At 51.9% G+C, this 70,099-nt stretch overlaps 2 protein-coding genes across 2 annotated transcripts in view; one reads left to right on the plus strand and one right to left on the minus strand.

Moving 5' to 3' along the window:
* The first annotated feature begins 2,317 nt into the window (after positions 1-2,317).
* On the plus strand, positions 2,318-40,622 carry AFAP1L2 (actin filament associated protein 1-like 2). The gene is made up of 20 exons (XM_012663877.1): positions 2,318-2,333; positions 2,947-3,075; positions 9,318-9,392; positions 10,643-10,737; positions 17,531-17,621; positions 20,269-20,352; positions 23,047-23,252; positions 24,375-24,554; positions 27,275-27,364; positions 28,909-28,993; positions 29,531-29,635; positions 31,959-32,170; positions 34,090-34,235; positions 35,021-35,132; positions 35,792-36,037; positions 36,125-36,296; positions 36,576-36,731; positions 39,015-39,196; positions 39,300-39,422; positions 40,344-40,622. Exons 1-20 carry the CDS (start codon positions 2,318-2,320, stop codon positions 40,368-40,370), a joined length of 2,532 nt encoding a protein of 843 aa, XP_012519331.1. The 3' UTR covers positions 40,371-40,622.
* A 5,225-nt stretch (positions 40,623-45,847) lies between these two features.
* Positions 45,848-70,099, minus strand: part of VWA2 (von Willebrand factor A domain containing 2) — a 29,119-nt gene continuing 4,867 nt past the window's right edge. Inside the window, exons 4-11 of the mRNA XM_012663889.1 lie at positions 66,412-66,521; positions 59,812-60,006; positions 56,377-56,510; positions 55,603-55,735; positions 52,771-52,826; positions 50,463-50,570; positions 48,668-49,240; positions 45,848-46,697 (exon numbers count right to left, since the gene is read on the minus strand). Of these exons, the coding sequence (XP_012519343.1) occupies positions 46,090-46,697; positions 48,668-49,240; positions 50,463-50,570; positions 52,771-52,826; positions 55,603-55,735; positions 56,377-56,510; positions 59,812-60,006; positions 66,412-66,521 (1,917 nt within the window). The 3' untranslated portion in view covers positions 45,848-46,089. The remainder of the gene's footprint in view (positions 46,698-48,667; positions 49,241-50,462; positions 50,571-52,770; positions 52,827-55,602; positions 55,736-56,376; positions 56,511-59,811; positions 60,007-66,411; positions 66,522-70,099) is intronic.

The following is a 70,099-nucleotide window of genomic DNA, read 5'->3' on the forward strand; positions in this document are numbered from 1 at the left end:
GCATTGCTGGTCCCTAAAGGGCTAAAGACCTCTCTGGGACACCTTTGTCTCCCCAGAGCCAGGCACAGCGCTTTCCACCCTGTGGCTTGGGATACACTTCCTCACGTGAAATGTAAACAGAGGCTCTGTTCCAGGAACCCGGCTGCTTTTGGGAATAGCTAAGGATGTGGAAGTGGGGAGATACTTTCGGTTTTCATGCTTTTTTCTTTTGTTAGTTCAGAAGTAGCAGCAGAGGGACAGCCTTGAGGGGTTTGGGAAGTCGGGGGAAGGCAGCTGCAGACCCCGGTCGTCCACGGCAGCTGAGGTCAGGGGGCAGCTTTCCTTGTACATATCCATTGTTTTCCCTCGTTTGACTTTAAGCTCACTGCTCTTTAGCGGGTCTGGTTCCTACCGCCGACAGGAAACTCATGATTAGCTTTTAAAAACAAAACACAAGCTAAGGCCTTTCAGTTCGGGAACCGTGTTTTCTTCTTTTAAATCCTTCTGTGGGGCCAGCAGAGGTGGGTGCTGAATTAACAGCAGTAAACAGCGTTCGCAGACTGCCGGGGCTCACGTTCAGAAAGCTGGATTATGGCCCCTTCTGACTGTATCTCGGGCGAGAGTTGTATTTCTGCGGGCATCCCCTCTCTCTCTGTTTCCTTGTTTAATTCAGTTCCCCCCACCCTGCCCCCCTGCCTCGGTGCCAGCCCCAGTTCTGCCCCAGGTCAGTTGTCCAGGCCCAGCAGCACCGCTGCCTTGGCGAGTGGAGGGCAGGGGGACGCTGGCCCTTGGTGAGCCAGTCTGGTCACAGCAGAGCATGGGGCCAAGGCCTCCGGCTCCGGCAGAGAGGTTCTGGGGCAGATGGCAGGAACCCCTACCCATTAGGATCACCAGGGCATCCTCTAGTGATGCCCGTGGGGACTGATCTCTCCTGATGTTTCTCTGTCCACCCAGAGACTCCTGAGGCCCATCCTCTTTGGCAAGCACTGGACCACCTGGAAGAGCTTAGTCTCTGCCCTGCACTCCCGTGTGCCCTACGCCCCTCTCCCACCTTCTCCCCCCTCTAGGTATTACTACCTGCTCAGTGTGAGGGTTGCCAGGGAGACAATGGGGTGGGCCTGGGGTGACACGTAAGTGCAGTCTTCCCCCAGACTTGTCCCCAGAATGACACGGGTGAAGAGCTGGCCGTGCAGACGGGGAGCTCGCTCTGGTCTGCAACAGAGTGGTCACGAGGAAAGAGGAGCCGCCATGGGTTCCAAACGGTGTGCGAGTTGCCAGGGTCCAAGTTTTAGAACAGCTAGTCATGCAGTACACTTCAGGAGTTGGTTTCATTTACATCATTGCGGGGAAGAATTGTTTAGGTTCCCGGTGTTGTTACTGTATTACGTAAACCAGAAAAGTGGGCAGAGATCCTTTTTCCAAAGCCCATCTGTTCTAATGTTTTGGCTAGGTAGGACCTGCCAGGTACCTGGATTTTTAGTGGACTTCTCTTTAGTCCTGATCCAGGCCGGTCATTTATTTTTCTTATGGGCTGGCCACGGGGTTCTTCCACGTATAAAAGTAAGCAGATGGATTTGCTTTGCTTTCATTCATTAATGTAGTCAGCACATATTTATTGGATATTGTGCTGGGCCCTGGAAATGTGAGCAAGACACGGGGCCTGTCCTCGGAGCTTATAGTAGCTAAATAGTAATACAGCCATGACAGGGTGCAGTTGGAGCTACGTATTCATTTCTTACTGCTGCGGGAACAAACTACCAAATTTGGCGATTTCAGAGCAACATAAATTCATTAACTCACAGGTCCAGAGATGCGAATCTAAAAGGGGCCCACAGGGCTCCGTTCCTTCTGTGGGCTCTAGGAAAGAATCCATTTCCTTGCCTTTTCCAGATTGTAGAGGTCACCTGTGTACCTTGGCTCACGGTCCTCCATCCTCAAAGCCAACGTTGTAGCATCTCCTCTCTCTGACTCTTGCCCTCCTGACTCTTGCCCTCTTATCTCCCTCTTAGGGGGCGCAGCTAGATAATCCAGGATAATCTCCTTTATTCAATCACATCTGTGAAGTCCCTTTTGCCATGTAAAGTAGCGTATGCACAGGCTCAGGGGATTAGGTCATGGGCATCTCTGGGGGACCATTATTCAGCCCACCATAGGGGCCAGTGCTGGTAACATGGGGTTATCCGTTAAAGAAGCCTCACTGTCCCAGAGAGGGCAGCCCAGGAGGAATGTCATCTAGACCAAGACCTGAGGGATGAGTAGGATTTAGCCAGGGGAAGAGAAGATACGGTGTATGAAGGCCAGAGAAGGAGAGAGGTGTGTAGTGGCTGGGCTGTACAGCATGACGATGCGTGTGGGTGGGTGACGCTGGAGCAGTCTGCGGGGCTTTGGGGGCCAGGTGGGACCAGATCCCCCATCTGGGGAACTAGGAGCAGCTTTGAATCATGGGCAACCTGGGAACAGAGTCGTGTTTTAGAAAGCCATGCAGCCAGGCCAACATCAGGCTTAGAATCATAGAATTTCAGAGCTGGAAGGAACTTGATAATGCATTTGACCTAAATGACCTGAGAAGGTTAAATAACAGGCCCAAAGTCACCCAGAGAAAATAATCCCCCAGCTCTAGGAGCAGAGCTTGACAGCCAGCCAGGCTCTTTGGAAACTGTGTTTTCTTAGTTTTCCCACAAGAACCCCATGAGGGCAGACATTGGCAATGGAGGAGATACACTCAGAAAGTTGGGGCAACGTGGCCACTGCCACTCCCCTAGCAAATGGAAGACCTGGGGCTCACCGTGGAAGTTTTCCATCTCAAAGCCGAGGGCCCGTTCTTCGCACCCTGTGCCTCACACCAAACCCTTCCCCTTGGGACCAGAGGGTGCACAGTGGGATACTGCGGGGTCCGGAGGTGTAGCCGAGCTGGGCCTTTGGAGAGGAGGCAGCCACTGTAAAGCTTTGTCCTGTTTTTGTCTCTAGCCCTGGAGCAGCTGCTGACAGAGCTGGATGACTTCCTCAAGATTCTCGACCAGGAGAACCTGAGCAGCGCGGCCGTGGTGAAGAAAAGCTGCCTGGCCGAGCTCCTCCGGCTTTACACAAAAAGCAGCAGTAAGTCTGGGCTCCGGGCCTTGGAGAGGTCCCCTCAGAAGCAGAGAGGTGGCTGTGTTAGTCAGCAAGGGCTGCCGTAACTACACACCATGGACTGGGTGGCTTCGACAAAGACTTTTATTTTCTTACACTTCTGGAGGCTGGAAGTCCAAGATCAAGGTGTCAGCAAGTTTGGTTTCATTTGAGGCCTCACTGGCATCTCCCTGTGTCCTCACGTGGCATTCCCTCTATGTAGGTCTGTGTCCTAATCTCCTCTTTTTTTTTTTTTTTTTTTTAGGCAGGGTCTTTCTCTGTCACCCAGCCTGGAGTGCAGTGGCAGCATCCTAGCTCACTGCAGCCTCACAATCTTGGGCTCAAGCAATCCTCCTACCTCAGCCTCCCAAGTAGGTGGGACTACAGGCCCACACCACCATGCCCGGCTAATTTTTCTATTTTTGGTAGAGATGGGGTCTTGCTCTTGTTCAGGCTGGTCTTGAACTTCTGGCCTCAAGTGATCCTCCTACCTTAGACTTCCAAAGTGCTGGGATTATAGGTGTTAGCTACTGCCTGGCCCTAATCTCTTCTTGTAAGGACACCAGTCAGATTGGGATCAGGGCCCACCCTACTGACCTCGTTTTAACTTAGTTACCTGTTTAAAGACCCTATCTCCAAATTCAGTCAGTATTCTAAGATACTGGGGGCCAGGATTTGACATGATTTGGTGAAGGACAAAATTCAGCCTATAACAGTGGGACAGGGGCATGATCTAACCTGAGTGGGAGCCCCAGAAATCTCTGAACACTCAACCCAGCAGGCCAGGAGTGAGGTTTGAAATGAAATATTTTCAAAGTCCTCTTCCTTGCTGCTCGAAAGTGGAGAAGGGATAATAAACTGTTATAATAGCTACGGCTTAACTGAGCACTTCCCACGTGTATACGTATTAACTTATTTCTTCTTCAGGACACCCTGACGAGCTTGGTGCTGTTGTTACCGGGGAAACCAAGGTCCAGAGAGTTTAAATAACTTGCCCAGTATTGTACAGCCCAAGGGAAAACAGGAAACCATAGTTTTAAGACTTGTAAATCACAGAACCCCGAGTTTATGATTTTTCTATCTTTTTTACCAAGGTAAAGTTTACATATAATAAATGCACATATCTTAAGTATTCAATTCAGTGAGTTTTGATAATTGTACACACCCATGTCCCCGTATCCCCCCCGCAAAAACAAGACATAGAATGCTTCTGTCACCCAGAAAGTTCTGTCTTGCCCCTTCCCACCCTCACCACAAGGTAACTGCTGTTCTGATTTCCCCCACCATAGATGGGAGTTGCCCTTCCTGGAGATTTGTACAAATGGAGCCACGCGACGAACACTGCATCGGCTTCTTTTGCTCAGGAGATTTGTCCGTGCTGTTGGGTGTGTCAGTAGTTTGTTCCTTTTATTGCTGAGTAGTATTCCGTTCTGTGAATATACCACACTCTGTTCATCCATTCGCCCGTTGATAGGCATTTGAGTTGTTCACAGATCGGGCTATTACGAGTAAGACGGCTGTGAACAGTCTCGTACGAGACTTGTGGAAATATGCTTTCATTTCTAACAAATTCAGATTTTTTCCAAAAAGAAAACAGTCCTGTGAAATCGTAACAGTTGACTTGATTTTTATGTCATATGTTTGAGAATTGGAAGTGCTGTTTGGGGACAGTGAGGGACCGCACGGGGCATCTAATCCATCTGCCTCTCGGCAGGAGCAGCCTACATCCGTGCCAGCCAAGGGCAGTCTGCACCTGCTCCAGCCACCTGGAAACGCGTCCTCGCATCGGACCTGAGCCTGCTAGGCTACACTTCAAGGCCTTTTCCCCTCCTTTGTTCCCCTAGAACGAGTTTCTGCTGTCTGAACCGCAGCAGAGCAGTCGTAAAGCTGAGGCACGTTGCTGCGTGCCCGTCTGCTTTCTCTTCTGGCGGAAACATCCGGCTCCTTAGCCTCTCATCAGAGCGGTTTTTCTCCAGTCCCTTTGTCGCCTTTGCAGCTCCCCAGGCCACCCCGCGGTTCCCAGGCTCCTCAAGGCTTTGCAGGGCAGCGCATCAAAGCAGCCGCGGTGGGAACGGCGGGTGGCAGATCCACATTACAGGGCAGGAAAGTCAGAGAGGGATGATTCATCCACAGAAGGATTCACAGTGGAATCCTTTAAAAAGCACACTCCCCCGACCGTTCGGATGTGTTCCGACTTGCGAACGTTCAATTAGAAAGAACGCCTCTGCTGGGAATTGGAAAACACCTCTTGGTGACGGGTCTGGCCCAAGGTTCTTGGTGCTAACCGCTCTGGCAGAGCCTGCTGCCTTGGGTCCCCTTTTTGGTTTAATGTGCTGTGCAGCTTCCTGTGGGGTGACTTTGCGCTGCCCTTGATGTGCGCTTGGAAAGTCAGGCCTGCCCCACCCTTGGACTCTGCACCTTGGAGGTGGCAAGAGGCTGCTGAGAGTTGGTTAGGAGTTCCCCAGAGTGAATCACCCCCATCTTGCCACCCAGATCGCTCAGAAATATATACAGCCACGCTGAGGCCTGTGGCGACCACTTGTATCCTTAGGGGTGACGGCCACTTATTAATAGCCACTGTGTGACAGGGAATTTTCTTTTCGGTCTTCTTTGTAGCCCTTGGACTGCAGAGTGGGTATAACAGCAGCCAACGTTTATTGTGTACGTACTGTGTCGCAGCACGGTGCTTCCTGTATTAAATGGCATGAATTACACCACGTAATCCCCATCCCAAATCCGTGAGGGAGTTGTGTTATTCCCACTTTACCAAAAAGGGAACCGAAGCTTGGAAAGTCACTTGCCCAGAGGCACACGGCTGGGAGTGGCAGAGCCAGGGCTTTGGCTGAGCAGATTGACCTGGTCTCACTTCCCCACGCTCTATCGCACCAGATTAGTAGTTGTGTTGCGCAGCACAGAATCCTGAGTACCCCCCTCCGAAATTAAAGCATTCATCTTTCTCTCGGCCTCCGAGGCCCGCCTCACTGTGTGTCTAACGAAAAATTAGCTCAGCCTGATGGGGCTTGTCGGCGGAGTCAGACTGATCATTTCAAGACTATCTGTGGTCCACGTGGGTGGAGCTGCTGTGTGCTCCCACACGGTTTGGGCAGAGTGTGGGGTGTGCATTTATGCTTCTCATGTGGAGTTGTCCATTTAGGTTTTCTGATCTTTGATTTTCTTAGTGTAACGTGACTTTTCTACCTTGTTCGTTTTTTGTCTGGATGGGAAGGTCAAGGCCCACTGAAGTCTTTTTATTGGGGGCTGCCTGTGGTCTGTTCTTGCCCTCACCCCATCAAGAGGGCTGTCCCATCCTCTTCCCCTCACCCTGGCTCCAGGGACGTTTCTGTGGCTGTCCCTCTGATAGAAAGGGCTTCAAATGCTCTATCTGTTGAACTCTAGTAAAGAGGTTCACGTCCCTCGTCCCTGCCCTACCCCAGTTCTCTGAGAAGTACCATCCTCTGGGGCGAGGGAGCTGAGTGAATCACAGTTTCTCCAAGCACTAAGAGCTCTCCTTTCCAACAACACCTGCGGCCAGCATCGTGTCTTACCTGCTTGTGCAGCACTCTGATTCGGGTCTGTCTGCCCTACCAGACTGCTGGCTTCACAAAGGCAGAGATGACGTCTGTTCTCCGCTGTCTAGCACCTAGCACACTGCCCATGCTCAATGCACTTCTGAAAATGAATGAGCGAATGATGGAAAGTTCTCCAGCCTAAGGCGGCTGCCTTGCAGACTGGGGGCTGCTCAGCAACCTCCCTTTCTAGGGCCAAGTTCACTGTGCTTTTCCCACAATTGCAGAAGGTCCTGGGAGCCTTTTACTTACCAACCTGGATAGTCCTGGATTAGCAACCCTCTGTAATCAAAACCAAATCAACTCCCACCTTTTTAGTGCCCAAGGCAGCCGATGTAGCCACAGGAGGCGGCCAGTGTGAGAGGTCTCTGTAATTTACAAATCGCCATCTTAGGGAGAAAGTACCTGCTCAGAGCCTAACAGTTAAAATGATAACAGTATCTTGCCTTTTTTTTTTTGTACAGGAGTGTGAACTTATTCAATGATATGAAAAAAGGAATGAAAGTAAAATGAACACTGAGCACTATTTATGTTCCCGCAGTTCCTTTTCTGTTGCTTATGCATGTCCTCTGAATATTTTTGTATAGTCGTGATTTACCTCTGTGTTTCTGCTTTACGTTATTTTTGCATTTAGAGTTGCTGCGTGCACACATTTCCATGTGTTGGCGGTTCATATGCTTTTTTTTTCTTTTTGCTATTCTGAAGCTTGATCTTTTAATTTAACTCTGAGTCTTGTATAACTTTGTAAACAGCAGACATAGAGCTACCTTGTTATTTTTCACGGTTGGGTAGTGTCTGCTGATGGATGAACCCTGATGTTCAACCAGCCCCCTATTGGTGGACATTTAAGTTGTATCATTTAAAATAAAAATATGTAATATATTAAAAAACCCCAAAAACTCACAATATTGGAGTAAATATCCTCAAATAAAATTTTGTTTATATGCTGGAATTTATCTGTAAGATAAATTTCTGACAGTGGAAATGCTGGATTGGAGAATGTGAACACATAAAATTAAATTATCCCCCAGGGTCACCTCCAAAATGATTGTGCCAGTTTACATCTTCAGTAATCCATTTATTTGTTAACGACGGCATGCTATTATGTATGTTGATATGCCATGGTTTATTTTACCATTTGCCTATTGCGGAGCCTTTGAGTTATTTCCCATGATTTAGGCTGTCATTTTTAACCTTTGTTAGTCATAAGATTATCTTACCTTTTCAAATCCTCTAAATTGAGTCTTGTACTCTTGAGAACTTCAGAGTTAGGTCGAAATAGGCAGTGTTTCATCGTGATTGTTTTCCATACTATGCAGACGAGAACACTGAGGCTCCGGGGTTAGATGTTTTGTCCAGAATTATGCCGACAATGGCAGAGCTTGGCTGAGAGCCATCTCCCGCGTCCCCCTGCAGGGCACTTTTCCCCTGCCACGCGTGGAGAAGGTACTGACCCGGCCTGCTCTGTAGCAGGTGGGAGTGAGCAAGGCGTGGTGAACTCCATTTGTACCTTCCAGCTCCCTCCTTTCCTGCTGCAGTCCCTGGGATGGGGTGACCTTGCTGACTTATCCGGCAGGGCTGGGCACTGAGGTGACAGTCCTGGGGCTGATGGCGGAGGGCCCATCCAGCCCCCTCCTGTTCCTCTTGGTTCTCAGGGCTCCGCTTTTGCAAGCCTGTTGGCTGGAGTCTTGGTCTGTGGCTATGGGACAGACTGACGCGGAATTGCTTCCTTCACCAGGGGTTTGAATTGGGTCCCTTGGCTCTGTGCACAGTCTCCAACCACTGGAATCTATCAGCCACAAGTTTCTAGGAAATGCAAATTAAGGGCCGCAAAAGAAATTCAAGAGGATTTTGAAGAAGAGAAACACTAGGATGAGCTTTCTCTGAAGGCTTCTGGAGAAAGGGTCCTTGGGGGATTAGAAACCGCACAAGAGTTAGGAGACTAGCTTTTCTCTGCCCAGACAGCCACTGGCAAGGTGACTTAACTTGCACGGAAGCTATTTTAAAGGAGGGCGTGGGTTGTGCCACTGCAGTGTATAGTCTACAGGGTAGAGCCAGAGGCCAATGGCTCCCCAGTTCTGGTTCTAGCATACTTAACCCCTTCAAACTCAGAGCTCCTATGAGCACCCCTCCACCCTTCAACAATGGTACCCTACCTAGAGGCCTAAGAGCTAAATGTACCGGTCCTCAGTGTGACCTATCTTATGTAGACATCACTCTGATTAGCCCATTCAAGTAATTCAGACTAGAGTGAGAATAACAGATAGGAAATATATTATAATATCATTTAAGTGAAATGCCAGGAAACTCAGAGATATCTCTACTTGGTGAAATATGAGACAGATCTTTGAGGTATGGATTCCTTTCAGTTTAACATTTTTATTCCTTAAGCTAATAGCTTCCTGTCCTTCTGTGTCCTCCCCTGCCTCCCCAGCCCCAATGCCACTCCTTGCCAGCTGGAAACCGAGCAGTCAGCAACTTGTCATTTCTTTTTTGGAAATCTGTCAACTCTATGATGGGCTCTTTCAATCAACTGAAATGCTGTATAGTTTACTGGAACCCAAGCAGATGAAAATGTCTCCTAGGAGGACATGGTTTCTGTCTGGAGGCCCTTTCCTTTCGGGATGTCACACGAAGCCCTTGTCTCCCATCCTCCTCCTGCAGGTTCCGATGAGGAGTACATCTATATGAACAAAGTGACTGTCAACAAGCCACAGAATGCTGAGTCTCAAGACAAAGGTATGGGCTGGGCCAGCTGATAGGATGGTGCCCTGGGACGGGGACAGCACAAGGCTCCGTCCCATCCCACCCCGCGCCCTCCCAGCCTGCACACATACAGGCCCAGTGGAGTTATTTTTGGAAGCCACATTTTGGTTGGTGGTATTTTGGGTTGATGTATTTTTGGGATGTTTCGATGCACCACCCCCTCCTTGCCCATTGGATAAGGAATCTGGCCCTAAAACATCTTGGCTGTTCCCAGCATCATCCCAGGAACAGGAAGTCATAATTCAGATGTTCGAAGAAAGCAGCTGTGTGTGGTGCTGGTCCCACGGCTTTATGTCTTTTGATCGAAGTCTGTTTTGGGGAGGAAGGGGGAGAAATGGTGGTGTCAGCAACTGCCTTAGTAGTCAAAGATGATGTTCGGAGGTGTTCTCTTTGGCAGAACAATTTCTCTTTTGTTGGAAGGACGTATGGTGTCTTCCATGGTGCCCTACTCTTCCGCTCTGTTCTGCTCTCCTCTTTTCCCTTAAATCCTCCAGCAGTGGGTCTTGCAGGACCCCAGGGAGGCCCAGAGGTTTGCAGAGCTGCCCCGTTGCAGAGGAGCAGGGGAAAAAAGCTCCGTCTCCCAACTCCCAAGCCTGTGACTCACATGCACCACAAAGCACTCAATCCTGCTAAAGGCTTGTCTTCCAGACATCAGCCACCAAAGCTGATGGCTTTGGTGGCCAGACCTGCCTGAGCCTGCCCCGGGGTGGCTGAAACATTCAGGCTCAGAAGAGCTTTTGGTGCTTTCCTTAAAAGTACACAGAGGGCTGGTGCCCTAACTTCCTCGGTGTGGCTTCTCCACCTCCTGCCCCTCCGCCAAGCCTGGGTCTGAGCAGAACTCAGCCAGATGAGATTTGCCACTCTGCCCGGTGTCGTTTACCTTCCGGGTAAACTGTGGGAGGGAAGAGCCATAATCACAGGGTCGGTGCTGAGCGTGGCTCAATATAGTGACCGCTGGGCAGCTCCTTTGCTCCCCAAAGCTCTGTGGCTAGACCATTTTTGACAAGGGGCAGGTAGGAGGGCAGGTGCAGAGCCAGCCAGAAACCCCAAGCCCATGGCTGGGGCATTACTGCACCCTATTCTTGGAGGAAAAACAACTTCGGCTCCAGGGGCTGCCTGCCTGGGTAATTAACACCTGCTCAAATAGAACTCGCATTCCCGGGTAACGAGACTCCGCCGTGGGGCAAGGCACCCCTCACCAAAACCTCCTCTTCTGCCCGCAGCGCCTGAGGAGCAGGGCCCGCTGACCAACGGGGAGCCCGGCCAGCACTCCTCGGCCCCTCAGAAGAGCCTTCCGGACCTCCCGCCGCCCAAGATCGTAAGTGTCAGTCCAGGACCCCTGATTTCCCTGATGTGGGCCCCTTGAACTTCCAGTTGTCTTCACAGGTGTCAGTCCGCCAAGCGTCTGGCATTTTCTGAGCACCTACTGTGTGCAGGGCCTGGGGCAAGGCACTCGGAGGGACAGAGCAAAAGTAAGCCTGCCTGCGGGGGGTCTGCTCAGGGCCACAGTACTCCCGACGCTGAGGGTGACAGGCCTGGGGAGATCTGACCAGTGCCTTTGTCGAGTGCCACCATGGGCCCCACAGTACCCGGGCTCTTTCCCCAGCGCCCTGTGAGTGAGGCCATGGACAGCTGTGGTCACCAGCTCAGGCCACGGTGACCTTTGAAAAATTTATAAATCATATCACACTGCACTTCCTGCTTGAAACCCACCAGTGGTTCTCATTAAAGAGAAAAAACTCCCCATTCCTAAACATGGCCCCAGAGCCGACTGTCTGGCCCAGGTGCGGGTCCGGCCTCACCGCATGGGCTCCTCGCTGGCCTCCCTTCTGCTTCGAAATCGTGCTGTTCTGGTCAGTCGTGTCTCAGGGGCCTTGCGCTTCCCGGGCCCTGCCGCCGCCTCCTCTCTCCGAAGTTCTTAGACTTTCCCTGACCTGGCTAAATGAGGCCCCTTCCCCTTCCCCGCCAGGCCGCCATCTGCCCACCACCCAGGTACCTGCTCCTGGCGCTTGCCACTGTGGGAACAGTCTGGTTTATTATTTGTCTCCTCCCCCAGATGTCAGCTCCTGCGGACAGGAATCACGTCTCTCGTTTCCTACTTCGTGTCCAGTGTCTGCTCACAGAGTGGGCCATACACAAACATTCACTTACTTGGATAGATGGGTGGAATTATAGAATCGTACGGATCTGCATTCAGCTCCCAGCCCTGCCAGGAACTAGCTCTTTGACTTTGAGCAAGTTATTGAAAGACTCTAGCCCTTTGTTTCCTGATGTTTCCATGGAAGAAATGCTCACATCTGTCTCATCAGATGGTCTCACTCTATGGGCTAAGGCTGTGCGCCACCCGGCACCGTGTGTGGCATACTCTGCTCGTGTTCAAATCTGTGTTTGAAGGATGAGGAAGCCCAATGTCACACAGCCTCAAAGTGGCAGGGTCAGAATTTGAAGCCAGGTTCTTCCCTCTCTAAGGCATGGCTGGGGAGGTGTCCTGGGGAAGGGATGGGGCCCTGGGTAGGAAGGATTTATATGGGTAGCAGGGGGCCTGGGGCCAGGGCCAGCACCAGCTGACTCCACGGTCACTGAGCTCCTGCCAAGTGACCCATCACCTGATCTGTGGGCTCATGTCACTGCTGAGGGGCTCCCAACCCCAGAGTGGCTCTGGACTGACCCCTTCGTTCACACCTTCCTGAGGGGTGGCAGGGTTCCTCAGCTGCTCTTTCCTGTGGCCGCAGCTGGGGACACTAACGCCACCATGTTGGGCAGGCGGGGCAGTTGTGGAGTGCCTGGGACCATGTCCCACTGCATCAGGTCCCTCGAGCTGGGTAACAGCTGGAGGGGACTCTGTCTTGGGCTGGGTGAGACCTGATGGATGGATCTGGGTTTCTGGGTGTCCCCTGTGATGCTAACGATGCTGGTGACTGCCACACCCTGAACCTCTACCCATTCCAGGCACGCAGACACGATCCTCCCGCCCCCCATCAAGGGATGGGTGTTTTCGTTACCGCTTTTCACACGAAGGAACAGGCTCAGAGAGCCAAGGTCCGTCCCACACCTGGGAGGTGGCAAGGCCAGGATTTGAATGCAGGTTTGTTGGTTCCCAGGCCCTGCTGCCCCCCTGACTGTGCTCGCGTCCGGCAGAGCAGCGGGGCACGCTGCGTTCCCTCCAGCGCCAGGCTCCCTCGTGCTCAGCCCCATACTTGGGGCGGGGGTGGGGAGAGGCACGTCCCCTCTGCTGTCCCCTCCGCTGCTGATGCCTTTAACCACAGGTTTTCTGGTGCGGCCCAGGCATCACTCGCCAGGTAGTGGGGACAGAAAGGTGCCTGTTGTGAGCCAGGGCTGGGACTGTCCTATTCTGACCCAGGGACCATTTGGCTTTTGCCGAGTGAAAGTGTCACTGTCTGCCATGCCAGGGGCAGCTGCCTGTGGGCTGACACCTGGTGGCTAGGGGCATTCAGCAGACACAGTCCCACTGGCACCGAGTACTGAGTGTCCTAGAGATCTGTGTTTTACGAACACAGTCTGGGACCCAGTGATAGTTATAAATTAATTGGGTCACAGTGGGTCCCAGCAGCCCCTGGGATTCTGGGATGGTTTTCACTGCTCCTCCGCCAGTCGTCTGTACTGTTGGCACCAAGGGTCTCCAAGCGAAGGAGGGGAGAGAAGGGGAGGGCACGTGGCTCTTTCTAGAGCAGACTTCCTGGGCTGTAGTCTGTGACTGGGCTTGTCTCCCTGTCTGAGAGAAACCTGGTGTGGAGTTGGGGAAATTGTCCCTTCCCAGGAATAGCATGATCCCAGGGTGGCCTTGCAGCCCGTGGTAATTGCTCCTGGGACAGCCTCCAGGCCCGGGGGAGGTTTCCAGCCAAGCCGGCTAACCGTACAGTAAAGCCGGCCCCCTCCCTGCTGGCGCACTCGGGAGCAGGACAGCAGGGCGCGGACCGCGGCTCCCTGGCCTGGTTCCTCCTGGTGCTGTGCGAGGCACCCCTCCACCCCAGGGGCTCCAGATGTGGCGTGTGGAAGCCAGTGGCGTCAGCTGGGGATTCGCCCCTCCCTGTCCACACGCGTGCACACGTCTGCACTCCCTCCGGCCTCCTCTCGGGTCAAGTCAGGCTGAAGCCGCCGTGACTCTCAGTGCGAGGCCCCCAGAGCAGCGGTGTCGGGGTGGCGCCCTGTCAGTGGCTCTGAGGGAGGATGGGGACCAGGCAGCAGCAGCCTCACAGGGAAGGAGTGTGGCAGCTCAAACCCGGCCTGAGCCTGGAGTGACCTATGACCTCTCTTCCTCAGACAGACAAAACCCATCCCTTCCTACCCTGACCCCAGAGCTTTCTAATGCCAGGGAGGCTCGGCCCCCAGCCCCGAGTGCCGGGCCCCACCCCACCGCCGGCCCTGGGCTCACTGGAGGCCCCAGGGCCTCCGTGCATGTGGCTGGGCCGGGCTATGCCTCTGCCTGCTGCAGGCTTGGTGCCCGCTGCCCACGATCCCTGAGTCTCTCTTCAGTTGCTTGGGTCCTTCCTCCAACCGCCACAGACTCCGTGCAGATCAGACGCGTCCCGCGATGGAAGGGGCAGCCAGGGGTCTGGAGCATCCTCGTGGGTGTGGACGGTGACTCAGGCAGCTGTGGCCTTTCCAGGCCTCTGCACAGCCAGGTGCTCGCTGTAGGAGAAACAGATGTTTGCTGGCCACCGTTTATGCTCTGGCTAGCACAGCCACCTCCACCCCATCTCCCCCGTGAGGCCTGAACACGCGTTGGCTCTGGCCTCAAGGGAGCTGCCCTGTGGGAGAAGCAGCTTTTTCCACAAAAGGACATTGCCATGGTCAGTCTGGGGGGCCAGGGCTGGCCTATCTACTAAGCCCCACTGAGAGCCTTCTGCAGTGCACCGTGGGGCAGGGTGCTTAGAGCTGTGGGGCCACCTCACGTCATCTGGGCTCCCCCTTATCTAACCTAAGTGAGGGCTTGGCCAAGTCTGATCCACCACCTGTTCCAGTGAATAAAGCTTTATTGGAACACAGCCGCGCTTATTTAGCTGCGGCCGCTTTCGCGCTACAGCAGTAGAGCTGAATAGCTGAGATAAGAGACCCTGAGTAGCTCACAAATCCCTAAAATATTTACTGTTTGGCCCTTTTCCAAAAAATCTGCCGACCTCCTGAACATGACTTTCTTGCCTCGTCCCTTCTGGGAACAGTCAGAAAGTTATTTTAGGCCTTGAAGTCAAATCTCTTCTGCATCTTCATTGAACACACACAATCTCCACCATCATGACGATAATTAAAACCATAGCGCTTTCTCCCTAACCCGAGAGATGAGGATCTCTCTCCTCTGACCTCTGATAATAGGTCATTGTCCTATTATGTGTCTGTAACTATGTGACTGTCTTCTGAGTTGTTATGTAAAACATTTCATCACTTACCTGGATCCAGGCCCCATCTTTTCCCTCTGCATCCTGCAGAGCTGGGTGTCCTGTTCACACCCTTTAGAGAGGCAGAGCTTGGTATAAGCCCGGCCAGGTCTCTTTACACACCCCAGGGTACACTGGTTCATCCTCCACCAAAAACGTGAACACAGAACTTTTCACCCTTTGATATTTTTACATTTTATTTTTAGGTTAATAAAAACTGATATTTATTGAGTATTTTACAGTGCTGAGCACAGTTTAATCCTTAGCCCTTTAGCCCCATGTGACAGACATATCTATTCTATTTTACACAGAGCCCAGAGTGGTCAAGCGAGTCACCCAGAGTCACACAGCAAGGATGTGGCAGGGTCAGGATTGCTCACCTGTGCCCTACACCACCTCTCCGTATTGATCCATTTACAGATTTTGCAGCGTTGACCTAAAGGAAAAAAAACTGAGGCAAAATTAACATAAGTAGGGAGTTTATTTGGGCCAAGTTTGCCCCAATATATGCTCTGATTAGCAGCAGTTACAAGTGGGTTTTTAAAGGAAAAAGGAAGAGGCAGTCCCTAAGTCGTTTACCAATAATTTACATTAAAATAACATAAGCTATTGATTGGCTAAACATTGTTCTTTGTACCACAGATTCCAGGAACTTGAAGATAATGGGTGAGGCGGCTAGTCTGAAACAAAATGCCTTTAAACAATTGCCCCCAGGTATGGGGGGCATGTGACTGAGGTCCCATACTCCTGTCTCTCTGGGCCGGGTAAATTTTGCATACCGCACATGGCTCAGACTGCTCTCAGCTATTTTTCTTTCCTCAGCAGAGACAGGCTTAGTCTGTCTGGTGCCCTACCCGAGAGGGGACAGGAGGCCCCCAGTGACAGACCCTGTGGTGATAATGACCCATGGGGACCTCCTGCAGAAAGGCGAATTCCTCCCTTTGTCCTGTTCTAATTGCGAGAATCTCCACTCAGGTCTCAGGTGGCAGAGGGGACCCACCTCCTGGCAGAGAGAAGGGTCCCAGCACCACCTGATGGGACAGGGCGTCTTGGCGGCTGGAGCTGGAGGCCTAGTTCACTCAGGACGCACAGGCCCTAGGACCCGCTGGGGAGACCTTACCGCTGCTGAGACGAGAGGACACTTCCTCTGAAGGTTAAATCTGTGAAGATTGGACAGGGCACAGGCCTGTAATGCCAGCGCTTTGGGAGGCTGAGGTGGGAGGATCGCTTGAGGCTAGGAGTTCAAGACCAGCCTCAGCAACATGGCGAGACTGTCGCTACAGAAAAGTAATAAATAAAAAAATAAATCTAAGAAGTCTGAAAACCTGGATTTAAACCAAGTGACATTAACGCTAGGGTCTGTGTAAATAGACTGTAGACTCCAAGCCACATAGGACGTGGCTCTGCGGACCCTGGTGGTCTGCCCTGGGAGGAGCTAGAACAGACACTCTCGCAGCTCGTGCCAAGACGGCTTTCTGGATCCCTGGCCTTACCGCCGCCGCCTCAAAAGGCAGGGCAGGAATCCCCAGGGCCCAGGGCTCTGTCTGAGCTCAGGGCCCTGCAGGGTCCTTCCATTGCTGCCTCCCCCAGCTCCCCACCAGCTTCCCCCGCTTAGAGCGCCAGTGCTTTCCTTTGGGGCCTCCCCGCAGGCCCGGGCCTGCCCCTCCCGGGGAGTGCCCAGCACAAGGACTTCTCAAAACCAAGAGCGGGAATGCACTGCTGCTTCTGCCATTTCTGCTCCCAAGTCTGTGCATGTTCCCGTGGCCCTCCGCAGGGGTGTCGTGATTCAGGACGCCGGAGACCCACACTCACGGTGCTTACACATTCACGACCTGCCTCTCCTGATACTAACGCCACAATCTACCTCCCCTGCTCTTCTTAAACGGTAGTTTATTGAGGCACAGCTTCATGATCTAGTGCCCATTATACAGGTGGAATAGGACTTACATATGTTCTTTAATCTACGCAAAGTGCATGTGCTCACCCCCACCCCGCACAAGAAGCCCAGAGTCATCTTTTAGACGCAGCTGAAAGATTCTGTCCTCCGTGTATCCTTCCTTGGTCCTAAATGTTCCTCACACCCTCCTCTGGTTCCCAGAGAACTCGACCTTGTCTGTTGGTACAGCACTACTGATCAGGACCTGTTGAACATTCCCCACCTAGTTAAGTCTTCCTTGGGGAGGACTCCTGGAGTCTTGCTGCATCCTTCGCAGCTTGAACCCAGGAGCCATCCGATATTTACTGAACAAGAGATTGAACTACATTTACATTATGGTAAAAGTTTGGGATTGAGAAACCTGGTTCTCTTCCTCCCTGTGCCATTCGTTTATCTTTTTAGAAAGTATATTCTATTTAAAAGCCATAATAGCTACCACAGCAGCCTGACACTCTCTGGACCTTAAGTGCATGATGTGTCCTGCACATGAGGATATTTTGTGTGTAGTGCGGGGTTTGAGCCTCATTTTGCGGGGGGGAAGCTGAGCCTTCGCTCGGTTACACACTGCACCCACAGCCCTTCCTCTGGCTGCAAACCAAACGCTGTGGCCCGGCGACTGATGGGATTCGTGATGTTCTGTGTTCTCCCTCCCAGCCCGCCGAAAGGCCAGTCGGATACTGCTTTCTTCTGGACTTCCCGCTCCTTCCACTCAGAGGGTTCATCCGAAGTTGCTCTCGGTGTATGATATCTGAAAATATTTGTTTTATTTGTTCATGCCACAGATTCCAGAGCGGAAACAGCTCGCCATCCCGAAGATCGAGTCGCCGGAGGGTTACTACGAAGAGGCTGAGCCTTACGACACATCCCTCAATGGTACATCCCAGCGGCCAGGGCTTGGAGGGGGTCTAGCTGCTCATCCTGAGCTGGAAGGCAGAGGTCAGTCTGGGCTGCTGTGACCAGAGGGTGTGATCCAAATTGAGCGCTGGCCGCAGAGCATTCGGCCTTCAGTCTGAATGGGGAGGCAAGACCCACAGCAGACGGGGCCCGTCTGCAAGGAGGGGCCGGGGATGGCACACAGTGAGCAGGTTGACTGTGTGTGAGGTTTTCTGTGTTCCCACTTGCATGTTGCTGGAGTCAGCACAGAAAGGTGACAGAGGAGGGGAGTGTCGGTCAAGGGGCCCAAGGCCCTGGTCAGCAGTGGAGGTGGCGGGCAGGCTCAGCGTCCACGTTCTTTCCCTGGACTCACTGTGCTCCTGCTGTGTACCAGGGACGGGAGCCCAGTCGTCACAGCACTCAGATTCACTGAGAGAAGACAGACAACACATGAACAGAATGTGTCAGCAGTGATAAGTGTTGGGATGGAGAGGGTGTTGTTTTGGACAGGGAAGGTCTCTCCGACAGCATGACCTTGAGCAGATGAACGAAGTGGGGAGCGGGTAGGGCGGATACATGCAAGAAGAACTTTGCAGACAGAAGCACGTATATGCAAAGGCCCTGAGGCAGGAGAGCTCTGAGTGTGTCTGAGGAACAGCAGGAGCAGGTGGGGCAGGGGAGAGTGACAGGAGATAGGGATGCAATGGGAACACATGGCCACAGGGAGGACTTTGGCTTTTCCCCGAATGGGGCAGACTGTACACCTCTGGAAGGTTCCTTAGTGACTGGCCTGACTCAGGTATTGAAAAGATGCCTCTGGATGCCTCAAACAGACTGTGCAGGCAGAGCTCACACTGACACCCTCTGTGCTTGGCCAGTGGCTCTCAGCCTGAGGCGGTTGGACCAAAAGTGCTCTTGGTGTGGGGATGCCACCACCCAGGAAGGCGCCCGAGGTTCTGGAGGAGGTGGCTGTGACCCCAGTCTCCAGGGCAGCTGGACTCTGGTCCTCCCCTCTGACCTTCTCCGTCTCTTTCCTTCCTTCCGAGGTAAAAGGGCTTTGAAAGCATAAAGCAATTTGCAAACTAAAAGGCGAGGGCCTGGGGCCGGGTGGATGTGAATGAACTTGGCAGAAGGGGGGCGTTGTTGGTTCCATAAAGACCAGGACCAGGGATGAGGTGGGACCAGGCAGGTGGAGGACGTGGATTCTTCTCCCCTTCCTCCTTCACACTTCCCGACTGCCTCTGGGCCGTGTGGGAGGTGAGGCCTGCTCAGACTGAGGCTCCTCTATTCTAAGAGGCTGGCTTTGTGGGCAGACGTCACTTGGCATGAACCCACTGAGCATGTGAGGTGTTGCAGAGTCACAGGTCGGGCTGTGATTTCAGACCAAAGCTGAGGGCGCGGTGCTGCTGTCTGGGTGCACATTGAAGGTGGAAACGGTGACTCATCCGGTGAGCACCCCCGTGTGTCTTAAGCCCGTCTCTCTCAGGTGTGGCCTGGGCCAGCAGGGGCCTGCCTCCCAGACGCACCCGGGGCCTGCGTGTGGGGCAGACGCTCCACCTCAACACAAACAAGTGGTCAGAAAGACCAGGCTTCCTGGTGTTTGTCTCTGGACCGTTGAGTTCATATTGGTTGTGGCCAGGACTAGTGGGGTCATCCCAAGGACAGCTTGAACTCACCGTGCGGAGAAGGTCAGAACGACTCCGAGATGGAGGAAACCCAGCTGTGGAAATGAATAGCAGGGTGGGCGGGAGATGGCCCTGCTTTGTCCTGCCAGGCTGAGGCCTGGGGTGACTTGGGGAGAAGCGGTCACACTTAGCACAGAGGGAGGGCTTCACCTGTGTTGCAAGCCAGCCTGGCCTCAGTTCCCGCCTGTTGTCCCCCGCACCTGTGTGAGCAACGTGACATGCAGGTTGCAGCAGGAGGGGCGAGCTTTGGGCCCCCCGACCTTGCTCTAGCTGGTTGGCCAAACGGCGATTTTACTGACATCTGCAAAAGGCCAGTTGCTTGGATTCTTGTCCTGCTTTGTCAGCCGTGTCCCCACACCGCTCACTGGGTCAGGGTCCCCTGGTCCAAGCTTTCAGCAAGTGTCTTGATGGCCTGTGCTGTAGATATTGGGGTCTGTCCTGCTTGCCCGAGACGTGAGATACTTCATTGACGGTGTCTTGTGCTCGGGTAACAAATAACCCCCTGGTTTCAGTTGATAGTAACACAATAAAAATCTGTTTCTCACTCGTAGAGCGGTTCAACATGGGCATTACTTGTCCTCATGTACTTTGGGTACCCAGGTTCCTTCTGTGTTTGGCTCAGCCACCTCTAGGGCCACAGAACCCTCTGCAAAGAGAGAGGGAACCCCTCTGCTTCCTGAAAGCACCAACCAGAGTGACCACATCACTTTTGCCCATCTATTGGTGATGAGTAGTCACTTGTCATCTCTGGATGTGAAGGGGACTAGGAAATGATGTCCTTGGCTGGGCTGTGGCCTCTCCTGACAGGCCTGCACCTCCAAGACAAGCACTGACCTCTGGTAGGCAGGCAGCCGTGTCACCCATCTGGGTCTCTCTATTGGTGGGTCTGCACTTGGGTGTGTCCCTCTCTTCATCTTGTCTCTCTCCTCTCGCCTCTGTCTGTGCCTCTGGATATCGTGCAGGTCATTCTGGCGGATTTCTCCCCACTGGAGTCCCCAGATGGGCGCAGGTGCCTGAAGGAGTCATTTACGCCACAATCACCTTGGGTACTGCTTGTCCCCAGAGCTGGAATGTCGGTGATTCCTTGCCTGCTGCCTGGCTCTAAGATGGGTGCATGCCCGGAGGGTGGCCACGGCCCTCTCCCCGTCCTTGTGCATGGGCCCTGCATGGGCACGCCTGTGTGCCATCCTTCCAGGGGAGTGACTTCCTTTGCCTTCCACAGACCCTTGCCTGTGGCATCAGAACACATGGCCGAAAGAGCCAAGCGTGCATGGTCATTCTGCCCTCGGGTCGCGAGGACTTCCCGCAGGACACGGTGGGGTGCAGTTCGCCTGGGCATGGCTGACCTGGGTGGAATTATCTGAGCGTCCTGCCTTTCGCTCCTGCTCATCCCGCACCCCCTGGCAGCCAAGGATCTGCTTTAAGAATAGCCTGCATTTATGGCATGCTGTGATTCTCCTTAGGGATAGATAAAATTGCTAATACATTTGCCTAAGTTTCCTCCAAGCTACTCCAGGATTACGATGTGCTGTTTGTAGTTAGCTCCCTGATGCCCCCATGAAACACACACGGCAACCCCAGAAGCACAAAACAGTGGGAATTTACCCAAATCATTCACACTGAACTCTGCAGCCTCCCTCTGTTAATTTTTGTTACCAAAGGAGGAATCCCAATGGCGTTGGAAATGTTGTGTATTACACAGATAATACAATACTGACAATGAGGAAAAATTTTTTTAAATGACCCGGATCCGACCACCCTATCAAATCAACTGTTTTACTATAAACTCTCTGTTGCCTTACAGCGCTCATCTATTTGCGTACATAATTCTAATCGCGCTTTCTCCTCTTATCGGCATATCTTAGGGAATTGATCAAGCTGCAGACTAGTTTTCGAGTTTTAATCGACTGCATGGTATGGTCCTAGCTGGATGAAATTATACTTACCCAGTCCCCTTCTGCTAACCATTAAACAGCAACTGAATGAGTATCTTAGTGCATGTAACATTTCTCCTTCCTCTTTTATAAAAAACTAGTTTCCTAGGATAAACGCCCAGGACTGGGATTATTGGGTCAAAGAATATGGATGTTCTAATGGCTCTTGAAACAACAGGCTCCCAGACTGCTTTCTGAGAGGCTTGCGTTAATGTACGGTGCCACCCCCGATAGGAAAGCTCAGGGTTCCTCACTGGGTAGGACTGCTATTTTCAATCTTTGTGTATTTAATAAGTATAAAATTATAAACTGTGCAGCTTTTTTATTAAGCCAGAAAGAAGAGTACTACCACACTGCTTTTAAAGAAAACTGATATTAAAATATTTAAAGTGTTGTTTTTAGAAACATTAAAACACAATAAAACACATTTTCGTTGGCAGCATAGCTAGAATAACTGTTGTAGGGGCCTCGTTCTGATTTCCTATGTTTGAATTCAAACGTGGTTCTGCTTCCTTAGTATGCGGGAACCCAGCTGTGCAGGTAGAGGGGCCTTCTGGAATCTTCTGGGAAGTCTAAGGGCCCCATAGGCTGACCCTCTTCTGAAGGCGTCATGGGATGAAAGGGGAGTGTCGTTTGGCCTGACTCGAGGGAGTGGGACAAGGTCTGCTATGTAGAAGTCACAGGGGAATGGCTGTTGGGCCCATTTTCTAACTGTCAGGGCTGCCCAGGAATGGAAGGGAGTGTCAGTGAGCAGGAGGTAGTGAGCTCCCCGTCCGTGGGGAATTCAGGCGAGCATCAAGGTTACAAGAGACAGGGTTCCTGTGCTGAGCGGAGCTTGGACTGAGATCCTGAGGTTCCCTTTTCTCCACGCCTGGCTTTTCAGGGATAGATGAATAGACAGATTTTCTTCACATGGTGTTTGTTGGCCTTGAATAGAGCAGTGGGGCCAGGGAACAGAACAGCCCCTGCAGGGTGGTGGGGGCAGGAACTAGACAGTGAGGCAGGTGGAGTGTGCACCTAATTTGTGCTCTGATAAGTTTTGGGATTCTTTCAAAACAAAAACATGAGGTTGGCTCGTTGCCAGAGATAGAGGAAGGGTTAAGTCAGCACCAGGTAAAAGGAGCTACGTTTGTGCCGGGAGGTGTTCAGTGCAGCAGCGAGGAGAGTCCACTGGGGATTCTGAAAAGGGGCGTGACCAGGAGAGGGTATTTGGGGGTGGGAAGCTGGCCCCTTCCCAGAAAGCATTTCCTGCTGTGGTTTATTTGCCTTTTACTGCTGAGGAGCCAAAGCCCCTTCCCTGGACCCAGGACAGAACCGGACCCAGCCAGGTGTGTGGCTATCAGAGGCTGCCATGTGCACAGCTCAGAGGTGGCTCAGATGGCCTTCCTGGGCCCTTAGAAGGACAGAGTGCCAGGCCTGGAAGAATCCAGAAACATCCCCACCCCACTTGCTTCCTCCTTTCCTTGAGGACACAGGGCCCAGCATGGGGAATGGCCTTCTCAGGGGCAAGCAGTCATCTGTGGGGCAGTGGTGTCTTCCCTGGGGTTCCCATGGAGACCGACATGACAGGATTTGAGGAGGGCATGGGAGAGACTTCTGGTTTTGAGTTATTTGTGTCTTGTGGCCAGAGGCTGTATCCCAGAAGCTTGGCTGAGGGGGTTTGGGGCAGGGCAGCCAGCCCTGGCCTGTGGCTGGTGGCCACCGGGCTGGTTTGAGGGCAGGGATTGTGGCCTGGGTCACTGCTGCTCCTGTCTGCTGCCCACTGCCCTGCCCGGCGGGCCCTGACTGGGCGGGTCTTCCTTGCAGAGGACGGAGAGGCCGTGAGCAGCTCCTACGAGTCCTACGATGAAGAGGACAGCGGCAAGGGCAGGTCGGCCCCCTACCAGTGGCCCTCCCCGGAGGCCAGCATCGAGCTGATGCGCGACGCCCGCATCTGTGCTTTCCTGTGGCGCAAGAAGTGGCTGGGGCAGTGGGCCAAGCAGCTCTGTGTCATCAGGGACACCCGACTGCTGGTCAGTCCACCCACGTTGTGTCCCTCACTTCTCTCCTGGGGGGCAGGGGAAGGGAGACGGGGTGGTGCCTGATGCCAGAGGATTCCAGCCTGTTCGTCTCGGGTTTTAACCTCTCCCTAACCTGAAGCGTGTGCAGGATTCTGTGTGTGGATGAGCGGGCTTTTGTGAACTAGAAAGGTCTAGTGGTTTTCATCAGGCTCTCAAAGGGGGCTGTGATCCCCACCTCTCCCCATCCTATCCCATCCCATCCTCCTTTTTCTGAGAGAGGCACATCTTCTGTCCCCTGGTCCTTCCTCACGGCCCGACCAGCCCAGGCCCTGGCCCCCAGCCTCAATTCTGGCTGCTGCTGTCATCTCTGCAGCACGACGAGCACAGATATCTTCTCAGAAGCTACAATATTTTGAATTACTGATTAAGGCAAGATCATTAAAGGAATCAGAAGATATGACTCTGACAACAATCCTGTCTCCTGCTATTTTAAGTTAAAATTCCCAGTTTTAACTTCTCCTGACTTGAAGTGCCATGGCATTACTAGAAATCCCTTTTCTCCATGGTTACAAGGGGCTCTGCTCTGTGCAAATGTCATTTCAGGTAATCCTGGTAAGTGAGCCTGTAAGGACCCCATTTTACAAACGGGGCACCAAGGGCAAAGCCTTGTCTCCGATAGGGGAAGAACGTCCCTTTCTTTCTTGGCTAACACATCGTCTTCCTAACCACAAGTTAGTCTGTGTGCCCTGGGCATCCTTTACTGAGGAAGCCATGAAGAGAGGCAGAGAGGGGAGAAACGGAGAAAATGTGTTCCGCGTTGGCCACGTGGAAGCTGTCCACGGGGGGCAGATGTTGGGAGCCCATGAGGCCTGGAGCAAGTGAGAGCCATTTGCACAGCAGAGTCCTGGAGTGTCCCTGGCAGAGGCGGGTGAGGAGGAGAGGGGGACGATCTGATGATAAGAACAAGAGTTGCTCACATTCGAGGTTAAGCCTCTGGGCCTGCTTTAGGGCGTCCAGCCTGCTCGTGTCGCTGGGGAGAGCCGGGCTCTCGGCGGGTCCTGCAGTGTCCCGGTGCCCTTTGTGGGACCTGCCTCGGCCTGGCACGGTAGTGGTATCTTTTCGCCTTTCTTCCAGTGCTATAAATCCTCCAAGGACCACAGCCCTCAGCTGGACGTGAACTTGCTGGGCAGCAGTGTCGTGCACAAGGAGAAGCAAGTGCGGAAGAAGGAGCACAAGCTGAAGATCACGCCGATGAACGCCGACGTGATCGTGCTGGGCCTGCAGAGCAGGGACCAGGCTGAGCAGTGGCTCAGGGTGAGGGGACGCCAGGCCGCTCAGGGGCGCTCCTGGAGTTGTGGCTGCCGCTTTTCCAAAGGGATGGATGACGTGGTCCAGGGCGGAGGGTTAAGGGCTTCCCGCATCCTACGGGGGAGCGATCCGTCATGGAAATGGGTTGCAGCCTCTGCTGCGGGGTCTGATGCCTTCCCCAGCCTGGACTTGGGCTGTAGCTGAAATCCATTTACCTCGTCACCTCTAGCGGCATCAGCAGCCTCCTTATTAAGGAGGAATAGATGTCACTGCCGTTTGTTACGTGTTTACCATGGACCAAGGGCTTTTAGCAAATCGAATCCACCTGACCACACTGGGGTAGCTGGGCAATGTTAGTGTCCCCATTTTACAGGAGTGGAGATTAAGGCTCAGAGGGTGGAGGTGACCGATCAGTAATGAATGTGCCTGACCTGTGCTGGGCACTGCACACAAGTCCTCGCAGCCACCTTGTGGCATAGGTGTTGTCCCAGTGTACGGATGTGGTGCCTGGCGAGTGAGTGGCAGTTCTGGGTCTCAGAGCTGGGGCTGCCTGACCACGGTGCTGCGCCGTCTGCCAGCACCAGTGCCTGTGCTCAGTTCTGTGCGTGGTCACCCACGGTGCAGTGATGATGATGGGGGGCCTGCCTGCCCCACGTTAAAGATGAGCCTCACAGATCCCCATGTGGCGTTCCTGAGAGAGCTAACAAGCTCTGAAAGACCAAGCCTGGGCAGTTAAGAGCCAGGGCTCTGGGTTCAAATCCTGGCTTCACCTCTTTTTAGATGAGTGATCTGGGAATGGTTCCTTTAATGCACACAAAGTACTTAGCATTGTGCCTGGTATATACTGAGTGCTCCACGAAACTCAGATAGTACAGATGAGACCACTGTGGCCCAGAGAGAGTGAGCAGCTTGTCCTGGGCTGCAGAGCTGACTAGGGTCCAGGGCTCTGGGCTGCTGGTTTGGTTTTTAACTCTCTTCTCTTGCCTCAGTCTCCTGTGTCTGTGCCAACCCCCCCGTCCTCACCCACTGTGCACACACACTTGCATACACACGTGTGCACACATTTGCATGTATATGTACATATGCAACGCATGTACACATTTGCATACATATATGCACACGCAACACACACCTGCCTCTCGTGCTCCGTTCCCAGCGCTGTTCCTCGGACTGCTCAGACCCACCTGTCCTTCCCCTAACGCCCCAGCCTCCCTCCCCAAACACTCAACACCCTCTTCCTGAGCCCCCGTAGCCTCTGCTGGTGGTTTCAAAGACAAGAACGCTTTCAGAGGGACAGCCTCTCTGTGTCCAGCTTTCACAGAGAGGCCCTTTTCCGCCTGGTCAGACGAGCACAGGGGAGGACTCGGCTGCAAGCGCCTGCTCCGAGAAGCCGCCGCTCTTGCAGTCTGCTGGGTCTGGGCAGCCTGCTCAGTGGGCTCACCGCCTAGTTGCACGGGGCTTGTCAAACCTCCCTGCCTGCCTTCGCCTCTGTGTCCCAATTCTGCATAGTCCTGCATCTGTGCCCAGAGGGAGACAGGTGTATGGTAGTAAATGACAGGTGCTGACTGTGGGGCAAGGGTCCCAGGAAAGGAAGGCACAGGCAGGTCTTCTCCGGGGAAGCAGAAAGCCCCACACCCTTGGGCCTGAGCTCCTGGCTCAGTGGTGCTTCCCCTGGATAGGGACATCCTTGTATTTAGGCTCAAGCTAATAGGGACAGCAATGGATGTGCCTGCCCTGTGCTGGGCACTCTTTGCAGGAGTCCTCACAGCTGCCCTGTGGCATAGGCGTTGTCCCAGCTTACAGATGCGGTGACTGAGGCTTAGGCCGACGGCCACACCACCGATGTGCCGACTCCAGCATCTGTGCCCTTCCCGTGACATGATGTTGCATATTCAGAGTGGACCGTGGTCCTGACCTGGAGCCAACTGAAGAAGGGAGAAATGCCTGAAGTTTCCCCTTCCCCATAGCTTTTCCTCCTCTGTTCTTTGGCTCTTGTGATGTCAAACCCATTTTCACAAACTGCTCTAGGCAGAGACTGAAAAAGGAGGATCTCTGACGTTACTCTTGCTAATTCTGCACCTTCACGGGGCTTCTGGCGCGGCTGTGTGTCTGCGGGTGCCCCGGGAATTCCCACTGCTCCCTTTCTGCCTTGCCCCAGCCCAGGCCCGGGCCAGTTAACAGGCTCCTCCCTGGAGGAGCGTGGCTGGAGGGTGGCAGGCAGTTCTGGGGAGCCAGGTGTCAGTTCCCGGCAGTCTGCAGGCCCCCCAGGCAGCACGGAGGCTCTGCAGAGGGTCACACAGCCCCTGAAAAGCCAGGGGACCATCGAGCGAGTGCAGTTGCTCATCACACCCGCAAGAGAACAGCACCCCGGCCCCGCATGGCGGCAGGAAGGGGGCCCGCGCAGCCAATGGGGGACTGCTCTGGGCATCTTCGGGCTTTGCTGCAAAGGCCCTTCTCCTGCCCCAAACCCACGGGGGCCTGCAGGAAGGGGCCTAAGCAACAAGCCCTCCCCACGCAAGCCTGCCCCCAGCTGTGTCCAGGCCACATGCAGGCCAGGGGCTGAAGTGGGGGTGGGTTTCTGTTCCTTGGAAATAGAACATCTTCTCTCCCACCTCCGCCCGCCCTTCCCTGACCCGGACGGGCTCCGACTTCGGTCTGGCTTGCAGTGCAGCCCAGAGGGCCTCACGGGGACCTTGGCCTCTGCTCACAGCTGTCCTCTCACGCAGGTCATCCAGGAGGTGAGCGGCCTGCCGTCCGAAGGAGCGTCGGAGGGAAACCAGTACACCCCCGATGCCCAGCGCCTTAACTGTCAGAAAGTAAGCTCCCACCCTGCCTGGGGGGAGGGTCCGCTTCCGTGTTTTTCTTTAAAAGTGTAAAACTGGGAGCTTTGTTTTTGTATCTCAGCCCAATTAATAAGAAACATACAATGCTTGGATAAGCGCAGTAACTTTAGCTTGGCAGGAAAACAGATGAAATGAATACAGACCTAAAATATCTTCTCGCTGGAGAGGGAAGCTTTATTGGAACGAAAGCACCTTTGGCTGCATTGTCAGGCAGGAAGATTTGGTTCATGAGGCTCTTCCTTCCCCTCCCCTGTAGGGCCTCTGGGGGCGGGGGGCAACTGTCTCAATGCTGACCCCAACCAAAGGGCTCTAGTGCTCATCTGCATGGAGCTTTGACCTTAAGAGTCAAGGTCAAGGAAGTTGGGCTGGGTGCTGGCCAAGGGGAGGATCGTCACCTGTGGGGTCATGTGTCATGTCCCTGAGGATCTGCAGATAAGTACCCTGAAGCCTGGGCGTGCCAGAGCAGCAAGAGGGTCTCATCCGGAGGTCCCCACCCCTGGCAGGGAGGAAAGCAAGAGGGACGCAGAGGGCTTGAGCAGGGAGGAGGTCGTTTGTTCTCCAGGAGGGCATGGACCATCCCACGTGGAGAAGTAGCCATCACCCTTCCCGAAGAACTTAAGAAGAGCTGATGCTTTCATCGTCTCATTCATTCTTTGGCCACTGACAAGAATAGAAAAGTTGGAGTGAATTTGGGTTTTCTTCACGTTGGGGTGTGAAACAAGAGCTCCCCTGAAAGACTCAGTGCGCAGTGCCTCCCTGGCCAGGGACTGCCGCCCCTAGACCCTGTCTGAGGCTGGCCCTGTTGCTTGGGAGCTGGTCAGCTCGTTTCTAGAGGTCTGGAGTAGGCACTTCTCTAGAAGAGGCTCGACTGGAACATCCCGAATGCTGCACATTCTAGCAGCAGCGGCGGCTACGCTTTTCTAGGGATTAGCTCTAGTCTCCAAGACCACTGTGACTACACACTGGGACATCATCCCTGTGTGACACACATAGAGTGAGGCTCAGAGGGGCTCAGTGAACTCGGACACCGGCTGCAGAATGCTCCCTGCGGGGGTGCAGACCGCCAGCTCTTCTCTGAAGCCGGAGGTGTTGCTAGTGCTGCCAGCTCTTAAAGACTGTGCTCCCCTCCCGGGATGGGTGGTTCCCACTTGACAGTCGACTTCATTAGGGATGCAGGCTCTAGGGCCACCCCTGGCTGTCTGTCTGCCCCTCCCACTGGCTGCGGGCCATGGTCGCATCAGGTAGAGCAGCCTTCAGAGAGCTTGTGAAGAAGGATGGGGAAGGTGCTCTGGGCCGGGGCAGGGGACCTCAGGCCTGGAGGGTGAGGGCAGGGGTTCCACAGAGCCCCAGATGGAAGCTGGGCCGATGTCCTACCTGCTGTTTGGGTGGCTCTTGGGGGTTTGGTCAGGGACCTCTGGGCTATACCTAAGAGCCATCTATTACTTCCCCTAAACTTGTAGTCCCTGTGGTAACTCTTCCCAGCCAGCAATCCCCACCCATTCTTCTCTTGTCCACAGCCCGATATAGCTGAGAAGTACCTGTCAGCCTCAGAGTATGGGAGCTCCACGGATGGCCACCCAGAGGTCCCAGAAACCAAAGACGGTAACCGCACCATGGCTCTCCCTGTCACAGCCAGGGAGGGAGGTGGCGTTCCCGGGTGAGAGATTTGGATGTCTGGCTCAACCCTGATGGGTTTGAGCAGCTGATTCTACCTCAGCCTCCAGTGAATAAAGTACTTGGAAATACGACAGCTGATAGATCCAGGGAAAAGGGAGAGATGGCCAAATCGAAGTGAAGTTTCATGAAATTCCGGGGATAGCATATTCTCCCATCTCTTCTTCTTCACCTATCCTATTTCAAATCCCTTTGAGCCAGTACAGTCCGTAAAGAGTCTCTGTGGTTACATATTCTGTAGGAAGTCTGTGTACCCCTCTTGAGTGTGCGGCTTTGGAGACTCCTGACTCTGGCCTGAGGACCCTGGTTTGGGGAGCAGACTGTGTGCGCACACACATGTGCATGTATGTGTGTAGGAGGAGGAATAGGTGCATGTCAGGGGGTGGGTTTGCTATTTTTTCCACCTCTTGTGGGCATGTGGGTGGACAGTGTGCAGTACCAGCTCTTTCTCTCTCATCTTGACAGTCAAGAAGAAATGTTCAGCTGGCCTCAAACTGAGCCACCTAATGAACCTGGGGAGGAAGAAGTCCACCTCGCTGGAGCCTCCAGAGAGGTCCCTCGAGACGTCCAGTAAGAATCTCAGCCACCCCGGGGGCCAGAGGGCTCGTTCACTGGGCCGGAGCCGGTCTCCAGGGAGGCGAGCGCGGGCCGCACAGGCAGAGCATTTCAGGTCTCGCTTTAAACACCTCTAGGACGGAGGACAGCGCGGAGCCCTCGGGGTCCTGTTTGATTTCACCGCGGGTAGTTCTTTACGCCTAACCAGACTCTTGCTGCAACGTTGGGTCCTTTGTGGGAGTGGAGGGTAACTCACTGGTGTCCTCCTAGTGTTTCTTTTGAAAATGATGTTCACTCAATCTGTATTTATGGAGTACGGTGGGCAGCATGTTAGGAAAAGGGGATCGAACCGAGGGCAGGCACAGCACTGAGATCTCACAGCCCAAGGGAGATGACGGCTCTACACCCGTGAGTGCTTGCTGTGCCATCTTTGTAGCTCTAAGACTCGGGGACAGAAAGAACCTTTCCTGCTCTGTGGTCAGAGGTGGCTTCCTGGACCTGAGTCTTGAAGGATGGGTGGGAGCTGAACAGGCCGGGATGGGACCCGAGGGCCGGAGCATGACCTATATAGGGGACAGGAAGAACCCCATGTTGAGGCACAGAGGTGTAGAGGTGCTGGTAAGCTCTTAGAGGTCGTCTCTATGCCCTCGCTCATACTTGGGGAAACAGGCCAGGAGAGGAGATAGGCAATTCCCTGGGAAATGTCCTCGGGTGAGGAGCTCATTGCTGCCACCCCCACCACCCGGGGCCTAAAGGCCATTACTGTTCACCTTCAGGCATTTTCTTCTTCCTCATGGAGCCCATGTCCCATCCCTGGGCTCTTTTCCTGAGTTCCAGTTAAGTTCTCTTGTTCTCTGAGGCTGCCAGAGAGGCCGGGGTGGGATGGGCAGGCAGCAGAAAAGGCCTGATCTTTGGAGCCTCCTGCTCTCTGGCCAGGGCGCTGGGCAGTGGCTGGCTCCACCGGCCCCTGCAGCCTTGGAGGACAGGACATTTGGCACAGAAGCCTGGTCCCAGTGAGTCGCTGTCACGGAGACGTGGCTGGGAGTCTGCTCAGCAGCTCAGAATGCTCCCGTCCCCTGGGATGGGGGAAGGGTGAGAGAACACAGTGACTCTCCTTCCCGGGACTTGGGGTGCTCACGGTCTGAGCTCCCACCTCTGTGGACCCCTTTGGTCCAGAGGATTGTGATGGGCGTGTGTGGCATCTGCCCAGATAGGCCAGAGTTCCTTGGTCCTGGTCTCTAATTCTTCCACTTTGCACCTGTGATGTGATGTTAATGTGGCTGGGAGATATGCTTGATCCCCACCATGTGTCCAGCTGGGCTGGGCAGGAAGGTGGCAGTGCACTTTCACCCTGTGGCCTGGGTCAGGACAGCTTCCAGTCTTAGGATGGAGAAAGTACCCACGTTGTAAGCCAGTGCCCCTGGGAAGGCAAGCAGCGCAGAGAGTGGGCAGCCCACACACAGTGTGCAGAGGGGCCCGAAGCCTGGATTTTACTCATCTTTGTAGCCCAGGGATAATGCCGTGCTTGGTGTGAGATGTGAGCTCAGTAAGTGTTCCTCCAACAGGGCAGGGAGGCTTGTCTTCTCCTTGGGAACAACAGAGGATGGCATGGTGTATGCACCCTGATGCTGGCAGCCTTTGCAGGCCACAGAGAAACAGGGAGACCATGGGGAAGAGGCCAGAGGGCCGCAGACCCTGGGCCCTGGAGAGGAACGGCACCGTTCCTGCCCTCAAGGAGAGCACTGTGTCCGGCTGGGGAGGCCAGCATGGAAGCAGAGTCCCACTGCATCAGGCTTCCAGTGTTGGCACAGGAGGCAGAGCCAGGAGTCAGGACCCAGCCAGGGCAGGTCCTTGAGCGGCTGCATCTGGGAGGGGGGGAGGAGTTGGGCACTTCAGGCTGAGTCTGGAGGGCCCAGCAGTGGGAAGGCTGCAGAGGCAACAGGATTGAACCTGCAGCAAGGAGAGACTCGGGCTGGGCAAGCAGAGGCAGGAGGGGGAGCCTCTGTCCTGTGCACGTGCCAGGCCTGGTCTGACGGAGGACACAGCTCACTTCCCCCTGGACATACGTCTGCCCCAAACCAGGCAGCATGCTGCCACCTTCAAAGGGCCTAGCTGCTGACACTATGGGGGATAAAGGTACTATGAGATTTACAGCCTCCGTGATACATGAAAGGCATGCCCGGTTCTGACGCTGAGATTCCAGGGCAGACTCTCAGGAGGCCCAGAAGTGATGCCAGCCTTGGACACCCTGCGGCACCCATGGTCTCCTGCCAGCGTATCCCCTCCGGCGGGTGCATCCCCTCCAGCGTCCCCTCCACACCTGCATCTCCTCCCGCAGGTTACCTGAACGTGCTGGTGAACAGCCAGTGGAAGTCTCGCTGGTGCTCCGTCAGGGACAGTCACCTGCACTTCTACCAGGACCGGAACCGGAGCAAGGTGGCCCAGCAGCCCCTCAGCCTGCTGGGCTGTGAGGTGGTCCCGGACCCGAGCCCTGACCACCTCTATTCCTTCCGCATCCTCCACAAGGGCGAGGAGCTGGCCAAGCTCGAGGTACCGCGGCCTGCGGGGCGGCAACAGGGCAGCCAGGGTGTGGCGGTCACAGCTATTTTGCTGCCAGTCTCCAGGACTGTAATCCTACCAAGGGAGAATCAATGTCACCGCACGTTATTTTTACTTCCTTTGCCTGAGATTGTTCGCATTTTTTAAAATTTCCATTCCTTTTCTGACCTCAGGGTGGTTGTGTTATAGGAGCGGGACAATGAGCTACTTCCTGCACTTAGGGCAGAAAGAGTATTTATAGCTCCCGGAGCCGCTGGAAAAGCAACCAGGGATTCAAAGTGGGTGCCGTTTGGTGTGTGTGTCACCAGCTGGGAGAGCCTCTGGGCCCAGTGCACAAAAATGACGACTGTTAGGGCTTATCTGGGGAAGAATTAGCTTTGTGATACAATTACATTCCTCCCACTCCCCACCCTGTTTGATGTGATGTTACATTTACAAAAATAAGAGGTGACATAATGCCTTGCAGCCTGGGGCAGGCGGAGTCCGGATCCTTTGTATGCACAAAAGCACACACTTGCCCTTAACTCCTGCTAACTTAGCCTTTACCCAGGGTCGTCATCCAAACTTTGCTCCAATACTGCCCTCTGGTGGCTACAGACCCACATCGCAGTTGCTTCCCAGGGACCAGCTTGTGTTCACTCATCCATTCACTGTCTGCCGTAGGCAGGTGTCTCCTCAGGACAATAACACGGTGGACAAGAGAGATATAGCCCCCCTGTCCTCATGGAACTTACATCCTAGTTTGACAGTGCAATGTTATTCAGCTAATTACCCAATTAAGGGAGAGTGATGTGCTCAGAGTTGGGTTTTGAGACACTTCCTCCTGCTACGGGGTGGGGGACAGATGGAAGAAGTGGCAAAATGAGACCTGCTCGGAAGCTGTCACTGCTGCCCAGGGCAGAAGTGTGGCAACCTGAACTAGAGGATGCCCTCGAACAGCTGCATTGAGAAATCAAGTTGAAACCAAGCGGGGAAAAGGAAACCAATGAACTGTCAAATTCCGCTTAATCACTACCTCTCTGATTAGGAGAATGTAGCCACAGAGGGGTAGAGCTATGGGGTATAATGCCAGAGGGGTAGCTGTTTTCCTCGTGCAAACAAACCTGTAGCTTTTATAGAATTACCATTTTTGTCTCAACATAAGGGCAAAAAAAATGTTGACATTTTAATAGAAGTACCCAGTGTACGTATTTGATGAGAATGCATCGTGGGCCAGGCGCAGTGGCTCATGCCTGTAATCTCAGCACTTTGGGAGGCCAGGAGTTCAAGACCAGCTTGAGCAACACAGCGAGACACCATCTCTACAAAAAATAGAAAAATTAGCCAATATTTTTTTTTTTTTGAGATAGGGTCTTTCTCTGTCTCCCAGGCTAGAGTACAGTGGTTTCATAGCTCACCGCAACCTCAAACTCCTGGGCTCAAGTGATCCTGCCTCAGCCTCCCAGGTAGCTGGGACTACAGGTGCGCACCACGATGCCTGGCTAATTTTCCTATTTTTTTTTGTAGAGACGGGGGTCTTGCTGTGTTGCTCAGGCTGGTCTTGAACAATCCCAAAGTGCTAGGATTACAAGCATGAGCCACTGAGCCTGGCCCCCACTTTAATTTTTAATAGAGATCACCTGGTGATAACTAATAATCATTATGGTCTTCTAGAGACACATATATATAAATCACATGTGACACTTGTGGACAAATGTCCACAGCATCATTGAGGCAGCATCAAGATGTCCCTGACAGGAAGTTATTTGGGGTCACTGAGGGACAGAATATGCTGGTGAACAGGAGGGAGCATGGCTCCAGGTTGTCGCAGAGGCCTGTCAAGGTGGGGACTGGGGCGGGGTGTTGTCATGGCCCGGTGGGGAAAGGCTGCACACCCGGGTCTGCTCATGTCTCTCTTGGCCTCCCTGCAGGCCAAGTCTTCCGAGGAAATGGGCCACTGGCTAGGCCTCCTGCTCTCTGAGTCCGGCTCCAAGACAGACCCAGAAGAGTTCACCTATGACTACGTGGATGCCAACAGGATTTCCTGTATCGTGAGTGCGGCCAAAAACTCTCTCTTGTGAGTATCAGAGGGCCTCTGTTCCCAGCCATGCTGCCCCTGGTGGTCAGCCGGAGCAGGATGGCAGCCCAGCGCACAGGGTTCGGCCCTGCTCTGCCCAACAGCAGGAAGATATAGAGCTAAGAGCCAGGAGCTGGGCAGGCCCTCGGCCCCAGGGGTGGCTGCAGTGTCCTGGGCTCTCCAGCTCCTTTAGGACAGAGTTGTCACCTTTCCTGGCCTTCTACTTGTCCTTCCTGTCAATTTGGCACTTCCCATGACCTCTCACCGGGTCCCCAGCACACCCTGGAAGAAGCAGGGCAGGGGTGGGACTTCTGCTTTCTAGAAGAGTGAGCTGGGGCCCTGGGAGACATGTTCCCAGGCCAGGGGACACAGCAGTACCGGAGGGAGCCGGCCAGGCCACTGAAATGGAATCTGCCACCTTATGCACAAATTGGGCCACCTCTGGTCTGTGCTGCCCCAAGTGTATCGCAAAGGCGAAATGGGAAGGATTTTTCTTGTCGGTGTTGGAGGGAGATCCTAGAAGGGAGGAGTCGGGGGAGAAGATGGCAAAGGAGCCTAAGAGGAGGGCGATGGGGCAGGGCAGTTTGTTTTCCTGGGAGAAAAATCTGGAACCGAGAGTTCCAGGAAGAAGGCACTGGGAGACGAGGGAGGAGATGCCCCCAGATATGCAGCAGGTAGGGGTCGGTCCCCAGATCTCTGCAGCATCACCCGTCGTCGTGAGGCCGGTGCCTCCGCCTCGCTGTCCCGCGTGCTTCATGCGTGCCGTGTCTCGCCGTGTCTTCCAGACTCATGCAGAGAAAGTTCTCAGAGCCCAACACTTACATCGACGGCCTGCCCAGCCAGGACCGCCAGGAGGAGCTCTACGACGATGTGGAGCTGTCGGAGCTGACGGTGGCGGTAAGGACACGGCCAGATGGTGGCCTCAGGCCGTCCTGTCCACCCCCACCCCTGCCAAACCTCGGTGCCTGGACCCCGGAGATCGCTAGATTGTTCCTAAGAAGAGTGGGTTCCGAGTCACCTACCGGGCGGGCCATCGGCGCAGATGCCTAGGTGCAACAGGGCTGTCTTTCACATGGGACGCCACGCACGTGCCTGGCTTGGGGACTTATCTAGATAGAACAGCTGGTTAACTGCCCTGGTCAGTGCTAGGTGTGGGGGGTGTGGTGTCGGGATTGGGAACAGTGACACCATTAGCCTTTGAGGTCCAAACTGATAGTTGAGGTGCAATGACCATACTGATGGCAGGTTCCACGTGCTGGACGTTGAACTCTGCTGAGCTAAGGGCTTCGGGTAGATTAGCTCCTTCAATGTCAGCCACTCTATGGGAAGGTACTGCTGTTTCCTCTTTACAGATGATGAAATAAGGTCCAGGGAAGTTAAGTATTATGTCCTGGGTCACCCACCTCTTGAGTGGCATATCCAGGACCCAACAGGTGGCTCCCCCAGGAGGGAGAGAGCTCTCTGGGGACTCCAACACCGGTGGGGCCAGGAGCTGGTGCCCTTCCACAGCCAAAGGACTGGAGGTAGTGGTGCCTGCCCCCCACTCTCTCCTGCAGGCGGAGCCCGCTGAGGAAGCCACCCCTGCTGCAGACGCCCCAGGCGAGAGTGAGCCCGACCGAGTGTACCTGGACCTCACGCCTGTCAAGTCCTTTCTGCACGGACCCGGCGGTGCTCAGGCCCAGGGCTCTTCCCCGCCGGCGCCCCACCCGGACGGTCTGCCCGAGGCCGTCCCTGCAGACCCAGGCCCAGGCCCCACTCCAGATGAGCCCTGCTTGAAGTCTCCAGAGACCCCGGGGGAACAGGTACAGGCCGTCCCCCAGCACATGAGCAGGACCACCTTCCCGTGCCCCTCCGGCTGGCTGAGTCACGTGTGCTTTCTCCCAAAGCAGAGGCAGCTGGACAGCCCGGAGCCCCAGGAGGCTTCCCCGAGAAACACCACAGTCAAAATCCAGACTGAACAGCAGAAAATCTCCTTCCCGTCGAGCTGCCCCGACACCGTGGTGGCCACCCCCGCTGGCGCCAGCCCGCCTGTGAAGGACAGGTTGAGGGTGCCCGCTGCAGGTGCTCATGCTAGATAGGAGCTGACCATCTGGGATGTGGTTTGGAGAAGTTGGCCTGATTCCTTTCTTTTTAGATGAGGACACAGAGGTTCAGAGAGGGGGAGGGACTCGCCCAGGGTCACACAGCAAAGAAAGTGTAGGCCCAGTTTCCTTTCTTGTCCCTGCTAGGCTGACCTGGTATCCAGCTTTGATTTTGTGCCAAAGCCCCAGGTTCCGAGCCTGGGGAGAGGGTTGGGGGCGGCCCCTGGCTGACCTGGGCTTCCCCTCTCTGGGTCTGTAGAGATCAAACTCGGCAAGAATCGGACAGAAGCCGAGGTGAAGCGGTACACAGAGGAGAAGGAGAGGCTCGAGAAGAAGAAGGAAGAAATCCGGGGGCACCTGGCTCAGCTCCGGAAAGAGAAACGGGAACTCAAAGAGACCCTGTTGAAATGTACAGGTAAGGGCCTTCCCACTGGCCTGTATGTCAGGGGCACGCGTGGGCACGGGCTGAGGGAAGACTCTGGATCCGTCACCTGCCTTCCTGACCTGAGCGCCTTCCCCTCTCAACGTCTGGCCTAGGCGGGTGCTCCCTGTGGTCTCTCTCCCCTAGTCCTGTCTGGAAGGTTGCTGTCCTGTACAGAGACCCTCTGACGGGATGGCAACAGGAGCAGCGGGTGGTTGAGAAAGCTAGTTCAAGGTGGAGATCTTTAAAAATTATGCTTAGGCCTTAAATGTTTTATTTTCACTTAAATGCATATTCCTTGGCCCATCTTTTGACATAGTGCCACAGCCTGGCACTGCAGATGTTCTGAGCTCTGGGTCAGCTGACCGGAGTCCTAGGCCATCCTTCCTGCATTAACTACACCTGTGATCATCCTTCGTTTCCAGGCTTTCTTTAAAGTGAACAAAAACTTAAGACACTTGCCAAGAAACCTGAGTCCTTTCTAGATCATTGTCCAAATCATCCTCATAGCAACTGGCCTCTTTTAGAGCCTTTCTGAAGCACTTGGCTTAGTTTCCACAGAGTAACTTTGTGGTCATTTAATATTAAAACTGCAGAGTTGCATGAACAAGTGAAATTGGTGGAACAGGCTAGGGGACAAAGTCAGCTGTTTAGCGAAGGAAGGTCTTGAGGGTACAGAGTTGCCCACTGTTTCTTTTTGTTTTTGTTTTTTTTTTTGAGACAGAGTCTCGCTTTGTTGCCCTGGCTAGAGTGAGTGCCGTGGCGTCTAGCTCACAGCAACCTCAAACTCCTGGCCTCAAGCAATCCTTCTGCCTCAGCCTCCCGAGTAGCTGGGACTACAGGCATGTGCCACCATGCCTGGCTAATTTTTTCTCTATATATTTATATTTTTAGTTGTCCAGATCATTTCTTTCTATTTTTTTCGGTAGAGATGGGGTCTCGCTCTTGCTCAGGCTTGTCTCGAACTCCTGACCTTGAGTGATCCACCTGTCTGGGCCTCCCAGAGTGCTAGGATTACAGGCGTGAGCCACCGTGCCCGGCCTGGAGTCGCCCACTGGTTTTTTTTTTAATAACAGCTTTATTGAGACATAATCCAACTGACTCATTTAAAGTGCACAAATCAATTGTTTTTAGTATATTCACAGTTATCCACAATCAATTTTAGAACCCCAAAGAAACCTCGTCACCTGTCAGCAGTCACTCCTCCTTTCCCCCAACCTGCTTTCTGTCTTCGTACGCGAGCACCCTCTGGTTCTGAGGGTTTGGCGGCCTAGGACGTTGCCAGTGCTCAGAGGTATGGGACGGGGAGACAGGAGCTGGGCTTCCTTTCCATCCAGCAAGACTGGAGGGGGGAATGTGAGCTGACAGAGGTGACCAGAGACTCCTCTGTGATAATCCTTGGAAACCCTGGAAGCGTGGAGCCGGGACTATGAGGAAGGAAGGGGAGATTCCCAGCCCTCTCTCTCCTAGGTGGATATTCTAGGTGGGAGAAGACAATTTTCACTATAGCTTATTCTCCTGGCAAATAAGCCCTGTAGATCCTGGGCTAATAAGTCACAGATAAGAAAGTGATCCTCAAGTATTGATACTGACCACTGCATAGAAACTGTATTTTTTTAACTTCAATCCCCAAAATACCAACACATTTTCTCAACTTTTTCTGCGTGAATTTTTCTTTGAGACGATCTTCAGTAGCATCTATGAATTCTTGCACAGTGACTCCTGTTATTGCTTGTCCTCTGACAGATGATTATTTACCATACAGCTTGGAAACAGTACTTAAGTTTTTTGGGTGGTTGACCTGTGCTGGGGACGGTGTGTGGGACACTTTTCACTAGCGGTAGGCCACCGTTCTTGGTGTGCGGTCCCCACTCGAGAACCCCAGGGTTAAGAGGAGAAGCATAAAGCAGGGCAGAGAGATGTGGGAGCCACGTGGGGCAGACAGACCAAGCCTCCCTCATCCTTTTGGGTCATTGTCAAAATAGCAGATAGCAAAATAATCGAGAGAGCCTCTGAGAACCTACCAGAAGGTACTCAGGCCTCAGACTCATGCCCTCCCCGTCCTTGAAGAATTGCTGATGTGGGTCTTGGGCTTCGAGGCTGCCTGCTGCACATAGAAAGGCCCATCCTGGCTCTGGGTATTGGGGCCAGACTTGGGGTCCACATCTCCCTGGGGTCCTTCTCTGGCGGGGTGTGTGCGTAAACCCTGCCTCCACCCAGCAGGGCTCCCTGGCCTTGGCTGAAATGCCGTTCTACGCGGCTGGCTTCTCTCTCCAGACAAGGGGGTCCTGGCCAGCCTGGAGCAGAAGCTGAGGGAGGTAGACGAGGAGTGCCGGGTCGAGGAGAGCAGGCGTGTGGACCTGGAGCTCAACATCGTGGAGGTGAAGGACAACCTGAAGAAGGCTGAGGCAGGGCCTGTGACGCTGGGCACCACTGTGGACACCACCCACCTGGAGAATGTGAGCCCCCGTGTGAGTACGGGGCCTCCTGGATGCTGCCGGGGGAGGTGGGTCAGGTCTCCAGCCCCTTGACTCAGCCTGTGCTCTTCTCCTGTAACCACAGCCTAAAGCTGCCACCCCCACCCCCACCCCGGACTGTACCCCAGTCAACTCTGCAACCACCCTCAAGAACAGGCCTCTCTCAGTCATGGTCACAGGCAAAGGCACCGTCCTCCAGAAGGCCAAGGTAAGTGGTCACGCCCAGCCTCCTGCAGGGCCTGCGGAACCGTCCCTAAGACGGGGGCCCCTCTTCTGACCTGGGCAGCGCTTTGCAGCGTTAGGTGCCAGCTCTGAGTGAGGGCTCAGCTCTCAGCAGGAAGTGGCCGGCTTCACTCTGCCTTTGGCACTGACCAAGGCCCTTGTACTTTCTGGTTGGTCAGTCCCAAAACACTTTCAGGTTCGAGTGTTCTTACCAGTAAGCCTGAGGACGCTGGAGTCCTTGACCTGCCTACCACGCAGTTATCGGTAGATTCCGGGGGACAGCTGCAGCTTGGGGACAGACTGTGACTGAGCAGTTTTCAAATCAAAGTCAGCGACTCCAAAGGGCTTCTACCATTAAAACTAAAACAGATTGAGACAGGCGACGTGGTTTGCCTAAAGTCACCCCGCTGGCTAGTGGCCAAAGGCTCAGCAAGGTGTGAACAAGGAATGCATGCCATGACTGGGTTCCCCCAAGGGCTAGATAAAAAGTGTTATTAATCCTTTACTCATTTACTCATTTGTACGTTAAAGAACATGCCTAGGGCTGCCTTTGTTTTTGGCAAACTCTGCTCTTCATTCCTATCCTGCTTACCTGTAGGAGACGTTGGCAGGTGCCCACACCAATGGCTAACTATTGAATCCATGCAAGCCCCAGAGCTACTGCTCCCATGCAGCCGTGGCAGACATCACTAATCGCTCACAGCACTCTCTGCTATGCCACAGCCTCAAAATCTCTGAATAGATGCTCCAAGCGGCAGTGACCACACAGGGTTTGAAATATATGTCACCTCTATTCCTAACTGCTTCTGTGCTTAAAATATTTTTTTATGTATATAAAGATTGCTACAGAGGATAACTAACCTCACTTTTTTATGGGGGGGGTGTTGGTATTTGAATGGTACCCTAGGAATGGGAGAAGAAAGGAGCAAGTTAGGAAACCAGCTTCAGCGCAAGACTCTCGTGTCAATGCGGACCTTGGTGACAATCCTGTGTCGTTAAAGCAGCAAGTCTGCGAAAGGGTGAGTCTCTTTAGAAGAAAAAGGACTGAGGTACTGTGAATGGAGAGCTTTGGCTAAGAGGAGGCTCTGTCCCTTTTCAGAGCTAAAGGACACAATACAACAAAAAAAGGCGGCTTCTTTGGAGACCTAAGTCTATTGGGTATAAACAAGACATTGTTGTATTTAGGGATAATTCTGTGTTTCTTTTTGGAAGTTTTCATCAATTGCTTTATCAAGATTTTTAAGTAATGGAAACCTTGTGATGTTGTTTAGACATTGGAAGAGAAATCAAAAGGACAGGGCCCTGTCCTGTGGGTCACGTGGCTTTGGTGAGTGGGAAGACCTAAACTCCTGACTGTCATCTCTTAGCAGTGCTGAGGGTTGAACTGCCCTTGCCTTCCAATTTGTTCTCTCCAATATTGGCAGGCCTGACTCGGTCTTCGGTGATTTTTAAATAGCATTGACATCACCTGTGTAAAACCATCTATGAGTTGCAAGAAACAGTACTGGGGGAAATATTTGGGACCAAGCTAAGGCACTGACCCCACTAAGTTAAGGATTTTTTTCCCAGTCCAAGGCAGGCCTGAATCAACTGCCTTTTGATGCTGTATTATGTAGGGAAAAAAGTTTAAAATCCTATTTAGAACAGTGAAAAGTGTCTTTTGAGATTTAACTGATTTTTTACATTACCATGGGGGGAAAATTACTCTGTGTTTACAGATTCAGTCCTGTGGCCAGGCCATTTTTAAGGGAAGAGTTATTTAACAATGCTTTTTAGTCTCCGATTAATGGTCTCCCTCTTCTCTTAAAACTGGCAGTGCTGTTCCTTGTGCTGCCCTGTCTTCTCCTCTGATGGCATTGTTTTTTTAACACAGGTTGAAACATTTCATCTATCATCTCTGCCTCATTTTGGGGGGTTCTGAATCAGAGTTCTCTAACATTGGTTCCTGAGAACTAAAGATCTTTTTTATTCTTATTGTCTTTCTAATCCCAGGGCATTTATTTCCTTTGTCATAAACACTTGGTGACCTTCTACCAAGTGGTGAGTTAGATTTTTTTTTTAATAAAATGTTCACTGTATCTTGGGTTTTCCTTGTATTTCATGGAATAACTTGGGGTGGGGCCTGGTCGATTTTTATCTCAAGGGGGAGAGAATGTCTTGGTTATTTACACACTGAACTTCAAAATATATGCAGTGAAGCCTGGTAGAACTATAAGGCAGTAGCCTAAGCAAAAGACTTTAAATCAAGTAACAAAGATAAGCTGAAAGAAGATGTTTAGTTGGCCCTTGAACAATAGGAGTTTGAACTGTGCAGGGGGGTGGGTGGGGCTAGTTATATGCAGATTTTCTTCCACCTCTCCCACCCTTGAGACAGCAAGACCAACCCCTTCTCTTCCTCCTGCTCCTCAGCCTACTCAAAGATGATGGCCTTTATGATGATCCACTACCACTTAATAGTAAATATTATGTTTTTCTTAACATTTTTTTCTTTAGCTTTTTAAGAATATACAATACATAGAACATACAAAATATGTGTTAATTAACTTTCTATTTTCAGGAGGGCTTCCGGTCAAGGGTAGGCTATTAATATTAGTAGTTAAAAGTTATACATGGATTTTTGACTACCCAGGGCATCAGTGCCCCAACCTCTGCATTGTTCAAGGGTCAACTGTATAATTAACAGTGTACCAAATACACAGGAAACATCTGCAGAAACTGATCATACACAGGTGATTGAGTATCAATACTTGTAGATGTTAAGTTTCACTCCTAAATATTTCCTGGGGAAAAAAAGAAACAGCAATACTTAGAGGGCCACCTAAGTAGTAAATAAGGCACAAATGTGTTTATTAAAAAAATGACAAAACCAAAATCTGGTTCATTGAAAAGACTAATACAATAAAAAAGGCAACCTAAGGAAATATAAGATAGCAGAACTGAAAAGAAGGCCTTAAGTACAGATACTGACTAAATAACAAGAAAATACTGTGAATATAGCATAGTGAAAGTTTGAGAAATACGTGTTCTCCATTTAAAGTCACTGTAGCTCTGATACCAAAAGGTCAACACATATTGCAAGAGAAAAAGCCAAATCTCAATCTTGGACACACACAAAAAATCTGAAATATTGGCAAATGAAATTTAGCAGGGTTTATAGAAAGATGTATCATGACCAATAGAGTTTATCCAAAAAGTCGAGAATGGTTTAATGAAAATATGCAAATGGTAATTAACTGATTAAATCTCAGCACTCATAATAAACACTCCTAGTTATCTAGGTAACCTGACAAAGCAACCCACAGAAAACAACAATGGTGAGAAAGTCCCTGTAGTCAAGAACCAGATATGGATTTGCCATTACCATGACTTTTTGAAGTATTATTCTGGAGGTCCTAGGCTATGCAAAAAGGCAAGAAAAAGAAGTAGTATACAACTTTAAAAGGAAGAGAAAGCTATCATCATTTTTTAAATGATATTTCTCTAGAAAAGCAAGAGAAGCAATTAGAACTAGATTATCCAGCAAGATGGCTGCAATTAGGATCATTCAGAGAAAACAGATTAATGACCTATCTGCAATGTTTTAATTTTTGCAAGGAGAATAAATTTATATATTACTTGTATAATTAAAGCTAAAAATTAAAGCTAATTTCTTTTAAATGAAAGAAAAAGGCTTGGATGGTTAGGCCATAACATGGGAATTCCCTCTGCCATGGCACTGGAAAAAGTTGAACTATTCAGTGGCACTTTCACTACAAAAGGTTTAAAAAAAAAAGTCTCAAGGGCTGGGGCCCCAGCTCCTAAAAAGAAACAGCGAAGGCCTGTGCTACGTAAGCCCAGGGCCCATGGTTTATTGTGTCTTTTCAGTCCAAGTAATTCAAATAGGTCATCCCCATATCAGCCCTGAACAAGACAAAGAACCTACAATATAAAATGATTAAACTGCTATCAATTTAAAGACAATAGATTCTTGTAATTTCCACATCACTGATCAGCACATGCCAGATGGGCGTGTGATCCTGCCCTGACGTTGCCTTCTATGAAGGACAGCGAAATGACAGGAAATTGACTGCCACGACAGTGCTCTGTACACCAGACTTAATGTCTGATAATATCATGGTGATACAAGCACTTATCAAAGTAGCCTTGAACTTTCATACATAAACCATTATGTTAAAATATCTATAAAGAAAAACCACGATGAAGTCTCTGGATTTATGTCCGAGCTCCACGTGGATTTCTCCTGAAAACCCAACTCTAAACAACATGACCCTGCGGAATAACTGATTCCTAAATATGGCAGGGGTATCCAGTTTGCTAGAAAATATTCCAAATAAGCCTCTCTGCCACATAGGTACAGATATTCCTATTAAATAAGTAACCAACGATATTTCTCGAAACATTCCTTTAAAAACTAGGTGTAGAGCAAAACAAAAGCCTAGACAGCATAAGCTCAGTAAACCTGAAAAAGCAAAACCTCTATAAATTTCTTTATCCTATCTTTGTTTAAAAATTCTACTTTTCTTTGCCCCACTAAAAGGAGCGTAAGGAAAGAATTCAATAAACACCCCATAATTAACCCCTCCTAAGTTGACTCTTTTAAAAGGAAGCCCCTCCAAGGCGGTGCTGCCCAGTCCTCAGACCAATTTCACGGGCCCCTCAGGACCTGGGCTGTTAGCACACTCAGCCCCTCCCCCATTGTCAGACAAGCTGGTTAACTGGTCACATTCCAGTCTGGGCCCTTTCCAAGCCCTTGATGCAGTGACCAGAAGTCACAAATGCCACTCACGCCCCTCTTCAAACCCAAAGCTAATGCATCCCACATCTTTGGGAAAGTGGAAAAGTGCCCCCTTTTCCATCCTGAAATGCCATCGCCTCAGTGGTTCAAAGGATGCTCTAGTAAATACCTTTTGCTGGGCATTACTGTCTGAAAAACATTCTGTCCAGCACTTGCTATGGGTAAAGTGAACCTCAAATAGGCCATCAAATTCCTCTGGAGTCTCCAGGACCCCTGTTTACCCTCAGGGGAAAGGTGGCAGGTGACATACCCTCTGCAAGGCACAAGCAGGTACAGAAAGTCAGTATTTACTTACACATTGAGGGTTTTCAACATCATCGTTCGGGGTGCCTGCAGCTGCTCCCACTGTCCCTAAGCAGCATGGCTGCAGTCAGGACATCCTCTGGGGTGAGGATAGCAACAAGAGAGGGCAGAGCCAGAGGCAGACTCTCTGCCAAGGGCAGGTGTCTTTCATCTCCCAGGGTGCCCAGGTCTTCTCTGTAGTTGCTGGGAGGGTCATGACTCCTGTTCTCCTGCGGGCTCCTGGCGGGAGCCACGTGCCTTGGGAGCATCTCCTCTCAAGACCCCTGGGGAAGGAAGTGAACCCTGAGGGCAGGAGCATCTCCATCCTCCCCTCAGCCGATCGGCAGTCTCGTGGGCCCCTTCAGATCCACTCCCCAGCCTTGGGAAGCCAACCTCTGCTGGTGGCTGCAAACTCAAGGCTCCCACTGGAACTGTCTTCTGATTTCTGGCTGTTCTAACTTTCAACTCGTGAACAGAAGCCACAGGTGGGCCCATGATGCTGCCTGACAATCACTGTCTACATCCTTAATCTGTTCCCCTTCTCTCCTAGACAGTTACTTCTCATCCTCTCTCTCAAGCCTCCAGCACCTCCTCCCCATCTCCTCTCACTGTTCCCGCATATCCCCCCATTTCAGTGAGCAAACAGAAACACTCACCAAAGAGCTTCCACTGGCTCCCACCACACCTATTAGCCCATCTGCCTCTGTGCTGCATCCGTCGTCGTCATCCCTGTTCCCTGCCCGGGGAGGGCTCCCTCCTAGCTGTCAGGATCAGCACCATGGAGTATACTACAGGCTGCACTTATTTACTATCTGTCTCCTACTGGGATGGAAGCTCCATGATACTGCTGCACTCCCCACACCTAGAAGAAAGTCTGGGATGCACGAGGTACCAACTGCTTTGTGGGTGAACAAATCAACAACTGATTCCTTCTGCTGAGCTAATGCCCCAGAACCCGCCTGCAGCTGCGTTCGTGTGACTCGGCAGGACTCAGGATACCACCCCCGGCCCAGGCGCCCGAGCAAGAGCCGCACTCACGGTTCTCGCAGTGGGGGCCCCCCCAGCCGTCCCGGCACTCGCAGCGGTAGCTCCCGTTCTGCAGGACGCAGGTGCCCTCGTTCGTGCACGGGCTGGGCTTGCACAGGCTGACGGGCCGTTTGGCTTCTGCGATGGAGAACATGCCCCCCAGGCCCGGCCTGGGTCAGACCCAAAGACCCCTTCCCTAAATAAGCCCAGTGCCGACGCAAGGCCACTAGAATAGTGTCTCACACGTCTTAGTGCCTCCCTTGGCCCTGAAGCGACAGGTTCATTTTAGGATACCCCTACCTTGCCGGGGGAGTGGGGGGATAATCTAAAAATGTCATCCATTTAAATGGAATGCACAGATTCTCAAGTTTGGGAAGGAGTTATCTGTGTTAGTTAAATTCTCTGCACCTTAGATGTCAAAGGGGGCCGGACAGGCCTCCTGCAAGATTTTATGGAGCTTGGGAGTTGTTAGCACGGGACCTGGCTCGGGGAAAGTGAGTGCCGAGTGGCTGGGAAGAGCCGCTGTCCTCGTAACGACCTACGTGAAGGCTCAGACTGAGGCCGTGCCTCGAAGGGAGCCCCGAGGGTGTGGATTCTCGCACTCACCTCCACATATCCACTCGATGAGCTGGTCCTGGTGGTAGCGCAGGTCTGAGTAAGCTGCCACGTGGATCAGGGAGTCCCGGGGACCCGCGAGCCTCCGCAGTGCCTCTCTCAGGACAGGCCCCACACCCATGACCAAGACGGAGACGCCATTGTTTCTCAGCTTCTGGGCAGGGACAGCCGCGTCCTCCGCCCCCCTCCCACCTGTGAGCATCACCACAGCCTTAGGGACACCAGGCCGGGCGCCCCTCTGGACGGTCATCACCTTGTCATAGATGTGCAGCAGGGCCGTGCCGGCCGAGCCCGCCCCACCCAGGTAGGGGGCCTGGCTCATGGCCCACAGCACCGCGGCCAGGGTGGAATGCGTGTCCAGCCCGAAGGCGGTCTGCACCCGGCTGCCGTACACCACCAGGCCGACCTGCGTCACGTCGGGGTTCACGTCAAACCGGAGGGCACAGTTTCTCACGAAGCTCTGCATCTGAGCGAAGTTCTCGGGCCCCACTGAGGCTGAGGCGTCCAGCATGAAGACAAGGTCCAGCGACTGCGCCTGGCAGCCTGCAGGGGCACAGAGAGTAAGCCTCGTGGGCTCTGCTGGCCGGAGCCCTCGTCTGGACCCAGCTGCACCGTGGGGGCTGCTCTAGGCTGGGCGGAGCCCGGGTCAGCCAGGCCGCTCTGTCTGCTGCAGTCTCCGCCCTCCACACCTTCCTTTTAGTCACAGAACACCCCTCTCCTAGAATATTAGCAGGAATATGAATGCCCAGCTAGACTACATTTCCCAGCCTCCCTCTGATGGGATGTGATTGGGCATAATTATGCAATTTCCAAATTTGAACTTGTGCAATTTCAAACTTGTGCAAGTGGAAGCTGCTTGCCTTCCACTTCCCCTCTCCCCCTTCTTGCGGGCTGAGAAATGGTGACCCTGGACCTCAAGGTGGAAGCCACAAGGCAGCCAAGCCACCCTGCTGGCCTAGGCCACTCACCTCTGAGCTGCATGCAAGAGAAATAAACGTCTGCCCTATGTAAGCCCTTGGGCTTTGGGCACCCTTTGTGACAGCACCCTCACCTGTACCTTCACCCATCCACTGTATACAGGGCACTAATCATACAGTGAGGACACAACAGGCCGACACCGGCCCTCAGCAGGCTGGCAGTCCAGAGGGACGGATGTGAAATGAACACAGAATTGCAAATGGTGTGAGCAGCGTCGGAGAAAGCTGGGACTCTGACAGAGACCAGCAGGGCAACATAAAACCGGGAGGAGAGGTCAGGGCTTCTCCATGAAGGTGACATTGCAGCTAAGAACTGAGGACGAGCAACTGTGAGCCGGCCGGGTAGGGTGGGGCAGGGGAGGGGTGCTCCTCAGCCAGGGAGGCGGTCTCTCCCGGGCAGGGGCTGCAGACAGGCCCGCAGGGGCCAGACCACAGACAGCTCTCAGAAGCCAGTGGAAGGAGTTTGGGTTTTACTCCAAGTGCAAAGGGAGCCACTGGAAAGGTCTAAGTACAGAGTTAGAGAATCTGATGCTCCCATTTACTGGCTTTTAAAAACCATTCCTGCACAAGGAAGGAGTCTGAGATGCTGTCGCAACCACACAGCGCCCAAGGAAACAGGCTGACTGAACAAGATGGGATTCTAGAACAGAGAAAGGACAGCAGGTAAACACTAGGGACTCTAGTAAATAACAACGTATCGATATTGGTTCATTAACTGTAAGGACGGGCCACAGTGATGTCGGTGTTAATAAGGGGAAACTGGGTGTGGGGTGTAGGGAGCTCTACTATTGTCACTTTTTTTCAGTGAATCTACAACTATTCTAAAGCAAAACAAAAGACAAGGGGAACCTCACAGGAGGGCTCTTGCCTTGGGGACAGTGGCATCAGCTGAGAAGCTGAATCCCATGTGCAGCTTCCTAGGCCACCTTCCTACGAAAGAACTCAGGGAGCCCATCTCGGGCCATGGGCCAGGTCCCTGCCCGCTGCATGGCAACGTCCACTCCTGGGGCAGCGTTCCCCAGAGCAGCCTCCGATAGCGGGTCGCCAAAGAAACCTCGTGGCTTGTGAAACAGAACAGAATAGAAGAATGTCGGAATGCATCCCGGGCAGACAGGATAAGTATCATCTCAGGAAATGCTTGTTTCAGCTGTGGGTGTGTGCGTGCGTGCGTGTGTACTGGGAATGCATTTCCCTCTGTGGGTTGCCATCAGAGAAGCTGGAAAGCTGCTGCCCTAGAGCGTGCTTAGTAGATTCAGAGCACCTTGTTAACAACAATAATAAATAGCAACACCTAAAACTCGCTGGGGGCTTACTCTGTACTGTGCATACTGCTTGTCTTACTCCTCACGAAGAGCCTCTCAGGAGGTGGTACTGTCCGTCCCACTGTAGTGACAAGTACACTGAGAAGCTGCCGTGTGGCTGTGCACAGAAGAGTGGGCTGTGGGTTCAGGCCCTGGCACAGGTGCTGGGCGAGAGTAAGTGGTGACCAAAAGGAGGAAGGACCCGCCGGCCCTGGGCCAGGTGCCGGGACCTTACCTGGCTGCAGCCGGCTGCACAGCTTCCCCTGCAGCTCCGGGATTTGGTTGAACAGGTCCTGAGGGTCTGTGTAGACCATCACGTGCTCCGGGCTGCCCGTGATCTCCTCCAGCTCTGCCCTCACGGCCTCACTGCCCACGCCCAGCAGGAGCAGCTCTCGGGCCCTCGCGTGACGTGCCGGGCCGGCCACCTCGTCCTGCGAGTGCGACTCAGTAAGCAGGACAACCACTCTGCGTGGTCGGTGCTGGCCCGTCCTGGTGGCGCTCCCAAAGCCGCGCTCTGCCGCCTGCCGCAAGGCACTGCCCGTCAGGGTGGGGCCGCCACTGAAGGGAATGCCGTCGAGGCTCCTGACCAGGTCTGGCACGTCCTGGTACTCCCCCACGGGGACTGCCACCAGCAGCTCCCTGCTGTACCTGGCCACACCCACTCGGGCCTGGGAGTCCTCACTCAGCACGGCCTGCACAAACCGCTTCACGAAGGCCTTGGCCTGCAGGAAGCCCTCCAGAGTGGTGCCCGCGGAGCTGTCCAGCAGGAAGAGGACGTCGATTCTGCATTCCAGGCTCAGCTTTGGGGCTGCCAGAATCACAGCGACACCCCCTGTCATGCTGTGGCCACTGGAACTTGCAGATGAGTCCCACCCAAGATGCCCAAACACACGTGGGCCGGGAGAAACTCCCAGGAGAGATGGGACAGAGAAACCGGGGCCAAAGAGGCTTAGGTGACCACGAATCATCACAGAGTTAGAGACGAGGCCAGACAAGCAGCGCTCCCGGCCCTCCCTACGAGTCTCCATCCAAGCACTTTTTAAAAAGAAAAATGGCATCGCTTTTATAACTTTTTCCCATTATGGTTAATGCTTTTTGTGTCCTGAGAGGTCTTTGTCTAACTCAAGATCAGGGAGACATGCTCTTTTGTTTTCTTCCAGAAGCCTCACTGCTTTGCCTTTTACATTTAAGTGTGTAATCCCACTGGAATTGATTTTGGGGTAGGCTGTGAGGTACTGTGTCAAGATTCATTTTTTCCAAATAGATCTCCAATTAACTCAATGCCACGTTTTTTTTTTTTTTAAGTTATTATTTAACAAGACTTTGCATACATAATCTTATTTAAAACTCTCAAGCCTATAATCCTAGCACTCTGGGAGGCTGAGGCAGGAGGATCACTTGAGGTCAGGAGTTCGAGACCAGGCTGAGCAAGAGTGAAACCCTGTCTCTACAAAAAATAGAAAAAAATTAGCCAAGTATGGTGGCATGTGCCTGTAATCCCAGCTACTCGGGGGGCTGAGGCAGGAGGATCACTTAAGCCCAGGAGTTTGAGGTTGCAGTGAGCTATGACAATGCACTGCACTCTACCCAGGAGTGACACAGCAAGAGTCTGTCTCAAAAAACAAAACAAAATAAAAAACTGTCAATCACCCACTGAGCTAAAGCCTATCATAATCTTCATTTCATACCTTTAAAACCAAAAGGGGTTGAGGCCCCTTGCTCCACTTTCATAGAAGAGAGGAGAGAAGATTCTGCCCAGAACCGGGACCCAGAGCTGGGTCGGCTCTTCAGGTTGGCTTGGCAGTGCTCAAACATCAGGGTGGCCATTCTACAGCTGATAAGCCAGGGGCCACTGTCCTACCCAGAGCTCTGCCACCAGAATTATTGGTTCATGGCGCACTCAGCGGCTGCACCGCATGGGACGGCAGACCGGTGGTGCATCTGGAGAGCCATCCTGCAGCAAGAAGGCGGAGCCCATCCCCCACCTGCTGCCCAGTGGCCAGAGCCCTAGGAGGCCCGTGCATACGTACCGCAGTGAGCCTCCCCTCCGAAGGCCAGAGGGCAGAGGCAGTGGTACCTGTCCAGTCCTTCCGGGACACACGTGCCTCCATTCTGGCAGGGCTGGGAGTCACAAGGGCCTGTCAGAGAGATGCCCATTAACAGACATGTACAGCACAGAGGGGTGCAGAGATGCGAGTCCCGCAGGCCACCCTGCCCCACCAGGGGCCAACCCTTCCTTCCCACCTGGTCTACTAGGAACCCTGCGGCAGAGGGGGCAAGAACTAACAAGTTCCTAAAGGAGGGGCTGAGCATGGTGGGTAAGGGACACCGAGTGGTGGGTGTGGCAGGGCCCTGTGTGAATTACAGGCTCATTCAGGGACGTGCCAACAGGACGTGGATCTTGGCTCTGACCCTGGGAACACCAGCCTTGATCACCCACAGCTGCCTGGAGGAGCTCAGGGCAACCACGGCGAGTAACTGCTGTTGGAGGTGAGCTTGACAAGGACCAAGAGCTCAGGGACACTGCGGAGCTGATGGTGCCCTTTCTTCTACACTCTGCACGTGGAGGTTCTCACGGCCTCTGCATCCCACACAGCAAAGCATGAGCCTTTGGCCCCTGCAGTCGGATGCTCAGCAGTGAACGTGGCCTCCCCCACTTCCCCGGGGCACCTTTACTGACTTCTCCAAGCTTCGTACCCTCATCTAAGAAGGGGTGACGGTCACTGAACTGGTTCCACGGTGTTACTGTGCGGATGAAATGAATTCATCCAGAGAGAGTCCCAGCACAAAGCAAACACCCCACGACAGGTAGTAACAGCATTTGGTTTTGGATCTGAGGTGCGAATTCTGAGTGATGCCTCTTCAAGCTGAAATTTTACACAGGAAACCACAGCCTATGTCGAAATCGGGCCCATTCTGAAGTGTCTGATCTCTGATACCCTGCAGTCAATATCTAAGCTCCCTGCCAATTTCTTTACCAATTATTACAAAATGCCAGCAAAACCACATGACCTGCTTCTCAGGGTTACAGAGAACAATCAGGACCTTCCTGAGCTCATAGGGTCCAAGGACTCGATGAGCAGCTCAGTGTGGTTGCTATTAGGATTGGAGATTTCTGTCCCTTTTGCTTAAAAATGTAAATATGTTACTTGGTGGTCACTTCCTTATAACTATAGACTTTTCAAAGGTAGAAACGGTTGAGGCTAACTCTGGGCGCCTTGCTGGGCCTGCTCTCGTGTCAGCCGGAACATCGTGGAAATGACTGGGGGCTCCCTGACAGCAGCGACAGTGGCCTTTAGTTGAGCATCTACTATGTGCCAGGTACTGTGCTGGCCACAACATATGCATGCTCTCCTTTCACTGTCAAAACAATCCTGTGACATAGGTACTGTAAAAAAAACAAAAAAAACCATTTCACAGATGGGGAAGCTGAAAATCAACAGGTAGAAGTCATGTGCTGAAGGTCAGGCAGTTGGTAAGGGGCAAAGCTGGGACTCAAACTCAGGTCACTCTGGTTCCAAAACTGAAAGTCCTCCAACTCTAATTTCTGAGTGGAAACAGCCCCAGCGTTAGAGCCTCCTATGCTTCAGAGGCCAGTGATGCTGGAACTTTAGAACTGTGGAAGGGGATGCCGCAGGGACCACCTGACCGCAGGCAGGAATGCTCGTGACCCGGCCGTGCGCAACCGCTGGGCTCTGCTCTGGGAAGCAAGGCTCCTGGCCTCAGCAGGGTGGCAGATCCACACAACTGACACCTACACGCTCGAGTGCAACTTCCCACTCCTGGGCCCAGGTAAGGGACAGTGCGGGCACACTGGGGACTATGAATGATGCAGACGGTGTTGGAAAGTCCTCGAGTTTGGGATTTTACAGCTGAGGGAGCACGTCCGCGGGCATTATCCACTGAGGCTTCCCTAGCACCCCATGTGTGATACCCCCCATCACGCAGAGGAGGGAAATGGGGATTCCAGACATCGGGCAAACGTCACCCCATTTTATAGAAGAGGACACCACTCAGGTGTCTTGCCCCGAGTTTGGCGCTGGATTGGAGGCTGTCTGCAAAGCTGGTGCTGAGGGCCTGCCCTTCTCTGCTTCTTCCCGATGCAAGGAGGCTGGGTTAAGGGGAGTCATTCCAAAGCTGTCTCCCCATTCTCAGTGAAAAAATTCCACGGGGCAAGAAGGAATGAGTACAGCACGAGCACACTCCTCTGCCTCCCAGACGCCCCATCCCTCTGCCCTGGAGCCATGCCCACCCCCTCCCTCTGCCCCAGGATTATAAATGTCCCTTTACAAACCCAGGGCCCAGAAAGAGCTGGCGAATGCTACAGGCAGACCATACCTGGGCAGGTGGTCCTGTAGCAGGTGGCAGGGTGGGTTAGGAACACTCTCTTCCAGCTACAATCCAAGGAAACAAAAGAGTAGAGAGATCAGAGGTATAAAGGGACGGCAGAAACCTGGAAGATTATTTACAACACTAAAAGATGATATAAGATTCCAGTGCACAAGTGGGCCAAGAAAGACTTCCTTGTTTTCTTTCTTGATTCTACCCTAACTTTTATCTGCACACAGAGTAAGGAATGTTTCAAACTACCCAATTAAAAAAAAAAAAAAGATAATATAAGCTTTCTATTGTATTAGAAGTTAGAGACATCTGTGTGTAAAATTCCAAATTATGGAAACAGCATTTTATTATAGGTTACTTTCTGAGGCCCGCAATACAGTGGGGAGAAAAATCCTGGGAACCAGATTCTGGCTGTGTGACCCCAGACATGTTACTTTCCTTCTCTGATCTTTAGTTCCTTCTATACAGTAACTCTATCTGCAGTTTTCACCTGCATTCCTTGGAGGTTCAATGGAGAGAGAAGAGGACTGACAGACCAAGGTGCCAGCCCTCTGCCACTGCCCCAGCCCCATCCCTTCATCCCAAACGTGTGTGCTTCTGTCTGGTCCACGCAAGTGTCTACACGAGGCTGCGCAGCTTAAGAAGATTTGCAAACCACCAGACTTGTTGACTTCTCAGGTCCATCTGAGCACTAACATTCTGTAATAACACAACGGCCACCATTCCCAGGGTGGCTCCATTGTTCCCTTGAACCCACAGCCACCTGAAAAGACGGTTATCTGCATCTTGCAGATGGGGAAGCCTGAAGTCCTGCAGTTACGGGAATGCAGCAGACCACTTGACTCTAGAGCCTGCACACTTTGTCCCTGGGCTTCACCTCCCGCCTCTCCCGAGTCTCAGGGGCAACGTACCCTGCAGGGCAGGAGTGGTTTCTCCTCCGGTGGACAGAAAGCCTCACTCTTGGTTGGATGCAGCTCCTGGGATGGCCTCACCTAAGACTTGGGCCTTGGCAAAAAAGTTCCCTAAAGTCCTCCAAAAAGGGCTTCTTCCCACAAGACCCCACCCAGGCTGCCCCCCCAGAGGCAGGCTAATTGGGCTCACTTCTAGGGCTGGGTCTTTCCTGGGGCAAAATGGGATAAAAGCTAAGTCAATTAAGAACTCAAGGAATTGCTGAAATAAAACGTATGCCACGCTGCCAGCTCATTAAAGGGAAATCTTCCCTGCCATGCCTGTTCCTGGTGACCTCATAAAGTCTGGGCCCAGGAAGCTCCGGGGGCCCAACTCCCTCCCCTGCAGGCCCCTGAGAATCGGGGCTGATGGATCAGACGCTGTGGGCAGGGTCTTTGCTGGGATCTGCCCCCATCTCCCTCGGGTCTGGACACGAACGCCACGATCTCTGTGGGCCCTCCCTGGACGCTCTAAACTGCCACCCTGCCCCATCCCCATTCTGGCGTCATTTCCTCCATAGCACTTATCACCGCTGAATGGCTTATTTGCTGTGTTCGTTTTGTTTATGGCTGCCTCCCCCACTGGAGTGTCACCTTAGTGGGTATTTGCTGAGGGAGGGAACCGATAACGAGCTTCCTAGGTGCTGTGTTCTAGGAGCCTGCAAGGTTAGTGCAGGGCAGGTGCTATTACCATGCCCTTTGCAAATGTAGAAGCAGGCGGTGCAAGTTGACAGCACGCTAGTGGCGATGCTGGGATTAAAAATCCAGCAGCCTGACTCAGAGTCTGCGTATAAAATCCAGCAAGTATACCCTCCACCCACCAGGCTCGCCAGGTGCCTCTGCCCATCAGCTCTGCTTCCCAGCCGCCCGAGACTGCTCAAGCAGCACCTTCTCCATGAGGACCCAGAGAGGATGGAACCCACCCTGGCATCCAGGATGCCTCAAGGTGGCCACTGGTCTCCTCACTGCCCCCTCTGGGCTGCCAGCTCCTTGGGGGCAGCAACTGTGCCATCTCCTTACTGCCCACTGCCTGGCTCAGAGTGGGCACTTGGAACCTGGTCACTAAGGAACAAATGCCTCCCTTTACTTGATAGCTCGGGTTCTGAAGACAGCCTCTAGTGGCCCCATTTCCTCTGACCCCCATACAGAGGCATGGCCCTTCCCAGCCAAGGTGGCCTTTGGATTCTCCGTCAGCCCAGCACAGCCCCCGAGGCTTCTCTGGCCAAGCCATTCATGTCACAGCGTGCTGTGCTCCAAGCTCGTCACTGGGTGCAGGACCAAGGGGCAAAGATGTGGCCGGTTCAAACCCCACCCTGGCCCTCCAGAAAGGGCAAGAGGGCGAAATCACACGTCTCTGGGCAGAGGTGCTGTGTGGTAGTCTGGGTAAAGTGCTGCCGGATGGCGCAGGAGCGTTTGCGAGGGAAGGGCTGGTGACCAAGTGGCAGGTGCTGCTGAGTGCCTGGACCCCAGTGTCTAAGAACCCAGCATCCCCACAGCCTCCATGACTGGAATTCATCCACAGATCATCATCCTTCTGCCTCACTCAGCCCATAACGCGGACACCGGTGCTCAGAGGAACCAAGTTACCAAACCAATGTCCCAAGTCCAGAGCACTGCTCTGTAGGGCCAGCTCTGGGCTCACTCACTGGCCTTCCAGAACGGCTGTGACCTGGCCACCCTTGCTTGCCCTGTGCGCCTGGGCTGCGTGTTAGGGACACTCTGCCCTGTCGCCCCAGAGATGCGTCCCCGCCTCTCTCCCAGGTCTCCTCCCATCCCTGTCACGAGCTCCACGGTCCCAAAGCTGTTCTCCCTGTGGCTCAGAGTGCTCGGCACTGGGAGCCTCCACGCCCACTCAGGCCAAGCCCAGACCTTGCAGACAAACCTGTAGAAGGGACAGCGCGTGGCCAGCACGGCACTGGTCCGCCGCGATCCTCTCCAGCACAGGGCGCTGCCGGCGAGCTCCCGGACCGTCTCCAGCGTCCTGCGCTCACAGGGGTGAGCCCTGACCCCGCAGTCTGCGTCCACGGCACACACCGACGGAGAAGACGAGGTTACCCTCCTTCTGCCACCCACACTCCCCCAGCAGATGCTCCTGCTCCTGGAGGTTCCACCCCATCCCCTGCCCTGGGCCGCCTCTGTCTCTGTCAGGGCAAAGCATCCCAGGTGAGGGTCCCCACCCTGCTTGTTTAGTGGGGCAGCCAATCCCTGACAAATCCTCTGCACGGGCCCCGCCCCACACGGCTTTTACATAACACGTGCACGTGGACATCCTACGTAACATACGTCACTCAAGCTCATCAGTGGACCCTGACAAGGACACTAGAACACAGGGATCTCGCTCCAAGCCTGAAGGCTGCCTGTGCCCCTCTGTGCTGAGCAAGGCAGGGGGAGCAGACCTCGTTCTTCCTCCTGCGCAGAGGACAGGCTTTGGGCCTGACTGTCCCAAGCCCTGGGCCCCTCTACTTCCATAGAGACCACCTTGGTCTCCCAGATGTGAAACCCACAGGGAGGGACATGGGGACCAAGCAGCGTACCCAGTGCTAGCCTCCATTTCTCTCGCCCTCCCTCCCTGGGGAGGCTCCTGGGTCCTGACCTCTTGCATCAGAGAACCCTCCCCCACCTCCACCCTACTCCCTCCCAGGCTGCAAGGTCTTACCTGGAGAGGCAGAGGTGCAGATGGCAGAGCGGCTGAGGGTGCTGAGAAGGCCGTTGGTGGCATCCTCCACCTGTTCAGCCAACAGCACGTGCTGCTCCCTCGGCTCGCTGGCCAGTGTGTGCAGCTCTTCCCACCTGTGCCAAGAAGTTACGACAACTTACTTGTGGCCCCATGGCTGCCCTCCTCCTGCCCACCCATCTCCTGGGCTGTGGGCTCCTTGTGGACAGCAGCACCACCCCACTGACCCAGGGGCCACTTAGCAGTGACCTCGTCAATCTAGGATGTGGGTAACGGCTGACAAGTGAACCACAGAAAGTCCTCAAGGAAGCCCCATCGTGGGTCATGATGTACGCATGTTCAAATTCACGACCTTCCTCCCAGGACAGCCTCACACTCAGAGCTGCCGGGAACTTGGCCAACATTCCCTGCAAAAAACCAGGTCCCTTTGGTAGAGTTGCAAGGGATAAGAAAATAATAGAGAAAAATGGAAAACAAAAGAAATAAAAGAATACACAGAGACAGAAATATAGTTTTATAAGTTTATGAAGATTATAGGCAAAGCTGGATCTCGGGGGGCCTAGACCTTCTCCGTGGGTCTCAAAAAGCCCCGAATGAGGTCTTACATGGTAACTTACAGGGAATAGTGATTAATTGCCAGGGGTAACAGATTTACGTAACAACAGGTAGTTCCTCTCAGGTTAACAGATTTTCAAAAGGCTTCTACAGATCCTTTAACTAATTCTATCTACGTGAACAAATGGTTACAAAATCTTTCAAAGATTAACTTCTAAGTTCTAAGGTAAATTTATCACTTAACAGAGGGGTTAAACAGAGATACGTTGGCTCCATATTTATTAGGTTATTGTGAATGGAGACAGGTAGTCTAGAGTGTTTAAACAAGAGCTTGTTTTTAGCCATTCGGGCAGCTGTCTGTTTCGTGGGGCACTCCATTGTCAGCTCTCATCCTGTAGTTTTTAACAGATTTGCTTTGCTTTACAAAGCAAATCCAAACCTTTAGGTCTGAGAAATGCAGCACCTCGTGGGATACAGCCGCTACTGTCTTTCAGAGACGCCCTTCCGAGTGCAACAGCATTTGAAATGCAAACCAACATGTTCACATATTCCTTCAGGGCAAAGCTCTGCAAAACTCCCAAGACAAATCCCATCTGCAAACACATCTATATTAATTCATGGAGCAACAAGAGCAATCAGCGCTCACTGCAGACGCAGCCCTAACAGACCGAGTCGTCTGGTTTTGCCAGACCCGTAGCTGATGAGGACAATTTACCAGATATGAAAGAAAGCAGTCCTAGGTGATAGCAAGCAAATTGCAAACGAGGACAGTTAGTAATAAAAAAACACACTGCAGAATTATGAACAGTGGACGTAAGAACTGGAAGGCTAGCAACGCGAGGCCGTCTAGGGCAGGCAGCTGGTACACCTTACACCTCCATAGGCAGAGCGTGGCACTGTTAGTGCCCAGGATGGAATGATGTGTAGAGTGTGACACTAGGGCATGAAGAAAGGATTAAATGAAGTTTAAAAACCCCTTTTAAAGAAGACAGGGCAGTCAGTAATGCATCTGGAAGAATCTTACCATCGAAAAGTCATCAGAGTAGATCAAGGATTGGCGATAGGGCAAAAACCTCATTCATTTCTAAAATTCACTTATAAGAAACTCCCTGTTCTCCTCTGAATGCACAAAGAAACCAAACACTCCTCCCAGGACCTGGGACAGAACCCTCTGTGCACATGTGCACAGAAGGGGCCCATCAGTCGAGGCCCCACAGTGGTGGCGCATGGGGTGCTGCAGCCGGCCTCAGCCCTCCTGGCCCCAATCTGCTGGCCGCTCCATTGTTCATATCCTGCGACCGACCACTCCTCAGCATGCCACAGCTGCGTCCCTGCCAGGAGCCACCCTGGCCTCTTGTGTGAGCCACTCCAGAGGCTCCTAACGAGTTTTCTCCCTTCCCCCATTATTGCCTCTCCCCTCACCCCCATCCCACCAGTCTATTCTTGCGTGGAAGCCAGTACGACCTTCTAAAGATGTCATTTCCCTACTCAAAACCCTCTAGGGACTCCTATCCTACTCACAATAAACTCCAAAGTCCTCGCCGTGACTCACAAAGTTTCTATGACTTGATTCCTGCGCACTCCTTCTGCCTTCTTTCTTCTAATTCTCCCCCTTGCTTGCTGGGGTCCGGCTCCTCCCCGGCTGTCTTGCTGTTCCTTCCTTAACACACCAAGCTCGTGACTGCCTCAGGGCCTTTGCACCTGTCATCCACCTGCCTGCCTCACCCGCTCTTTTCTCCGATGTGTGGAAGGCTCGCTCTGCACTTCACTCAAGTTTCTGCTCAAAAATCAGTTCCCCAAAGGCGGCTTGAAGGACCTTCCAAAGCTATCTAAAACGGCTTTCCTCTCTATTCCCCATCATCCTTTATCCTCTTAACCTACTTTATTTTTCTCCTTTGCATTTTATTTCCACCCAAAATGACAGTTTCACTTATTTATTATCTAGTTCCTTTCCTAGAATGGAAGCTTTGAGAGGGACTCTGCATTGTTGTCTCTGTATCCCAAGATCCTAGAATAGTGCCTAGCATGAAGAAGACAACTATATTTATTAACTGACAGAATGAATGATGCACTAAAGTTAGTACAGAGATTTATGCCTGTGGGCACAGTGCCCAGACCAGAGTCATTGCAGTTAATGCCCACAACAACTAGAGGCCCAGGCACTACATGTAATGTCCATTTTTAGGGTTAAGAGCACTAAGGACCTGTGCCCCCCTCTTCTAGGAAGGCATATTTGCCCAGCATCTAGACCAGTGGGGTTGGGGGGCAGCCAGTCTCAGGCTCCCACTCCCCTGGCCCCAGGAGCAGGCTCCGACTCAGGCCAGTCAGCATCCTTTCCTGTATCATTCAACTCAAAACTGGGGAAATGTTTCTTTTCCCTCCGGTGCGGAGCTGTGAAGACCTCAGCTGGAGCGCCATCCACAGCCCTGGTTCCAGCTTCCCGAGAGCCAGGCTGAGAGAACAGGTGACAGAACAGCAGAGATATGTGGTGGACAGGAAGAGTCTCGATGGCATCAAAGTTACTGGCTCCTGCCCACCCTGAGGGACCCCCATCCCACCCAGTGAAATGAGATGACTCCATGAATTTCCATTTTTGCCCAAATTTAAGTTGAACTTCTGGCATTTGCAACTAAGTGTTCGGACAAAACCAAAGCTGACGCAGCCTCTCAGGCTTCTCAAAGACCGGAGCTCCCTGCGCACCAGGGCCAAAACGGCAGAGTGGGGAAAAGATGGATCCATGGAAGGACCAGGATGGCCCTTCCAGCTCCCCTCGCCCCCCGTGGCTCTGACGGCTCTCTCAGCTGTGTCACAGTCCCCAGGCCGATTGCACGGGGGCTGACTCAGCATGACTGACGCGCTTACCTGGGAAACCGGACCCCCACGGCAAACACAGCGACGCCCCTTTCCTTCAGCTGCTTGGCCAGCAGCGCCACGTGCCCCTGGGACTTCCCATCAGTGGCGAGGATGAGGACCTGAGGCACAGAGCCATTTCGGCCTCCAGGGAACCCTGTGCGCAGAACGTATTTCAGGGCAAGTCCTGTCTCTGTGCGTCCTCCTCTGTGTGCACCCAGAGGGAAGAAAAGAAAGAAGAGTGAGGCAGGCAGGGAGGTAAGTTGGGATAACAGCCTGAAATCAACGGGCTCCTCTGTCCCTAGTGAAAGGCTGCCTTCTCCTAGCAGAAGCTCAGAGGGACAGTTGTACCAGCTAAACCACAGCCAACGACGGGCAGAAATTAACCTTGTCGGTGACCTTGGGATTCACCCTGCACATCTCTGCTGTATTCCGTAATACTGTCATTCTTTGTGTATTGGGTTTTTTTTTTTCATTTCCCCCCCTACACCCCCAGGGATGACCTGGGCTGACAGCTCTCATCATCTGTCTACCACCCACCTCCCATCTCCCCATCCCTGTATCATCCTCTTGTTACAGCTCAACATCTTCTCGGGCTGGGAAAGCAGATGATTTGGCTTAGGAAAATCACGTGTAAGGATGGATTCATAAGAGCAAAGTACAAGGCTTTGGTGCAAGGGTCTGATGAGGATGTTTTCTGTGATCCAGGCCTTTCTGGGCCATGTCCAGGTTCAGGGTTGGGTGCTGAAAGGCTGAGCTGTCTGACCACCTCCAGATTGGGGTGGGTTACAGGATCCCATCTCATCAGGACACCAATGGTCCTTGATTTGCCATGGCTTGTTGAGACTCTCTATTGCCACGGCTCAGTTATAGGGACTGTAGATTGAACTTGGAATCCCTGCGCAGGATCTCTGCTAACTCTCAAAATAGGAGGCTCGTCACCTCAGAGAGAGAACTGCCAGCTTCGAGTGTCAGCTGGGTAGAAAACAGTGACTTCCTACAGTGGATTTTAGGTTACTGAATTGTGAGTCAGTCCTGGTTGCAGCCAAGCCACTCAGCAGATGGCAGCCCATCCAAACATGAGCAACCACGTGAGGCTGACGGGATCACCGTGGTTACTGACTGTATGCACAGGGGAAATCTCGTCAGAGCATTACTCAGAAATACTGACTAACCGCGGACTGTAGACGGTGGGGGGAGTACACGTTTATACTCAGATTGTACCCTGACCATAAATCAAGGCAGTGCTTGCCTTTAATTCAGCCCATTCCTTAACGTGAGAACATCCAACCGACAAGAGGCATGGGCACTGTATTCTGTGCATTTCGTTTTAACACCAAAAATGTTTATGTCTCATGCAAGTCTGACACAGGTCTTCCTGCCCAGGCATCTGTCCTGGTTGGTTCTTCTCCAAGCAACTACTCAGGAATCCAGGGCCCTTCAATTCCACGGTTCCACCTTCCTCTCTGTCCTCAAAGTGCTCTCCACTCAGCAGAGAGACAGGGAAAGAGCACAAAGATTGTGTTGGGGAAGGGTTTATGGATCAGGCCTAGAATATTCTTCATTTTTGTTGTTCTCTATTTTAAACAAGCTCTTGGTGGGCAATTCTCTTTGCAGAGCTCCGTTAATAAATGTCAACAAGAGTAAAGAATTCCTGGAATTAAGACACAGTCTACTACACACACATGTGCGCGACATGTCCTGAAAGTATCCAGCCATTGTTAATATAATGAGCAGCTTGCATGACACCGATGTAACCTGGCAGCCAAGGAGAGTGGACCGTAATGCACACGCGTGAATGTCACTGTACTAGCCAGTGGGGCGCTAGACGCCACTGAGTGAGCATGTGTACTGTGTGGCCATCACATTCAAAATGAGCAAGTAGAGCAACAAATCTGCATCGAATTTTATGTCAAGCTTGAACGCTCCTCCGCAACTATTGGGGTGATTCAGGTGGCTTTCGGGGACGACGCACTGAGTACAGTGCAGATAAAAGTGTGGCACAAAGGCTTCAAAGATGGTTGAGAATCTGTTGAAAGTGATCCACGTTCTGGAAGGCCTGTGGCAAGCAGAACACCCGAGAATGTTGAACGTGTGCAGGTAAGAGATGCTGGGAGAACTGTGTGAGGTCCCAACGTGCCTACTTTGAAGGGGACTGAGGCGTCATTGTCCTATGCACAGTATTTCTTGTATCTTCTTCAATAAATGCCTCTATTTTTCATAGTACGTGGCTGGATACTTTCCGGACAGACCTCATATATTGACATCTACATCGGCTGAAAAATCACTTACTTTTTTCAACCCACTAGTATTTACTGTGGACCCTCCGGATGGAAGATGGTGAAACGGAGACCAGCAAGCGTAACACGATCCCACCCCTGAAGAAACAGGAGCTACAAGACAGCAAATAAACACCAAGGCAGGGATGCAAGCAAACAACAGGCTTCTGAGGAGTGAGTTCACCGTGGGCATCGGGGAACAGGCTTCAGAGGAGAGTGTCTGAGTGGTGTCCTGGTGAATCGACTGACTAGGAAAGGAGAAGGCCATTCCAATCAGGGGAAGGAGGGTAGACAAAGACGCCGGTGAGCAACACGAGCTGTGAGAGCGCAGCTTGGCTTGGGCACTGGGCGTGTCAAAGAGGAGCGGAGCACGCCGACATCGATGAATCATCACGGGGAACAGAGCAACCCAGCGTCAACGACTCCCAAATGCCCCTAACTCCTCTCGCCCCGTACTGGATCACACATGAGGTACCAACGACAACCGAGTGGATTCTGATTCTCAGAACACTGTTGCCTTCACCAGAGCTCTTGTGTCTGCAGAGTCTTCCTCCAGCGTTCTCAGAAGGGCAGACCGTCTCCCATTTCGAAAGGATGATATTAGTACTGAGCTTCCACTGTGTGCCAGACGTTTCGCGTACCTGTTACTAATGTGATCCTTACGACTACAGTAAAAAGTGCCAATATTATCCTCATTAACGGATGAGGAAACCCCTGTTCAGAGAAGAGTAACAATAGCTCCTAATATTTACTGGCACTTGCCACACGCCTGGCACTGTGCTCAGCCCCTACCTGGAAAACACTTCATAAGAAAACCCACTGTAGGTACAGGTATGTTGATTACAGCTTTTTGTTTTCTTTTCTTTTTAGCAATAGACAAAAATCCTGGAATCCACCTAAATGTTTCCTTTTAGGGAAATGATTAAATACACTGTGACAGCTGAATTCTTTGCATTATTATATAATCATTCAAAAGGATCAACATGAAAAAATAATACAGCTTTATGCAAAAGTACACACAAAATATTAAGTAAAAAAAAAAGAACAAAATGGTTTGTAATTCTAACTATTCTAAAAGCTATGTTTAAATGTTAATATGGATTAAAAGGGGCTAAAGAAGACTGTGTAAGGTTTTGTGCTAAGGTAAAATGGTGCTAAAGCTATAGAGTCCTGATAAAGCTATAGAAGGAGTCCAAAAAAATTCAGTCCTAGAAATTCAGGGCTGCGTCCCCGTGAGGTTAGTGAGAGGAGCACGCCTGTGCAGCTGGCTGGCCGGGAGCTCTGCATTCAGGAGCCAACGGCCAGCATGTTTGATCTGATTCCATGTCAGCATGGAGTACAATATTGGAAAGTTTGACTATAATATTTTTAAAAGTTCGTCTTGCAAAGTAATAAGGTGGTTGTCAGGGTTGTTTCTTAATTACCCCAAAACATACTTTTTGGGGATGGCCTTGGTCTGGAAAGGCAAGTGTCCTGGGTTTGGGCAGAGCTGCCTGCCCTAATCAGCCCAGCACTTGAGACTTCCCTGCAGAGAAAGGGTAAAGTGCCCGGGGAGGTCATCACGCCCACTCGGCCAACATTCCTCTGCTCTCATCCCTAACAGCATGTCTTCATTTTTAGTGTCCTCAGCGACCCCACAACTGTGGCCCAAAATTAGTTTGTCTCTCCTTGCCTTGTTTGTTGTTTTTTCATAGTTGTCCCGGGATACATACGTGCTAACCACGCACAACCCCAGAAGAAGAGCTGATCTTGTTCAGACATAAAAAAGCTGCTTTCTCCACTCTCAGTCTCCTTCTTAGTGTGTCTCTGCATTTCAGATGTCATGAATAATACTCTCTAGCCCTTGGTTATGACTTTCAACACAGCTGAAAAGAAGCTCAACTAATATTTGAGGGGCTTGGGGAGAGAGGTGGGAAAGGACAGCTGCGTGGGACCCCTGATTCTGGCCAGCTCACCTGCTCCTTCTCCCGGCTCAGCATCCTCCTCTGTAAAATCAGGAGCTGGAATAGATACCAGACGATCTCTAATGTGCTTTTTTGTGCCAATTCTTTGCAATTTGCTTAGTTTTTCAGATGACGGCAGGGCTGAATCATTGGAGTCAGAGTCAGCCAAGTGGCCTCTGACTTTCAGTGCTAAATTTCAAACCAATAGGCTAATTTTCCTTCTGCAATTTTTTTTTTTCCTGCAAATGCATCTTAAATGCAGTATGCATATAATGGGTACCAAGCTCTTTAGTATGACTGCCATATCGATATAATTTATATACCACAAAATTCGCCCTTTTAAAAGTGTAAAAATTCAGTGGTATTTAGTATATTCACAGAGTTGTACAACCATCACCACTAAGTCTAAAACATTTTCCCAAGTTTTTGTGTGTGCATGTTTTTAATTCTCTCGAAGCAGAACTGCTGGATCATATGGCAAGTCTATGTTTACTATTCTGAGGAACTTCCTGTTTTGCAAAGTGGCAGGCACTGCTTTACAATCCTACAGGCAAAGTATGAGGGTTCTAATTTTCCCACATCCTTGTCAACACTTATTATTAGTTTTTTACTTTAGCCATCCTGTGGGTGTGACATGGTATCTCATTGAGGTTCTAATTTGCATTTCCTTAATGGCTAATGATGGTGACCATCTTTTCACGTACATATTGGCCATGTGTATGTCTTCTTCGAAGAAATGTCTATTTACAAGGTTTATTTTTGGGATGATGAAAAATTTCAAAAATTAGATTATGGTAATAGTTGCATAACTCTGTAAATATGCTCAAAACCATTGAATTGTACAAGTTAAACGTGTTAACTTTGTGCTATATGCATTATATCTCGATAAGGCTGTTTTTAAAAAGTTAGTATGGGTAACAGTCATAGGGAAGGTTGGGGGTGAGGAGAGACTTTTTGAAAGTGCAGATTCCTAAGTATGCCCAGGCCAGAGAGTGATTCAGTAAATCCGGGAGGGAGCCCAGGCATCTGCATTGTTAACATACTCCCTAGACGATTCCGACCCAGGTGGCTCTAAGACCTCACACTTTGGTAAGTGCTGCTCTGTGTGTCTAGGGCCAAGATACGGAAGCAAGGCTTGGACTATTCCCTATAGGAAAGCAATTCTTGGAGGTTCTACGGGAGAAAAGCCTGCTAGGGAAAAAGGAAAGGCCAGTGTGCACTAATGTATTTATTTAAAAACATATCAACATGCTTTTTCCTTTTGCGCTTTCTTGCATATGACTTGCCTCTCATTCTGTTCAGGGCACTCACGGGCAGAGGAAAGGGCTGGGATAAACATTCTAAGATAAAGCCACGGAGGGCCCCTCGGGCCTCCTTGGGGCCTGCAGGGCCCTCAAAGTTCCGGCTGTGCCCAGCGTGGGGCCTCAGGCTTCTTGAGAGCCCTGGTGGACCTACAGAGCCTGCAACTGGAAAAAGGACGTCAGAGCTCAGGACTTTTGCAACTGGAGGAGACAGCCATCAATGGCTGGGACCATGTACCTTGGCAGGACGTCAGTGGACACTAGCACGAGGGGCAGCCAAGACCAGAGGGGATCCAGAGATCAGAGCGGCCAGAGGAAAATCGAAGTCATTCTTCTGTGAGGGCTTATGAAAATTATTTTCTCTATGTGTATGTATGTATATATGTGCATGTATATGTGTGTGCATCACAGATTACATGTAGCTATAATATATAAAATATTTATACACAAGGACATAAAAGCACACACATACATCATATACACACATCAGCTGATTTGTGAGTTAAGTTATAACCCCACTACACACACGTTTATAGGGTGTATACATATATGTATGAGCACATCAACAGCTATTCATAATTTTTAAAGCACTCTCAATAACAGAGGGGCACGTACTCTTTTTAGACCACAAAAATGAGGCTCAGAGAAGTGTGGTGAGCTGTCCAGGCCGCAGAGATCACAAGCGACAGAAATGGGACTAAGACCCAGTGTTCCTCCCACCACCCTATGCTTTAATCCCAGTCTCAACTCTCAGTTGCATTCTCTTCCAGGTAACTGACAACCACACACAACAGCAGCAAATACTTCTTTTCACTTGCATTTAAATTCCTACCTGTGACATTATCATGTAATAATAATGTATGTGTGTATGTATCTATGGGTATCATATGTAGCTATAATACATAAAATTATGTATTTATACGATAGCCTTGTGAAGGGCATTCCCTGTACCCACCACTCACAGCCGAGGTTCTCAAAGCAGCCCACAGTCCTCTCTGCGAGGCCGAGAGCAGGGCCAAACCCTTCAAGGGAGCGATTTTAAGAGCAGCTGGCGACACCCTAACCACAGCGGTATCCGACCATACATACTTGAAGACCATCCTCTTGATTTCTGCCTTCACTTCCTGGCGGGTAGAAAATGAATCCAAGGGGAATTCCAGATGCGGAGCGGAACTGAACTGGAGCGCCCCCACTCTGACCTGCAGGGGACAGAGGGCCCAGGGGCCCGAAATGGGGGTCAAGTCATAAACATTCCTAAGAGGAAAGAAGGGAAAAGAAAGGTTGATGACCCTGCCCCCTGCCCACTCAACAAATCCCAGTGCCGGAGCTTTCTCCCTAAAAGAAGGTTCCAAAGACCAGTTGGAGAATCTGGAAGGAAACGGTCTGCCTGTGCTCTGCACTGACGATCCCCAAATCAATCATCCAGACCTACCTCCCTGTAAAGGCAGCTGAACGTTCTGGCAGCTTTCTCAGCTGAGCTTGAGCACCTTTAGGGCAGGGTCTCTGCTCACTTTTACCAACCGCCTCCCGGGTGCAGGCGCCATTTTGCGGAATCCCATGGACTATTTCACTGAATCCACAGAGGCACTATTAATACCCACGTTACTGTTGCAGAAACTCCAGTGTGGAGAGGATGCAGATTTGGCCAAAGGCATGGGCTCACCTACCCACAGCTGGCAAGAAAGTGGCCAGGCCATTGGGCTTTGTCCCTGTGAGCTTCCCTAAGGCTCGGCTAGCCCACCTGCCTTCTCAGCAGCAAGCACAGGCCTGCAGCAAAATGTCTGCGGACCCAACAGGGGGTGCCACAGAAGCTAACCACAGCCATCATCACTGGTAGCTCATCACCAACCACAGCCACCGCTGCCCATTCTTCACTGGGTGGTCAGCTCCTCCAGGCCTGCTCTGGCCAAGCTAGAGAGAGGCCAGGTCTCTAGACCAGAGTCAGAATGGGGGAAAATCAGTACCCAAAACTGAGCCGGGCAATACTGGAGCTGAAGTTCCTCTGTAGTGAGGGAGTGAGACCACTGGGGAATCCCAATACATTCATGTTCTAACTGAAGAGGCCACAGGTGGAAACCCCAAGCCTTATAAAACTGGAGAAGGGAAACTGAGTAAAGTCATTCTCTGGTGGTGGGGAACCAACGGCCTCGGGGCCACACGTGGCCTTCTGGATCCTTGAATGCAGCCTTTTGACCGAATCCAAATTTTATGAACAAATCCTTTTAATAAAGGGATTTGTTCTGTGAGGTTTGGATTTGGTCAAGGGGTCGCACTCGGGGATCTGGAGGGTCACATGTGGCCCCAAGGCTGCAGGTTCCCCACCCCTGCATGGAGGTCTTAAACAGAGAAGGCCATAAACATTCAGGTTTCCTCTTGAGGGAATAAGCCCTGCACCTAGTCCTTGGTTCTCCAAAACCCCTGGAGAAAATTCATTCTCCGTTACCATCCTCCTAGCTAAGCCCAGTTCAGGCCGAGCTTTCGAATGGCACAAGTGATTCACATTGAAGCAATGGCACTGCCTTCTGCTCCCCGCTTGAATCCCCTCCCTGCCAATCCCTTGACAGGCCCCGGGCTTGGGAGGTGCCAGAAGTGCCTTGCCACATCAGGCCACCTGCCCCTGCTCCCAGCGCTCAGCTTGGCAGGCTTCCCTCCTGCAGGCAGGAAGCTCTGAGGAGGAGCCGTTGGGTTCTCTGAGTAGGAAGGAGTCTAGGTCTTGGGAGGGCATGTAGGAGAAATGGATGTGATAGAGCAGCAGGCAAATTCAGGAAGAAGTTTCTGAGAAGGAAACCTTCCCAGGTTTCCCTCGAAGTTAGTGTGTGATGAAAAGGGCTCTCTCATGGAGAAAAGAGTCAAGTCAGTAAATGATACTGGGACAGCTGGACAGCCATCTACCAAAAATAAAGGATAAATTGCAAATGGAGTCAAGATTTCAGTGTGAAAAATCTAGCCATGTAAGTTCTAGGAAAACTCCTGGGAGAATTTTTTAAATTTCAAAGTGCAAAAGACCAATAATGACTTAAAATCCAGAAGCCATAAAGGAAAGATTGATAAATGTGAGTACATTAAAAAAAAAAAACAAAACAACTTCTGCAGGGCAAAACATGCCTAAATGCAATAAAAAATGAAGATAAAATGGAAAAATTATTTGCAATTCATGTTGAAGACAAAGGGTTAGTTTCGTCAATATATAAAAAGAATAGTATCTAGGAATCGATATATAAAAGACCCACAATCCAACGGGAAAAGGGCAAAGGAAATGAACAGAGATCACAGAACAGGAAATACAAATGGTTCTTTAGTGGAAAGATGTTTGACCTCACCACAGTGAGAGACCATTTTTCCCTATCAGTTCAGCAAAAAAACACATAGAATGTTTGTGGGGGAAACAAACACTGCTGGTAGAAATGTAAATTGGCATAGCATCCATGGAATGCAATTTGTCAGTATTTATTGAAAATTAAAAATGCACAGGGCCACTGGAAATTTATCTTACTGACATACCTCCACATACGTGAAATGATGTACTCACAACATCACGATGTATTTGTAACAGCAAATAATCACCAGCAGGGGTTTGGTTAATTAGATCTTGGTAAATCCTTACAATGGAACATTAATTAGCTGTAAAACTTATACCTGTGCCCAGGTATGAAAAGATTTTCAAGATAACGTGAGGAGGAAACAGGCAGGAGAGAGAACAATGGGTAGAGTATGCTACCCTTTGCGTAATAAGGAAAAAGTGAGAATATATATTCATAGTGCTTGTATTTCCAGGAAATGATTCTGGAAGGATACTCAAGGAAACAGGTCAGGGGACTGGACAAATGGAAAATGTGTGGGTGAGAGGGAGACTTTTCACTCTATGTCTTTTTATTGAGCCGTGTGAATGAACTAGTTTAAAAAACAAAAAACTCCCCTGAGACCAACAACTGGGTGTATTGCTTGGGTTAAACAGGAAGGATACAACCTCAAAATAAGAAGGAAACAGCTTCAGTCAGTAGTTAAGGCATTTTATCTAATTGGTGGTTTGGGAGCAGAATAGTTGCCTTTTATCTCCAGTTTACTGTAGGCTCAGAAGCAAGTCCGCCCAGATTGGCCGCCACACTGTAATCACCCGCTGCAGTCCCTATGTTAGAGCCAGGAAGTGAAACTCTCAGCTTTTAAGTGTTAAGAGGAACACTTCAAACACCTTAAATCCACCTCAAAACAACTGAACATCTATAAAATCCTTAGTTTACAGCTACTTGAAAATTTCTTCCCTAAAACTAAAGTTACAGAAAGTAAAGGAAGGTGCAAATCAAATAAATCCCTTGTAAATGGAGACAGCAAAAGGAAGACACAAAAATGCAGCAGTAGAAACATAAAGCCTTAAGCCTGAACCATCTTCAATCGCCCTCATGCAAAAACCCTCCTTCGGCACTCCAGCACCCGGAGGTCAAGACACTCCCTCGCTCATCCCTCGCTCACCCAAGACAACACTCGACTCCTTTGCTCCCCAAATCTCGCTGTGAGAAAGTTTTCTCAGGTGAAGCCCAAAGTTAACTCCCTGAATATCCAGATTCTTCCCTCCTGATAAAATAGGGCCATTGTGCACCCTCTTCCACATGGAAATGGCCATCAGGTTCCCTCCTATAAGAAGTTTCCAGGCCTGTCACTGTCCTGGCTCCCTCTCATGGGTACTGTTTTTGCCAGCGTCTAATCTAAAAACCAGCCCCCAGAACTCAACGCTACATTCTAGATGTGGTCCGGCAACAGCACCAGCCAGAAAATTTCTTGT

The sequence above is a fragment of the Propithecus coquereli genome, unplaced genomic scaffold (genome assembly GCF_000956105.1).
Source record: "Propithecus coquereli isolate 6110/MARCELLA unplaced genomic scaffold, Pcoq_1.0 Scaffold84, whole genome shotgun sequence".
NCBI lineage: Eukaryota > Metazoa > Chordata > Mammalia > Primates > Indriidae > Propithecus > Propithecus coquereli.

Bases quoted from the DNA above. Each gene is read 5' to 3' on its own strand.
- AFAP1L2 (XM_012663877.1), top strand. The intron at 3,076-9,317 runs GTAAGTCTGGGC...CTCCTCCTGCAG, and splicing joins GCTTTACACAAAAAGCAGCA to GTTCCGATGAGGAGTACATC. The intron at 39,423-40,343 runs GTAAGTGGTCAC...ATGGTACCCTAG, and splicing joins CCGTCCTCCAGAAGGCCAAG to GAATGGGAGAAGAAAGGAGC.